Source organism: Pongo pygmaeus, chromosome 7 (assembly GCF_028885625.2).
Source record: "Pongo pygmaeus isolate AG05252 chromosome 7, NHGRI_mPonPyg2-v2.0_pri, whole genome shotgun sequence".
Lineage (NCBI taxonomy): Eukaryota > Metazoa > Chordata > Mammalia > Primates > Hominidae > Pongo > Pongo pygmaeus.
The window spans coordinates 38,112,897-38,184,387 of NC_072380.2; the positions used below are offsets into that span (position 1 = coordinate 38,112,897).

Consider the following 71,491-nt stretch of genomic DNA (forward strand, 5'->3'; position numbering starts at 1 on the left):
TATCTCACAGTGTGACTTAGGCAAGTGAGAGTGCTGCTGCCTCTCTGGGTCTGTTTGCTCAGCTGCACAATGGAGACATTGACCTGAATGAGAATTATTAAAAATAGTACACCTCAGTGCTTCAAGAAGCAGGCCTTCCTTTTGCAGTCAAGGTTTAGCCTGAAAGCAGTCCATAAGGACAGAGGCAGCTTATTCTCAACTCTGTGAGAGCCATATCATGTCCCCAAGGCGATTCTTTCCCAGGCTGAAGACACAGGTTTCTATGTAAAGTAATAGAAAGTCGAAAGGCCAAGTAAGGACATATCCCCTCATGAGGCTTTTTGGCATTGGGAAACTCTGCCCTCAAAGGGCTCAAGGAAGCCAGTTTCGAGTCAGAAGTGATAGTTCATGACGTCCCAGTAGGGGAAAACTGCAGGGCCCAAAAGCTGACACCGGCGGAGCAGCCCAGGGGCAAGCTGCCTGTGTTGAGAGACTGGGTCCAAGGGCTAATGGTGGCTGTTGTGCTGACCACTGGCCCCAGTAAAGAATGGTAACCACGCCCGGTAAGTGACTGTTTTCCTGGTTGGGAGTGGGCAGGGTGTCCCCCGGCAAGTCCCCACTCTGATCCACAGGTGGCTAAGATTATAACCTGGGCCGGAAGGGACCTAGATTATCTTTGTGACTGCTGCAGCATTTTTTTTTTTTTTTTTTTTTTTGCCAAAGGGAATTATTAGCCAGGAAAGGTTCTCCTGGGAATCCTATCAGTCCTTGTCGCAGAACACACATAGCTGCCAGCTACCAAGTCATGGAGATACATTCAAAACAGTACAGACGGTGTGATCCTATCTTCCTTGTAAAGTGTGGCTATTTATATGAGAGGAAAAACCCTGAGACAAGTCAAAACTACAGTGGTTACCTCTTGATAGTGGGGAAATTAGGACTTTTTTCTTTTCCAAGAAAAAACATGTTATGCTGTTACTTAGAAAAATCTAGAGTGAGGGCCGGGAGCGGTGGCTCATGCTTGTAATCCCAGCACTTTGGGAGGTGGAGGCGGGTGGATTGCCTGAGGTCAGGAGTTTGAGACCAGCCTGGCCAACATGGTGAAACCCCATCTCTACTGAAAATGGAAAAATTAGCCAGGCGTGGTGGCAGGTGCCTGTAATTCCAGCCACTCAGGAGGCTGAGGCAGGAGAATCGCTTGAACCTGGGAGGCAGAGGTTGCAGTGAGCTGAGATTGCAACATTACACACCAGCCTGGGCGACAAGAGTGAGACTTCATCTCAAAAAAAGAAAAATCTAGAGTGAGTGAGCAGACAGGGGAATGCAGGAGGGGAACAGCGTCTATTCCTCCTCCAGAATGGAGCACAAGGGAATTCAGGTCACCTAAGAACAACTGGGACCACCTAGCCGAGTGGCTGGGTGCCTCTAGACCTTTGGGGCTTGAATTCGACTCAGAATTCTGGATTTGGGAAAGTTTACCTTTTATGTTGTTCATATATCCTATAATTATTTCCCTTATTTTCTTTTTTTTTTTTTTTTTTTTTTTTGAGACAGTCTCGCTCTGTCACCCAGGCTGGCGTGCAATGGCGTGATCTTGGCTCACTGCAAGCTCTGCCTCCTGGGTTCAAGCAATTCTCCTGCCTCAGCCTCCCAAGTAGCTGGGATTACAGTCATCCACCATCATGCTCGGCTAATTTTTGTATTTTTAGTAGAGACGGGGTTTCACCATGTTGGCCAGGCTGGTCTTGAACTCCTGACCTCCGGTGATCCATCCGCCTCGGCCTCCCAAAGTGCTGTGCTAGGATTACAGGAGTGAGCCACTGTGCCAGGCCTGGTTTTTTTTTTTGTTTTTTTGTTGTTGTTGTTGTTTTTAAAGCTTTCCATTGCTAGCTGCTGGGCTAAGGGGACTCAAAAGAAAAGATGGTTGTGTCTGCCTCGTTGGGCTGGAATTTGAAAAATACAATAGCCTGGCCTTGAGGGCTGGGTTTGGTGGCAATAGCAGGAACCAAACAGAACTCCAAAGCAAGGGGAATAAATCTGAGAGAGAAAAGCTGGGGTCATTTGTGTAATTTCCTTCCTTGAAGACCTTCCATTTAGAGGGTTGTTTTATTAAGAGATTTAATAAATAAAATAAAATTTATTAAGTGTCTTCACACGGCAGTCGATGTCCACTTGGAATCACCAGGCCTCTCCACCAAAACCAGGGAGGCCTTCAGGGAAGCTCTCCCATCCCAGCCCAGGAGTCTCACAGGCACCGCCTGCCTCTGTCTCTCTACAGTGTGACTCATCTCTAAGAGCAAAAGCATTGCCTCCATTCCAAGAGGTCTGGGACCTTGGAGTGTGGATCACGTGCACTGCTCGCAGGGCAGGCACACCTCTCACCTCTTGGGGAAAGGCCTGGGGTTTGGAGAGATGAACTCCAGGAGACTCCTGTGCATCCCTAATACCCTCTATTCACACATGGACCAACTAAGTCAACTGAACAAGGACCTGGTTCCCAGATGGGGCAGTTGAGCCCAGCCTGAATTCAACTCATGCCCCCAAAGTGAAGACATCACTCTGTAGGAACCTGTGTGTGTGGTGGGGGTGGGAACTGAGGAAAGACCCTGTCCATATGCTCAGCCAAGGGTACCGGCTGCAAAGGAAAAGGGGGCAGCACGTTCCAACTCAGTTTCTCTGGCCAGTGCCATGGTCCCTCAGGCCAAGATGAAGGGTGCATCTGAAGGGACCAGACATGTCTGTCCTCTTTGAGAAAAAGGGCCTTGGGCCTCCTGGGCACCAGGCAAGATGGCAGCAGCAGAAATCCTAGTGAGAGACCCTCATGGGATGAGAAACACTGGTCATCCCCCCACCCCTACCAAGAGAGGTTTTCCAGGAAGACAGAATAAATTTTTATTGCACCCATACCAAACTACAGACACAAATCTTTGAAAGGTAAGTACCATTTTATTTAGTGTTGTAGGAAATGTTGGGTTACTTCTTAAAAACGAAATCAAAGAAATTCAAAAGTCCCAAAGAAAGAAAGCAGGAAATAATAATTCTATAATCCAAAAACGTTGGGCGATCCTTCAGTTGGAGGAAGGGGGCGTCGGTTAAGTAGCTCACACAGTAGATACGGAGACACCACGGAGTTAAGTTTGGTGGACACTAGGAATTAAGTTCTCCACCTAAGGCAATTAATTTTTCAGCCATGAGAGATAATTAGTAGTTCTAGAAAAAGAAAAAAAGTTTACTGGGAGAAGGGTGGGAGGGAGGATGGCGTGTCATTTAACATTAAATTGCCTCTCTCTACAGTATGTGGCTGAGCATCACAGACGTTCCTCCCTCTGCCCCGTTGAGCTCCCACTGTTAGCAAAACTGAGAAGCACATGCCTGTATCTTCTTCATACAGGCATGTGCACACACACCTGTATCTCCTTCATACAGGCATGTGCAGAGCCCTCACCAATCAGGGTCCACAGCTGTTCAGTATGGCAAAGGGCAGACTTGCTCCTTCATCCACTCTGCTGCCTTGATGAGGTGAACACACTGGAATAAGATGGAGGGCAGGATACCTGCCAAAGCCCGAGGAATAAGATGATCTGAAACAATTGGGCAAAGGCTGGACATTTCAAAAAGCTGACCTCCAACTGCAGTTTGCGGGTATAGAATTTGATGCTTCCCTCAAGTCCTGACTGCTCTTTCTGAGGCAGCCAGGCTAGGCCAAGAAATGAGCTGCTCCGGCTTCTCCAGAGCACAGCAGCCTCCCAGGGCCTGTCAGCATCTGCAGCAGCTGGAAGGAGGTCCCAGCTCTTCTGAGACATAGTCCATTTGTAGGATTCTCCAGTGCTCCAATTCACTAATGTCTCCTAATGGCTCAGAACAGGCTAAAGCTTCTCCCAGATAACCCCTCCCCCAAAACTGAGTCCTCAGGGACAGTTGTTAACTGAATGACCTCCAGGTTATCTACTTTGGGAGGTGCAGGAATGCTATAAACTGAATTTTTTCCCAGCAGCAGCAGAAGCCAGGCACCCTTGAGTCAATTGTCCTTCATTGTCCAGAGCTCCCAAGTGGCATTTCAGAGCACAGGAATTCACTCCTCCACCCAGAAGTCCCTCTCATATGGACTGAGTCACACACCCCAGGTCCTAGCAGCAGACATCTCCAAACCAACATCCTCGTGAACACTGCAGATCTCTACGCCAGCTCTCCAATGGAAGAAGAACCACACAGAGCACACCTGCCCCCAAGTGCACTTGGGCTATCACAGTAAAAATACATTTATATCAAGTAAAAAACATAATGCAGGACAAATATATACATGTACATTTTCTTTCTTTCTTTCTTTCTTTCTTTTTAGACAGAGTCTCACCCGTTGCCCAGGCTGGAGTGCAATGATGTGATCTCAGCTCACTGCAACCTCCACCTCCCTGGCTCAAGCGATTCTTGTGCCTCAGCCTCCCGAGCAGCTGAGATTACAGCTGTCTGCCACCACACCCAGCTAATTACTGTATTTTCTAGTAGAGATGGGGTTTTGCCATGTTGGCCAGGCTGGTCTCGAACTCCTGACCTCAATCAAGTGATTCGCCCGCCTCAGCCTCCCAAAGTGCTGGGATTACAGGCGTGAGCCACCACGTCCAGCCATACATATACATTTTCAGAGTTCAAGTGAATATACAGTTTTCTTTATAAGTATGTAAATAAATTTCATAGCACTACAAAAATACAAGTCATCTGAGAAGTTTACAGTGGTCCCAGTACTGTAGGAGAGAATAAAATAAAATAAAATAGCTGTAGATAATTAAAAGCTAATTAGATAAATCAAGTTACAGTATCATCCTTCAGATTAAAGTGCTCTGATATAACCAATGCCACAGCAAACGAAATCCTGGAAAGAGATTGCACTGCCAATGATTTTGCCTCTTAACCTCAATGTAACAAGGACACACATAAAAGAGATTCCTGATTTAATAACTGCTATCATCTTCACCCCCACCCACGCTATTAGCCTGTGATATTCTTCCCCTAGGAGAGATGTCAAGATTAGATGAGATTCTATCATAGCCAGGGAAAAAAATGAGCAATACCAGAAACATTCTAATTCCAGTCTTCAGTGAGTAACAACAAAATTACCTGAAAAATCTCAACTGGTGCTTTTAGCTAAGAAGGAAGCAAGTGTCCTAGTTAAAAAAAAAAAAAAAAAAAAAGTCTATAAATCTAGTTTTAAAAATACAAATTCAAAAATAAGTATCATCTTCTTGCTCTGCACAGTTTTATAACAAGGGGGTAAAATGCTGGTGAGTCTATTCATGAGGGAAAATGGAAAAAAAGCAACCATTGGAAGGCTGAGGCATCTCTGTTTTCTACTGACTTAACTTTTATTAACTACATTAAGCCCTTCACTACAATTTCCCCAGTATCCCACAAATAATTTGGGTTTCCTTTTGGGCAGGGAGAGAAATGTTCAAAGGACAGACATGCAGATGCAGTTCAATCCCTTTGGGGTCCAATCCATGGTCTCCCGTCCCCTGTACAGTGAAGGGGCTTCTTTTTTTCTTTTTATTTTTTTTAAGACGGAGTCTTAAAATGCCCAGGCTCTTTTTTTAAGAGTCTTAAAAAAACTCTTGCCCAGGCTGGAGTGCAGTGGCGCGATCTTGGCTCGCTGCAGCCTCCATCTCCCAAGTTCAAGCAATTCTCCTGCCTCAGCCTCCCGAGTAGCTGGGATTACAGGCACGCACCACCATGCCAAGCTAATTTTTGTATTTTTAGTAGAGATGGAGTTTCGCCATGTTGGTCAGGCTGGTCTCAAACTCCTGACCTCAAGTGATCCACCCTCCTCGGCCTTGCAAAGTGCTGGGATTACAGGCACGAGCCACCACGCCTGGCCTGAAGGGGCTTCTTCATCTTGGGGAGTTGGTGGACCCTGTCTCTGCCCCTCAAAAGGAGTGTTGCTGAGGAAACCAGAGCACCGAGCAAAGGCACAGGGGGAAAAGGCCAAGCAATCGTATTGACATCATTCCACACCTGGAGAACTGTATTAGCGAGTGCGTGGACCATCCAGTCCCCTAGCAAAGCGCTGAATAGGCTGGTCTAGCCAGCAGGAACCTGACTGTCATAAGAGGAGGGGCTTTCACCAAGTTCCTCAAATTGAATAAAGAGTAATTCTTTTAATTCCTGAATTCTACTTTTCCTATCTCCAGTAGAAGGGCCCTGGATCTAAGCAGAAGATATTTTAAGGCTAGAGAGTAGTAGAAGTTGATGTTTAGAAAAGGCCGCTTGTTCAAAATCTGAAAGGCACACTCAGAGGCTTTCTCTAAACACCTCTGCTCCCATCAAAAAACAAGACCCAAGTCTGAGAAGCTGGATAGGTTTACATGGTATCAAAATTTAACATCTGCAGCCAAAAGCCACACCTGAGCTACTCGAAAGCCAAGAAAGTATGTGTATGTAACACAGCACCAATCGCATGGTCCTTTTCTCATTTAAAGCTTTCTCAGGTAAGCTTTAAGAGCTGGAGGATACATACTGAAAAAAAATCTCAGTATGAAAGAAAGAAAACCCCAGTGTTAAAATACATGAATACTTCCTGTGCCATCTGAATCTCTGGCTCAGGATCAGATATTATGACCACGTCTCTGGTGGGCATAAAATATTTACAACCTAGTTAAAGGCACAGTGGCATTTAAAACTAAAGCCTTGGGAATGTACAGTAAAAGATTAATTGTAATCATTAACCTGGCTTCCATTGGTAGAATTCACTCTTGCCGGATAACACGTGAGGGAGATGGTGATTCGGAGCCTGCTGGCTGGTTATCAGGCAAGGCAAGTCCTTGACCCCTGGAGCAGGTGAAAGTGAAGTCACAGAAACCTCTCGGTGTTTTTTTTTCTGCTGATTTACATCTTTCCTGCTTTTTTGCCAACCTGAGTCGGGACGCGGAGGATATTGGGGGTTTCTTCCATGACCCTGACAAGCAGGTTGTCAATGTAGTCTTCCAGCTCGCGGACCTGGAACTCCTTCTTGCTTATCGTTTCCTTCTGTTTGAGGACCAGCTGGATCAGCTCATCATGGGTCAGCTGCGCATATGCAAATGCAGGGTCCGAGGGGCTGTATTTCTTTGGAGAGGGGGGAAAAAGTTGGGAAAAAGGGGTTATAAAATCAGCAAAGAAATCTAAAACCTAAAAGAAGTACAAAGGAGGAAAAAGTGACTAGTGATCTGGGTCTCTTGGGAATCCATTTTCTTTCTTTCTTTTTTTTTTTGAAACTGAGTTTCACTCTGTCACCCAGCCTGGAATGCAGTGGCGCGATCTCGGCTCACTGCAACCTCCGCCTCCTGGGTTCAAGTGATTCTCCCACCTCAGCCTCCTGAGTAGCTAGGACTATAGGCGTGCACCACCATGCCTAACTAATTTTGGTATTTTTTTAGTAGGCACAAGGTTTCACCATGTTGGCCAGGCTGGTCTTGAATTCCTGACCCCAGGTGATCTGCCTGCCTCAGCCTCCCAAAGTGCTTGGATTACAGGCGTGAGCCACCGTGCCCAGCCAGGGAATCCGTTTTCAATTTACAGTGAAAACAGGTTGTTGACTGATGAAGTCTTCTGGAAAGGGCCAGATAGCACATATTTGAGCCTTTGCGGGCCACAGACAGCCTTTGTTAACATGTTCTTCCTTGGTTTTTTGGTTTGTTTGTTTTGTTTTATTTTGTTGTGTGAACTTTCAAAAATGTAAAAACCATACTTGCCTCACAGGTCGAGGACCTCTGGACTGACTCTGGGTTTGCATTTTAAGCAATGCCATCATGGGAGGACTCAGTTCTCCAAATGAGTGCTCACTCCTCTGGGAACACTAGGAGCTCACACAACCAAACACCAGTGCAGAGCTAGAGACGACACCCAAGCCAGAGGGGGCCCAGGAAGACACAGCTGTAACAGCAGGTGCAGGGGGCAAGGGCTTTCTTTCCAGGGCAGCAGGTCGAGGTCCAGCCCAGACTGTCTGCTCCTGCCAAAGCTGCGCTCAGAAGGACTCAGTGAGCAGGTGGATGCAGAGGACACCCAGGGACCCCACTTTACATCACTTCATACCCAAGAAATATGCGGAGTCAGAGCCAGGTGCCACCATGCCCCGTCCTCAGCCGTGGCCATCTAGGCACGCCCTTGGGTACACAGCGGCCTGTCCCAGAGCTGAGTGTTCCACTCCCGAGGAGAGCACACACCCTGTGGAGTCACTGTGCTTTATCAGCATTTATGATCTGGGGCCCCTGCAAGCCCAAGCAGCCTGAACCAGGAGGAGATGCAAGGTAAAGCTTAAAGGAAAAGTCACATGCTGTGCAAGTCCCCAGTAAGGAAAAAAAAGTGACTTTTCCTGAAATCTGTAGCCTGAGATTTACATGTTTAAAGAATCAAGATGATATTGCTGGCAGAGCTCTGAGGCAGGAATAGCTTTACTGCCCTGAGGGTCTAACGGTTTCACTGCCTACCAGGAAGGCCAAGAGATTACCTTCTCCAAGAATCAACACTAGCTCCTCAGTGACATGATAGGAGCCCCAGTTCAGTCAGTGACGCAAACTGCCTGGACACGAGCCAGAAGTCAAAGGAGGGATCCCAGCGTTCCCATCCTGGCCAGGAACAAAAGCACGATGGCGGCACTAACTTAGACACACAACACCAACGTTTCCATAGACAGAGCGGGTTAAACCCCACACAGGCTGCACATTCAGAGGTGAGACACTGGACTGCTTTTCCAAAAGCTGCTTCTCCCCTAATCTTTGTTTTTTAAAACTTTGAAGGCATGCATTCACAGTGCACCTCCTCTGGACCTCAGTCACTGTAGATGTCACTTCCAAAACAATATTTCATTGAAAAGTTGCAAGTCTGGAAAAGAGCCCTAGCGATTGGTTACACAACAATGTGAATGTACTTGATGCCCTTTTTTTTTTTTTCCCATAGAGACGGGGTCTCTCTATGTTGCCTGGACTGGTCCCAAACCCAAGCTCAAGTGATCCTCCCACCTTGGCCTCCCAAAGTGCTGCAACTACAGGCATGAGCCACCACACCCAGCCTTACATTTTATATCAAGAAAAAAGAGTCACCTTTGTAAATAACGGCAAAGAATACATCCTCAAGGGATTTTAGATTCTATCTCTGTCATAAAAGGATCTTATTTATTTATTTTTTTTAAAGTCTCAATACATAAGATACTCTGCATGGAGTTTGAAAGAGAGAGGGATGCAGAGGCTGACACCTGTAGGGTGTCATATAATTAATTCCAACACCTAACATTTGGGTCTCTTTATTTTTCCTGGGATTCTTTTTTTTTTTTTCTTTTTTTGAGACAGAGTCTCACTGCGACGCCCAGGCTGGAGTGCAGTGACACGATCTCGGTTCACTGCAACCTCTGCCTCCCAGGTTCAAGTGCTTCTCCTGCCTCAGCCTCCCGAGCAGCTGGGATTACAGGCACCTGCCACCAAATCCAGCTAATTTTTGTATTTTTAGTAGAGACAGGGTTCCACCATGTTGGCCAGACTGGTCTTGAACTCCTGACCTCAAGTGATCCACCCGCCTCAGCCTCCCAAAGTGCTGGGAGTACAGGCGTGAGCCACCAAGCCTGGCCTTCTTGGGGTTCTTGATATGTTTTATAATGTCTGCCTCATACAAAATAATAGTTTTACAGCTTTTTACTATTTAATAAGCATTTTTTCCATCATAACATTTTAGCAAAACTTGCTTTTCTAATGGATGCTTAAAATCTCATTATATTTTAACTATTCCTCTGTTGCTGGATATTTATGTTGTTTTCAATTTGTACAATTATAAATAACATTTTTATCAAAATGCATGAACATAAATCTTTGGCCACATCTCTAAGTACTTCCTTAAGATAAATGCCTAGAATTGAAAATGTGTACACACTTAAGGTACTTCATACGAGCCATCAAACAGCTATTTAATTTGGATTCTGTAATTCAAAGGGAAAAAGGATATAAAGGACTTTAAAATCATTAGAAGAGCCTAGTTTTGCGATATTTAAAAATTATAAAACAGGGCCAAGCATGGTAGCTCACATCTGTAATTCCAGCACTTTGGGAGGCTGAAGCAGGCGGATCATGATGTCAGGAGTTCGAGACCAGCCTGGCCAATATGGTGAAACCTCTTCTCTACTAAAAATACAAAAAATTATCCAGGCATGGTGGCAGGCACCTGTAGTCCCAGCTACTCAGGAGGCTGAGGCAGGAGAATTGCTTGAACCCGGGAGGCGGAGGTTGCAGTGAGCCAAGATCGTGCCACTGCACTCCAGCCTGGGCAACAGTGCAAGACCCCATCTCAAAAAAAAAAAAATTATAAAATAAGCCAGCATCTTAAAAAGTGAGTAATGACCTTGGAGAAGAAGCAGCACAGAGAAAACACCCACAAATGTAAGAAAGAACAGTGCCCATTGTCATGTATTTCTCACCAGGATTCTTACCCTGAACTTTTCCTTTTACATAGTTGTAATAATGACATACTCAAATGTGCATCCAACTTTTTCCATATCACAGTTGATTTTTGGATCTAGTTGGCTTTACTATTTTAAAACGGAAATGTTAAAGCCACCTGGGTAAATAATACACTCCCAGTTATAAATCATCATAAAGGATGGAGGCCCTAAAACAACAACCAAGAAAAGAAAAGAAAAAATCACTGTAGTAATGCTCCAGCTAGCATTTCATAACTTTAGCTATGCAATTTCTTTCCCTTAAACCTCTCTTACTTTGCAACATTCCAAAGAGTAGGTATCTTTATAAATACTGTCTTGTGCCTTAACACAAAGCATCTATCATGTGGCAGGCCAATAGCAGAGCCTCCAGGAAACGTCCCGTATTTACCCAGAATGTTTACTAGGCATGGTCCAGAACCAAGAGATGTGTTGCAGGCAGGCAGCGGGGTGGCAGCCAGGCCTACAAATCATGAGCAAAATAAGCAGCAGTTGCCTTTGTTTTGAGCTAAGTTATTCTCTTAGGGCCAGTAGATAAGCCCTTGAATTAAATGAGCTTTGAAGAGGAAATAAAATGGGAGCCAAAGGTCTTGCTAACTTCCCAGAAACAAGGTGTTTGTTTCTCTTTGGAGCCACACTGCATTCCACAGTAAAAGGAAGATGGATGGGAAGCTGCTGAATGACTCTAATTTTTATTGCTGTCCTTTTATGCTGTCCTTTTATCCCATTTCCTGATAAATATCATTAATTCCAGGAAGACAAGTGCTGCCTCATCTATCTGCAACACACAGAAGCCAGGCAAGCTGGTTGACATATTGTACATTTTTAGGCTAGGGCTGAAATGTAGTAGGTGCACAATTCTGGCTGTGGCTGATAATTTTGAGACCAATGCTTACCACCTGCCCTGTCAATGTGTCCTACAAAGAAAGAGTGGGATCCGGGCGCAGTGGCGCACACCTGTAATCCCAACACTTTGGGAGGCCGAGGCAGGTGGATCACCTGAGGTCAGGAGTTCAAGACCAGCCTGACCGACATGGTAGAACCCCGTCTCTATTAAAAATACAAAAAAATTAGCTGGGTGTGGTGGTGCATGCCTGTAATCCCAGCTACCTGGGAGGCTGAGGCATAAGAATTGCTTGAACCTGGGAGGTGGAGGTTGCAGTGAGCTGATACCGCACCATTGCACTCCAGCCTGATCAACCAGAGCGAAAATCCATCAAAAAAAAAAAAAAAAAAAAAAGGAAGGAAGGAAGATAGGAAGGGAGGGAGGGAGGGAAAGAAGGAAGGAAGAAAAAAGTGAGGCAAGACAGCAAGAAGATGCTAACTTGTTTTCAGCAATCATCAGTTATGATTACTTCTCTTCTTTTACCAAAAACTTGGACTTCCAGCTTCCTGTGAACCTTTATCCCAGCTCTTACTGGTAGATATGCAGTGAAGCCAGAGGGAATAACAAGTACCCAGCACTTGAAAAACACTTTCAGCCAAGCATGGTGGCACATCTGTTGTCCCAGCTATTTGGGAGGAAGAGGTAGGACGATCACTTGAGCCCAGGAGTTCGAAGCTGCGATGAGCTATGATTGCACCCTGTGAATAGCCATTGCCCGCCAGCCTAGGCAACAGAGCAAGACCCCATCTCCATTAAAAAACAAAACAAGGCTGGGCGCGGTGGCTCATGCCTGTAATCCCAGCACTTTTGGAGGCTGAGGCGGGTGGATCACCTGAAGTCAGGAGTTCGAGACCAGCCTGGCTAACATGGCAAAACCCCGTCTCTACTAAAAATACAAAAATTAGCTAGGCATGGTGGCAGGCGCCTGTAATCCCAGCTACTCTGGAGGCTGAGGTGAGAGAATCGCTTGAACCCGGGAGGTGGAGGTTGCGGTGAGCCAAGATGGCGCCATTGCACTCCATCCTAGGCAATAACAGCAAAACTCCATCTCAAAAAAAAAAAAAAAAAAAGCTATTCAATATCCAGAGTCCATGGGACTATAAAATATATGATGGAATGAAATTTTAGCTGCTCTGAACTAAAATAAAAACAAAGTTTATTTCTATAGACTACAGTTCCCAGTGTCAGTTGGGAAGTCCCTCTCCACATATTTGAAATACAATATATCCTTGCCCACTAAAGGTCACCAATCCCTCAGTAAATCATTCTCTTCTAGTCCAGATAATGAGTTGAAGACCAGGGATTTGCAGCAAGGCAGTACTCTAAATCCTTCAGATTCTAGAACCAGAAAGAGCAGGATGAAGACAATCCCAGACAGAGTTCATCTGGGAGGCTGGTTTTGTTTTGTGGGGAGTTGTTTTTTAATATTAACCCATACTTTTAGAGACCCTCCAAATGAGCAAGATACTTCCTGGAAATTTACCTTAAGGAAAAAATCTAAAAGAGAAGAAAAAATTCCATATAGGAAATTGTTGACTATAGTATTAATTCATACTGAAAAACAGAAAACAGGCTGTGCATCTTGCCTCACGCCTGTATCCCAGCACTTTGGGAGCCTGAAGCAGGTGGATCACTTGAGCCCAGGAGTTCAATACCAGCCTGAGCAACATGATGAAACCCCATCTCTACAAAAAATACACAAATTAGCTGGGCATGGTGGCGCTCGCCTGTAGTCCCAGGTACTTGGGAGGCTGAGGTGGGAGGATTGATTGGGCCCAGGAGGTCGAGGCTATGATGAGCTGTGATCATGCCACTCCACTCCAGCTTGGGCAACAGAGTGAGATCCTGTATCAAAAAAAAATTTCCTGATTTTGATGAATGTCCTTAATGTTAGGAGTATTTAGGGGTAAAAGGAGCATGAGGTAGGCCAGGCACAGGGGCTCATCCCTGTAATCCCAGCACTTTGAGGGGCCAAGGCAGGTGGATCACCTGAGGGGTCAGGAGTTCGAGATGAGTGTGGCCAACATAGCAAAACCCTGTCTCTACTAAAATTACAAAAATTAGCCGGGCGTGGTGGCACGCACCTATAGTCCCAGCTACTTGAGAGGCTGAGGCAGGAGAATCGCTTAAACCCAGGAGGGGGAGGTTGCAGTGAGCCGAGATTGCACCACTACACTCCAGCCTGGGTGACAGAGTGAGACGCCATCTCAAAAAAAAAAAAGTTCCCTGATTTTAATAAATGTCCTTACTGTTAGGAATTACATAGTTAAGTATTTAGGGTTAAAAGGAACATGAGGTACACAACTTACTTCCAAATGATTAAAAAAAAAAATTATGCATACACCTGCGTGTGTATATCCAGAAAGAGAGAAGGTGGGGGAGAGGAAGCAGAGAGGATGAGACTGATGGGCAAATGTGGTCAAATGTTAACCACTAGAGAACTGGGAGGAAGGGTTTGTAGGAGCTCTTTGTACCGTTCTTGCAACTTTTTTTTAACATTTGAAATTATTTCAAAATAAAGTTACCAAAAAAGTATATCTATGCAATAATTGCAATTATCAGAATTTTACATTCTTGCGAAAGGAAAGGAAACATGAGGGGAACAAGAAAATACCTGACCTGAATGGGCCAGACTGTGGGTGACATTTTCTTCTCCTTAAAAAGCGCCAGGCTGGGTGTGGTGGCTCACGCCTATAATCCCAGCACTTTGGGAGGCCAAGGTGGGAGGATCACTTGAGCCCGGGACTTCAAGACCAGCCTAGGCAACATAGCAAGACCCCATCTCTATTAAGAAGGAACATTTTTAAATAATTTTTTTAAAAAAGAAGGGCCAGTGTCAATCATGTTGCTTGAGACAAAAAAAAAAAAATTAACAATAACTAAACAAGTATAAGGGAATAAAGTAATTATCCAGTGGAATGTCTGGGGGCTTCCAAAGTTTACTCAAAGACTCAAGATGTATGACTAAGTGCTCCTGGCACCACCGGCTGCCCAGGGAGAGGTATACGGTGGTGACTATGGAAACAGGTGTTCTGTCAATCCCTAACGAACGCACCAGCTTCTCAGAGGACATACCTTCATCATGGCCTCGTTGTTCAAGTTCTCACTGATGATGGTGGCAGTTCCCAAGCTGGAGTTAGCAACCTTGGTGGCCGTTGCATTCATTGGCTTCACAGGATGAAGTCTAAAGAGAAGGGGAAAAGGATCTTTAGACCCTCTGGTCATGGCGAAACTGAGAAACTGCCCACTGCAAAGATGGCAGCCAGTAAGCCAGACAAGGGGCAGGTGGGTCACATGCTGCCCTCATCTCTGGGCCAACGCACTCCAAAGTCTCAGTTCCTGTGGAAACAAAAGCAGTCAGGACAGGGCTGCCACATGCAAGCCAGTAAAGCATGTCCTTGTCCAGATGTCCTGATATCTTCACGGGACCCTTGGTCTTGTTACAAACATCAGAACATTAAAGGCAGTCTCTTATTTTTTGAAGTCAACTAGAGCCTAGGCGTTCACTGTAAAACTCTGCAGAGGCTTCTGTCCCTCCACAGTAAAGACAGCTCAAAACAAACATATAAGCTTCACATTGGGTAGTGCTTGAAGAAGTTTTTGACACTGCTAGATACTACTACCACTCAATGCCAGTTAGTTCTGAGACAGTTAAGATACGGGTGGCATTGCGTTTCTGCAATGTGAGAGCTCCAAATCTGACCTTGCAGAACAATTCCTAAGCTGTATTTACAGACTACTATTATGTTCTTGCTATAAACGCAGCAGTGTCTTGAGGTATTACCACCACAAGGGGCAGCCCTACCAGCAGGACAGTGACAGGCGGGTTGTGTGGTTAGAAAGCCGTAACCTCTGCAGGTAGGAAGCAAAGGGGGACATTGCTCACATTTACATAGACAATCTCTCCCATCTCTCACCTGTGCTTGGCTGACCCAGTTCCAGCGCCTGGCTGAGCTGAGACTGGATGTGTCTCCGAGGGTGAGACCCAGGCCTGGAGGAGTGGCTTCCTCTTGCCAAAATTTTCAACTCTACCAGCGGAGCCCTCTGCTGTGGCTTTTATTTGAGATTCTGCTGTGCTGGTGTGGTGAGTGTCAGAATGTGCAGAGCTGGGGAAAGAGTGTGGGACAGGAAAGAACTCAGAAGGGGAGGGGCTGGGTACAGGATTGTCCAGGGACGTGCCAGGAGGGGGGCTTGGACTCCCATTTCCTATCGGTTTTTCTTCCTCGCCACCACTGGGGCCTGGCAGCTGTTTACCCAAGCTTGAGCTCTTGCCAAGATGTGGTTTGTGAATTCCGAACTCTGTGGTCTGCTCTGAAGGAGCTCTCACAGATGCCTGGGGTGCTTGCAGCCTGAAATCACACAGGCCCTCCCCCAGTACCAACCTATCTGCCTCACCACTAGTCCCCTTTCCCCTCTCAGGACAGGGGACTACCAAGCCCAAGGACAAAGCTCCTATGTCCAGAGTTGACGACTTTGCTGTCTCTCCATCATCTTCAACCTGATCTATTCTTTCATCATCCGATGCGACTTCAGGAATGGAAGGAAGGCTTAAGTTCAGATCGGCCATGATTGGAGATTTAAAATCTGAGGCCAACTGAAGGTCACTCAAGGGGTCAGACAATAAACCTTCGTGGTCACTGGCTTTGCTCTGATACTGAGTCACAAGGGCATCCTCTCCCTCCATCCTAAAGAGTGGAGTGTCTTTTGCTGAGCTTGCTTCACTCATGGGGCCTTCGGAGAAACTCTCCTCCTGGAAGGGGAGGAGGAGGTGATCCGCCGGGGAGGCTGGCGCACTGCACGTCGCTGGCCCAGGTGTGGTCACCGATTCCCTTTCTGAGTCCTCTGCGTGGGGAGACTCAGGAGGCTCTCCATCAGACGCGTTTCCAGCAACAGCCCATGCAGGGGTCAGCTCCTGGGGACAACTGCTGTGTCCTTCCACCAGCAGGGCAGCCCCCTCCACCGCCTCTTCCATGAAGAGCTGCTCAGAAAATGACACGCGCTTCTTGGTTTTCTTCTGGCCCTTGTGGAGGTTCAGACCCATCTCTTCCAGCTTCTGCGTCATGGAATCAATGGAAGGGACCGATTGTCCCATGGGAAGAGGGGGCGCCACTTCTTCAACTGCATCCCTAGCTTTGCTCTCCCCAAGAGACCCAGCCTGACTCTCCAAGTCTCTGTCTCCTCCTGCTGCAAGCTCCTCAGCGGGGCTCACAGCTCCATCACTGCTGAGTGAAAGGGCAAACGGTACTTCCTGGACCTCTCCAGATGATGGGCTGTAGTCTTGTTTTTTGCGGGGGAATCTCAGAAGTTCTTTGTCTTGTCGCCCTGTTTCAGGCTGCTCTGGGAGAGACTCCTCCAACTCAGGGCTGCTGGTGTTCTCTGTGCCTGTCTCATGGGTCCTGCCCATCAGACAATCTTCTGTCCCTTTATCTGCTGGAAAGGATGGCTGTTTGAAAAGTGATCCCAGGGCAGAAGAACCAGAATTTGGAACCGGTGTTAAACTCTCAGTTTGCAACTCTGCCTTAGGGAGCAAGGGTGGTTCTTCAGACTTGGCCTGGCCCCTGTCTACGAGAGGCCAGCTTTCAATTGGAGTCGATGTGGAAATGGGAGCTGCTATGGGAGATGAGAGAGAGGAGAAGACAGAAGCACTCTCAGAGGACTGTGTGTCTGCACCATGTCCCAATTCAGAGGGGACAGGTGCCTGGCCAGAGCTAGAAGGGAGAGGAGGAAGAAAGGAAGTGGAGTCAGTGGGGGAAGGAAGCCTGGCTGTGGGTTGCGCCTCTGGAGACACTTCCAGTCTGCAAAAAGGACAAAATAAAATCTGCAGGTCAGTGCAGATGCATCATGAGAGACAAAGAAAATACACAAAAACAAGTCATTCACCAGGGGAGAACGTCTTTACATGTGGGGCAGTACCTTAAGAAGTTAAAAAAGGAACACTAGCCGGACGCGGTGGCTCACGCCTGTAATCCCAGTACTGTGGGAGGCCGAGGCGGGCGGATCACCTGAAGTCAGGAGTTCAAGACCAGCCCAGCCAACATGGTGAAACCTCATCTCTACTGAAAAATACAAAAATTAGCCGGGTGTGGTGGTGTGCACCTGTAGTCCCAGCTACTCGGGAGGCTGAGGCAGGAGAACTGCTTGAACCTGGGAGGTGGAGGTTGCAGTGAGTTGAGATCGTGCCACTGCACTCCAGCCTGGGCAATAGAGGGAGACTGTCTCAAAAAAAAAAAAAAAAAAAAAGGAACACTAACATTTAACATACACAACAGACACTTTTATAACCAAGCAGATCTGTCACACAAAAGTCTGTTGCAATAGAAATGAAAAGATCCCGGTAAAGCAATAGCCTCCGGTTTCTTGTGGTGATTAACACAAGGCCCAAGCATTTGATTATTACAGGACAAAATGCACCTAAAAGGTTTAAAGTGGTTAAAGATGTAACACAAAGCAACAGGCACAGATAAGTTTAAGAGGAACAGTGTGTATGTGTGTGTGTGTGTGCATGTCAAAGTAAGCAGAATCTCTAAAAAAAAAAAAATCTCACTCCCCAGACCACAGAAATATTGTCAATGTGAATGTGAGTCACACAGAAAAGCAGAAGTCCCCAAGGCCAGTCCCCAAGGCTTTACGCCGGCTCTTACAACAAGGGGCAGAGTGGACACAGAGAACCGGCACTGTCACTTGAGAGAGGACCGAGGGTCTCTCATACCACAAACCAATGCCAAAAGGCAAGGAGGCAGGATAACATCTGGCTCAAGGGGAAATGTGAGATAAGAACTTCTAAAACACAGGTTCTGCATACACTACAACCCAAACTCAGTATTCCCGACTTGCAACACCCACAATCTGCTACAAACCACTGCGTTCCACTGAGATCTGATAAGCTGACTGAAAGGACAGACCATGCCTGCTGGGCAGTAGCTCTGAGCTGGGAAACATCACTGCAATTTGTACAGGGCAGGCCAGGCTGGCAGTAGGGACTGGTTAAAAAAATAATTTAGACCAGCAAACCTTTGGCATATACAGGTACTATGATATCATGGAACCCACAAGAGCTGGTCTAATGTAAGCCTGAAAACCACCAATGGCGAGGCAGAAATGCCCTGCACGAGAAGAGCCAAAACTCACCGGGGCTTGACAGCTCTGGTCTGGGGAGCCCTCGGAGAAGAAATTGGAGGTTTCGGTTCAGACTTGGACTCTGGCTCAGCTTCTGGTTCTGTGATCTGCACATCTTCAAAGGGGTTCAGGGAGCTGCCCTGTCTGGAGACAACAGCTGCAGTATCTTTCTCAGATCTTCTCACAAGGTCTTCAGCAGGCCCCGACGCATCCTCCCCCGGCTTAACCCCCATCAGCATGCCTTCCTTCTCCCTCCCTGGGACCGTGAGAGGGTTTTCACCTTCACTGCCCTTAGCCACATCCTTCTTCCCCGTCATCAGAGACAGCAAAGAGGACCTCCTGCTCTCTGGCTTCTTGCTCTCCTTGGCTTCTTTTGTGGCCTCCGAGTTTGCGGGGGCCATGTTTTCCCTGAGGTCCCCACTGACCGGTGGGGCAGGTCGGTAGGACGGCAGGGTCATAGACTTCAAGGAGTCCTTGGTGGAAGATTCGGAGAGCTGCCTGTCAGAAGACAGCCCACCTCCTTCAGCAGGCTCCTTCCAAGACCCAGCCACCAGGTTCTCTGTAGAAGAGAACAAATGCTTCTTTCTGAAGCCCTTGGGGGATGGGGAGGAGGATGGGCTGCTGTCCTTGGTCTCACCCTTGGCTTCTGGCTGCTCCAGGTAAACATGGTTCCCATTGATGCAGACATTAGAGCGGGAAAGGACATCATTCTTAGACCGAAGGCCACCAAGAAAGGAAAGTCCTTCCTTCTTGGGAAGGGTAAAGTTGACCTGGTTCAGTTGCTTAAGATCTGTACTCGCTGTTCTCTTGTGAGACATGACTTTGGGAAGAAAAAGAACAGAAAGGGGATAAGATGTTAAACGGGTGGTTTGCAGTGTAGGGGCATCTGTCAACGTCTGGATACATTTCTGGTTGTCACAACTTGGAGGGGGTGTGCTGCTATTCATATCCAGCAGGTAGAGGACAAGGATGATACTGAACATCTTACAACGTATAGCACAGCCCCCCACGACAAAGACCTGTCTAGTCCAAACTGTCCACAGTGCTGAGGTTGAGAAACTCTGGATTAAACCAATGAAAAGGGCAGCACTCTTGGTAGAGTAGCAGAATCCGGCCAATGGGAGGGATTTAGACATTGAAATTGAAGTTCAAAATACATAATTAACTCAGAGCTAAAGGAATCAGATTCCTTGGCTTCTGATGAGGCTATATCCCACGAGCGTTAAGCACATCATAGGAACTCAATAACTACCTGATGAATTAATGAAATATCAGAATTACTATAAGGTTCCATGGTTTTACCCTTAAAAAAAAGAAAAAAAAAAAAACTTGGAAGACACTCATTCTGTTAGCTCTAAAAGCTTGTACTAGTGGACATCATTTATAGAGCCAGGAACTCTGGAAAAGGAATTTATACATTCTTAGAAACCAGAGGGTATAATCCCAGCACTTTGAGAGGCCAAGACAGGTGGATCACTTGAGGTCAGGAGTTCAAAATCAGCCTGGCCAACATGGTGAAACCCCAACTCTACTAAAAATACAAAAATTCACCGGGTGTGGTGGCAGGCACCTATAATCCAAGCTATTCGGGAGACTGAGGAAGGAGAATCACTTAAACCCAGGAGGCGGAAGTTGCAGAGAGCCGAGATCGCGCCACTGCACTCCAGCCTGGGAGACAGAGCAAGACTCCATCTCAAAAGAAAGAAAGAAAGAAACCAGAGGGCTTAGAAATAGAGAGGGCATCTCAGCCGTGGGCAGTGGTTCACACCGGTCATACCAGCCCTTTGAGAGGCTGAGGCAGGGGGATCACTTGAAGCCAGGAGTTTCAGACCAGCCTAGGCAACATAGTGAGACCTCATCTCTAAAAAAAAAATTTTTTTTAATTAGTCAGGTGTGATGGTGCACACCTGTAGTCCCAGCTCCTCAGAAGGCCAAGGTGGGAGGATTCCTTGAGCCCAGGAGTTGGAGGCTGCAGTAAGCTATGATTGCGCCACTGCACTCCAGCGTGGGCAATAGAGCAAGACCCTGTCTCTAAAACAAACAAACAAAAAATATTTTAAAAAAAGAAACAGAGAGGGCATTTTTTTTTTTTTTTTTTTTTTTTGAGACAGAGTCTCACTCTGTCACCCAGGCTGGAGTGCAGTGGCACGATCACAGCTTACTGCAGCCTCTACTTCCTGAGCTCAAGCAATCCTCCCAGCCTAGCCTCCTGAGTAGCTGGGACTACAGGAGTTTGTCATCACATCTGGCTAATTTTTATATTTTTTGTAGAGACAGGGTTTCACCATGTTGCCCAGGCTGGTCTCAAACTCCTGGGCTCAAGCAATCTGCCTGCCTCGGCCTCCCAAAGTGCTGGGATTACAGGCGTGAGCCACCACGCCTGGCCTTAGAGAGGGCATCTTAACCACCACTATCATCACCCCCACCACCATGATTTTGTAACTGAGGAATTGAATTAAACTCTTTCTCTTGGGATTTGTCTGTTTCTTCTCTCTCAGAACGAAGCATGGTAAGTGGAAGAAGAGAGGTCAAGCAGGCAGAGGCAGAAACTCACCATCCGAGGCCGAAGAGGACTCATCCTCATTGTCATCTTCATCCCACTGGGACTGAAAATCTCCGGGACGAAGCAGCACTTTTTCTGGCTTTGAAGTTGGCAGGACAGACATGGACTGGGAAAGAGGTGTCTTCTGCAAATTTGACTTGGAAAGTAAGGTCTTGATCTTTGATTTCTTTTTCTTGTCTTTGCCCACAGACTCATCGTCACTGTCGACCGAAGGTGTTGTGCTAGGGATGATGGCGGAGGCGGTGTCTGACCCACTGTCCTTATTCTTCCCCTTGATCTTGTCCTTCAGTTTTCCAAATGGATTCCGAGACTTGTCTTTCATAGAAAGGTCAAACATGCTAGCAGTCATGTTGTTTCTCATAAACTGGATGTCAACCTCAATTTCTCCTCGCTCCTTGTCCTTCTTTCCTGGCTTGGATTTCAACTTATACCACCTGAAAGGAGAAAGGCTGAGGAGTTAGCTTTGAATGGAAGCAACTGCAACAATGTTCACAATCCCCATGAACTGGCCTCTCCTCTCTGCTACCAGCAGCCTCTTCAATGCATGCATTCTCACGCATTCTCTTTGGAAAGTGGTAGATGAGAGCAGAATTTTTTTTTTTTTTTTTTTTGACACAGAGTCTTGCTGTGTCACCCAGGCTGGAGTGCAATGCCACCATCTCGGCTGACTGCAGCCTCTGCCTCCTGGGTTCAAGTGATTCTCCTGTCTCAGCCTCCTGAGTAGCTGAGATTACAGGAGCGCGTGACCACGTCCGGCTAATTTTTGTATTTTTAGTAGAGATGGGGTTTCACCATGTTAGCCAGGCTGGACTCGAACTCCTGACCTCAGATGATCCGCCTGCCTCAGCCTCCCAAAATGTTGGGATTACAAGCGTGAGCCACTGCACTCGGCTGAGAGCAGAATTTGCACTTTTCTTTTGTTTTGTTTTTTATTTTGCACTTTTATTTTTGAGAAGACATGCGCTAGACAAAGATAGGATCCAGTGTTGTGCTTAGCGTATAATCACCTCAAATCCTGATTCAATAAAGAGCTCATTCTAAAAATAAAGAAAAAAATATTCCATGGAATCACTTCCGATGAGTGATGTTTTCCTTCAGTAGGGTAAAAATGCAAAGATCAGGGCAGGCGCGGTGGCTCACACCTGTAATCCCAGCACTTGGGGAGGCTGAGGCGGGTGGATCACAAGGTCAGGAGTTCGAGACCAGCCTGGCCAATATGGTGAAACCCCATCTCTACTAAAAATATAAAAAATTAGCCAGGTGTGGTGGCAGGTGCCTGTAGTTCCAGCTACTCAGGAGGCTGTGGCAGGAGAATCACTTGAACCCAGGAGGCAGAGGTTGCAGTGAGCCGAGATCGCACCTCTGCACTCCAGCCTAGACAACAGAGTGAGACTCCATCTCAAAAAAAAAAAAAAGCAAAGATCATACACAAACAGCTAAGAAGGGTGGCATGCAAATGATGTATAATTAAATCTCAGAGAAAACCAAGTTTGTAGTAAGGAATGGTCCCTGCCAGGGAGTAAAAAAATAATAATAATACAACACAGAATTAAAAAAAAAAAAAAAAAGGTGGGGAGGGTGTTGGACATGGTGGCTCACACCTGTAATCCCAGAGTTTTGGGAGCCTGAGGCAGGAGGATCACTTGAGGCCAGGAGTTTAAGACCAGCCTGGGCAATATTGCAAGACTCCATCTCCATAAAAAATTAAAAAATTTGCCACCATGGTGGTGTGCGCCTATACTCTCAGCTACTCAACATAAGCCTAGGAATTCGAGGCTGCAGTGAGCTATAATTGTACCACTGCACTCTAGTCTGGGTGACGAAGCGAGACTCTGTTTCTAAAAATAAATAAATAAAAATAAAGAATTTTTTAAAAGAGTAAAATCAGGCTAGGCACAGTGGCTCACACCTGTGATACCAGTACTTTGGGAGGCCGAGGCAGGCAGACCACCTGAGGTCAGGAACTCGAGACCAGCCTGACCAACGTGGCGAAACCCCGTCTCTACTAAAAATACAAAAATTAGCCAGGCATCATGGCGAGCACCTGTAATCCCAGCTATGCAGGAGGCTGAAGCAGGAGAATTGCTTGAACCCAGGAGGCGAAGGTTGCAGTGAGCCAAGGTCATGCCACTGCACTCCAGCACTCCAGCTTAGGCGACAGAGCCAGACTCCATCTCAAAAAAACAAAAAAAAAGAGCGAAATCAGTCAGTTAGAAAATGACAAACTATATGAGTCCACTTAAGTGAGGTTCCTGGGTTAGTCAAATTCATCCAGTCAGAAAGTAGAATGGTGATTGCCGGAGGAGGGGAAGGAGAGAAGGAGGAGTTAATGTTTGATGGGTATAGAGCTTCAGTTGCAGAAAATGAAAAAGTTCTGGAGATGGATGGCAGTGATGGTCACACAACAATATGAATATTCTTAATGACACTGAACTGCACACTTAAAAATGGTTAAAATGGGGCCAGGCACAGTGGCTTACGCCCATAATCCCAGCACTTTGGGAGGCCAAGGCGGGCAGATCACTTGAGGTCAGGAGTTTGTGACCAGCCTGACCAACATGGTGAACCCCATCTCTACTAAAAATACAAAAAATAGCCGGGTGTTGTGCCACATGCCTGTAATTTCAGCTACTCTCAGAGGCTGAGGCAGGAGAATTGCTTGAACCCGGGAGAGGGAGGTTGCAGTGAGCCAAGATCACACTACTGCACTCCAGCCTGGGTGACAGAGTGAGACTTTGTCTCAAAAAAAAAAAAAAAGTTAAAATGGTAAATTTAATGTTACATATATTTTACCACAATAAAAAAAAATGGTTAGTTGGAAAGGAAGCCTTCTTCCCTAGCTTAATAATCAGAAAAAGTAACATTTCAAACACTATCCAAGAATTACACTTGGTCATTTGCAACCCACTTCAAGATGTGAAAAATGACATTATACCAGTCCAACTCCACTGAGAGACAAGCTTCAGAAAAAGGAGATCTCATGGCATTCATTTTCCATTTAGGAGCCCTATACCTTTGGTGAACTGTAAGAATGTGAGCCAGGTCGGGTACAGTGGCTCACACCTGTAATCCCAGTGCTTTGGGAGTCTGAGACAGGAGGAATGGTTGGATCCAGGAGTTTGAGACCAGTATAGGCAACAAGGCAAGATCCCATTCTCCAACAAAAAAAAATTTTTTTTTTTGAGACAGAGTCTCGCTCTGTCCCCCAGGCTGGAGTGCAATGGTACGATCTCGGCTCACTGCAACCTCTACCTCCCGGGTTCAAGTGATTCTCCTGCCTCAGCCTCCTGAGTAGCTGGGACTACAGGTGTATGCCACAATGCCCAGCTATTCTTTGTATTTTTAGTAGAGACAGGGTTTCATCATGTTAGACAGGCTGGTCTCAAACTCCTGACCTCGAGTGATCCACCCACCTTGGCCTCCCAAAGTGCTGGGATTACAGGCATAAGCCACCAAGCGTGGCTAAATTAGCTGGGTGCAGTTGTGCATACTTAATAGTCCCAGCTACTTGGGAGGTTGAGGCAGGAGGATCACTTGAACCCAGGAGTTCAAGGCTGTAGTAAGAGCTATGATTGCACCACTACACTCCAGCTTGCGCAACAGAGTGAGACCTTATCTCTTTAAAAAAAAAAAAAAAAAAATGAGCCCAGTTTGTAGCAAGACCATACAATGGGACAAATAACTCCAAATACCTGGTCTATAGCGAGCTGTCCACCAGGTCACCCTCACAAACTGAGAACTCACATTCTGAAGTTCTTTTCAGTGACCTATTTAAGAGCTGAGGGTAGTGGACTTAAAGGAAATGATGGTTTTGCCCAAATGAGCACAACTTCCTCTTTCACCTTCAGCCATGGCTGGTGGCTCGCTCACAGGGCAGATCCCTGCCCCCACTGCTACAGCTCCTTCTACACTTAGAGGAAAGGCACAGGGGAAAGTCGAAACCTAACACCTAAACAGCATCTGTGGCATACCTGACACTGCATACGCACAGAGACATCCTCATTTCAGCCTCACAAGAACGACACGGAGTAGATATTATACCCATTTTATAGTGAAGAAATTGAAGCTCAGAGGTCTGAAAATTGGCACAAGGTCTTGCAACCACTATGGGGTACAGCTAGGATTCCAAGTCAGTTTCCCCTATTCTTTCTCCTACACCAAGACTCCTGCTTTAAATTCTCTCCTAATTTATCTTGGATGGGCCATCTTTTGTAACATAGAGAAAGGAGGGTTCAAATTTAAATTCTTTTTGAGAAACATTTAAGCTTCTCATTCAAATGTCCAAAGATGAAAGAAGAAAGGAAGGAAACTAACATAGCTTGCCATCAGTCATAAATAGTTGAGATTACTTAAAGGCCAGTATACAAAGTCATCAAGAAGAACTTAAAATGAATTCACAAAATACAGCAAAGAGAGGATAAAATTATATGAGCTATAATTTTGGGCCCTTAGGAGACAAATCTTTTATGGTTTTTATAACCTCAATCCAGAGCTGGGCAGGCGGGGAGTGGTGGGTGTTGCAAGATGCAAGGTCTTTTTTTATTTTTTATTTTTTGCAACAGCGTCTCACTCTCTTGCCCAGGCTGGAGTGCAGTGGTGCGATCATAGCTCACTGCAGCCCTGGACTCCTGGGCTCAAGTGGAAAATGCAAGGTCTTTATAGACAATGTCACCCTTGCCAGCCTAGTGTCTGTCCAATACATTTTCCAGGGCCTGGCCTGGAATCATTTGCATATTTGTCACTTTGATTTTGAGAGGATTATTTATATTTTTCTCTTCTGACAGTCATGTAGTAAATGGTAGCCTTGGTGATGAAGGGTGTTTAGCTTTTGTAAATACCAGTTGTAGGCACCTGAAAAGGAGAAGTTGCTGAACGCTGACTGAGGAGATTTCGATGACCTCGCCAACCGCAGGCAGGCAGCACGCTTCACCTGCCCGCCCAGGGCAGGAGCGTCAGGCAGGGGCTTCTCCACAGCTCTTCCACACAGCCCCTTCTATTAGCCCTCCACGGGGATGCAAAAATGTGACAGGCCTCCAAAGCAGCTGTCAGAGGCATTCAAACCAGAGCAACTCCATCTTGAGTGAGGGCTAGGAAAATGAGGCTGGGACTTGCTGCGCTGCATTCCCAGAAAGTTAGGTATTCCTAGCCTCTAGATGTTTATGGGTAAGGGAACAGATGGATAATGTCTACCAAACAGACCCAGACTTGGGAGTGTTCTAATATCCCAAAATCTGGAGAACAAAGGCAAACCTAATTTTGCTTTGAAGATAATAATATTGATTCTCACAAAATATAGTAATTAAGAAAATTAATCCTTTATCACAAACCCTTGTAGTAGGGCACATCTCTCAATGATCTTTTTATCCTGTGTATAAATAAGCATAGTGCCTAGAGTGGATGCGTTCCTCCTCTTACTTTCGGGAACATCCTACTCTGTCTATGGAGTAGTTGTACCTTCAATACTTTACTTTCTTAATAAACTTGCTTTTACTTTGCACTGCAGACTTGCCCTGAATTCTTTCTTGAGGGAGATCCAAACACCCTCTTTTGGGGTCTGGATCGGGACCCCTTTCCTGTAACACAGCCAGTTGACAATTCCAAGGGCCAGCCTTGCCTTTCCGAAAGTATCAGTGAGGTTTTCTTTGCACTTCCTAATGGTTTTTGAGCAAAACTACAACCGATTCTAGAATCCTCCCTCGGGACCAATTATTACCTGATCCTCAGGTCCAATCCCTGGGTCCTAAAGTGGGATTTGCTTCGGAAACTTCCAGCACCATTAAGAAGTGCAAATAAAAACGTCACCGACTGTTCTTGCTGCGTAATTTCACAAGCAAACCTAAAACCAAACACCAGGTAGCCAGGCACCAGCCACAGGGCTACTGAAGGATATGAAACAGGCTGAATCACAGGCCAGCAGGGAAACAGCCCAGGTAAAGGGGCAGAATTTACAAATCTGTGTTCGATGTATTAAAGCTGGAAAGCGAAACAAGAATTGTTTCATTTTTTTGTGTGTGTGGTTTTTTTTTTTTTGGTTTTGGTTTGTTTGTTTGTTTGTTTTAGAGACTGAGTCTCGCTCTGTTGCCCAGGCTGGAGTGCAGTGACGTGATCTCAGCTCACTGCAACCTCCTCCTCCTGGGTTCAACCGATTCTCCTGCCTCAGCTTGCTGAGTAGCTGGGATTACAGGCGTGCGCAACTATGCCCAACTAATTTTATGTTAGCCAGGCTGATCTCAAACTCCTGACCTCAGGTGATCGGCCTGCCTCAGCCTCCCAAAGTGTTGGGATTACAGGCATGAGCCACTGTGCCCGGCCAAGAATTGTTTCTTTTACTGACAATATTATCCTCAAATTCAAAAACAGTTTAAGCAAGGGATGTTTGATAGAAGCATACTTTGATAAGAGAGTGAAAGCCACAGTGCTTGAATATCTTACCCTAAGAAATCCCAAACCAGAAGAACACATCTGTGGATTTTTATATTTAAGATCAACTCAGTTTCTAAGTGTTACTGCCCATGTGTTTTTCAGTTCACTTAATTCCTGCACCTCACAGAAGTAGCTCATAAATAATAAAGTCCCAGCCTAGCAACACAGTATGTGATGGCGGCGTGGGTGTGTTCCAGTATTATCTTTCACGTAGGCCCTGAAAGCCTGAATTATCTCAGAAATCAGGGTTGGGTCCATTTCCCTAGTCCAAAGGGCAGAAAAAGAGAGCCATAATCCCAATGTAGCAAGTTTATTTTTAAGCCCATATTCTGAAAAAATCTTGCCACCTATCAAAAGTAAAAGTCAAATGATCCCTTCAATAAGCAAATTATTATTGCTTATCATTAAACTCAGTCCTGCAAGAATTAAAAGGATCTCTGGATATGTAGAAAGTGACATAATTTTATTTATTTATTTATTTATTTATTTATTTATTTATTTTTGAGACAGAATCTCATTCTATTGTCTATTGCCCAGGCTGGAGTACAGTGGCACAATCTCAGCTCACTGCAACCTCCATCGCCCAGGTTCAAGCGATTCTCCTGCCTCAGCCTCCCGAGTAGCTGGGAATACAGGTGCACGCCACTACATCCAGCTAAGTTTTGTATTTTTACTAGAGACAGGGTTTCACCACCTTGGCCAGGCTGATATCGAACTCCTGACCTCATGATCCACCCTCTTCGGCCTCCCAAAGTGCTGGGAATACAGGCGTGAGCTACCACGCCTGGCCAACATAAAATTTCTATAAACTGTGTACACACACATATATATTTTGAGATGCGGTCTTGCTCTGTTGTCCAGGCTGGAGTACAGTGCACATTCATAGCTCACAGTAGCTTCAAAGTTCTAGGCTCAAGCCGTCCTCCCACCTCAGCCTCTTGAGGAGCTGGGACTAAAAGCATGTGCCACCACACCCAACTAGTTGTTGTTGTTGTTGTTGTTGTTGAGACAGTCTTGCTCTGTTGCCCAGGCTGGAGTGCAGTGAAATGATCTCGGCTCACTGCAACCTCCACCTCCCGGGTTCAAGCAATTCTCATGCCTCAGCCTCCAGAGTAGTTGGTATTACAGGCATGTACCATCATGCCCAGCTAATTTTTGTATTTTTAGTAGAGACACGGTTTTACCATGTTGGCCAGGCTGGTCTCGAACTCCTGACCTCAAGTGATCTGCCTGCCTTAGCTTCCCAAAGTGCCAGGATTGCAGGTGTGAACCACTATGCCAGCTAGTCTTTTGTTTTGTTTTGTTTTGTTTTAGAGATAGGGTCTTGCTATGCTGCCCAGGCTGGTCTTAAACTCCTGGCCACACAGAATCCTCTCACCTTAGTCTCTCATAGTGCTGGGATTACAGGTATGAGCCATTGCACTCGGCCTATATTTTTTAATTTTTTTTTTTTTTTTGAGATGGAGTCTCACTCTGTTGCACAGGCTGGAGTGCAGTGGTGCGATCTCGGCTCACTGCAACCTCTGCCTCCCAGATTCAAGCAATTCTCCTGTCTCAGCCTCCTGAGTAGCCAGGATTATGGGCATGTGCTACCACACCCAGCTAAGTTTTGTATTTTTAGTAGAGACGGGGTTTCACCATGATGGCCAGGCTGGTCTCAAGCTCCTGACTTCAGATGATCCGTCCACCTTGGCCTCCCAAAGTGCTGGGATTACAGGTGTGAGCCACCAGGCCCAGCCCCCAGCCTATATTTTAAAGTAATAACAGGCATTGGGTAAAAATTCAAATCATACAAAATGGTATAGGATGAAAAATTCCATCTTCCCACCCCTCCTGATCCCATGCCCCTCAGTCTCCGTACCAGAGACAACCACTATTATCAGTTTTATACACCCTCCCAAATGGTGGTCTCGCCACAGACAAGCAAAACTGTGTATTATCCAAATAGGCTACCCTGCAGTTTTTGTTTTTGGGGATTTTCTTTTTTTTGGTCAAACACAAGACAAGGCACAGATAAAAGTATACAAAAAGTCATTTAAGTTTTCTACACTTTCAAAAAGATGTTTTACGAAGAGAAATAAGAGAAAAAGAATGAACTAAATACAGTGCAGAAAAAAACATGAGCCTGTTCCCACACACAAGAGCGGGGTGCAGGGCACCAGCCCACCTCCTGAGTAGCCCGCTGGGAAGCCCGTGCCTGCATCCATACTGTGAAATCTCTTGGGCTTTTCAGTCCTTCTGGAACAGCTAAGACCATTCAACCATGCCCTATCCTCAGGGCTGGTGTGTCTCAGAACATGGAGTTGGCTTCCCAAACATACCCAGAGCTGATCCCGGGGGGCCTTCTGTCGGAATGTGGCAGGGTAAGGGCAGCATGGCTCTTGGTATGGGGAAATGAAAAGCCTTCTAGTGCAGCCCTGCAGTTATTCATGATTATGCTGGTAAAGGACTGACTGGTATGTCTCAAAAATAATCTTTCTGCAGCTGAAAAAAACATGTTTTTTCCCTTTAGAACATTCCAGAGAGCAGACATATGCAGAGAAATGATGCCTTCGGAGATTCAGTTCCAACGTTTTTACATGCCAGACACTGGAAATACAGAGAATGAAGAGGACTAAAAAGCTTACCCTGCAATGGGATGGGGAAGAGGCTCACGCAAGATCACAAAGCATTTGTTACATTGGGGCAACTGCTTCCAACTTGCTAACTTTCAGGCATGAGAGAAATTAATTACAGGTAAAACTCCTGCTGAAGTACACAATTTCATCACAAATAATGACTCACGTACAAATAAGGTTTCAGGTCATTTAAGCCCCAACAGGCTATCAGAACCGCCTATCTAGGGACTGTTCAGCAAGTGAATAAATACTGCATCCCTGTATTAAACACAGGCGTCTCCAGGAAAGGCCAGGCAAGGACGACCACCAGCTCTCTGGGTTACCTCCACACTTTACATGTGTCAGTGTTAATTTCAAGGGATCATTGTTTCTGTATCCAGTTTGGACTCCAGGTTCGGTGAGGACTGCCTACTTCCTTGGCTATTCAAAATCCCAATCCTGACTTATAGCATGAGTCATCTCCACGTTAACCAGGCATCATGACACAGGGGATGATGGCCTCGAGTGAGGAAAGAAGCAGGAAGAACAGAACCACCCCTGACCTAGTGTGGGACAGAGGACACACTTAACCTTTCTTAGATGAAGAAATTTTGAAAGCAGTTCATTAACTGTCTTCCCCAGCAAATAAAAAATCAGGCTGCAAATCATGTGGTTAGCAGTTGAGAACATCTTTTAAAAAGGATCTGAAAAGGAGTGATTGCATATGAGTAAAATGTCCAGTCTCTTCTTCTGGTCACCTAGAAGCAATGCACAGCAAACAGACAGAAATGTTTATAACCTATAAAACGTTTGTGCTGTGTACCTTCCAGAAGCTATGCAGCTTAACGAGCGCTGGTATTGAAGAAGGTAGCTAGTCATCATAACCTAACTCTGAACACAGAATTACCCATCAGCCAACCTTGCCTCCCTAGACCTTGCCCTCTGCCCATGGTCAGCTACTTGGAAAAACTGGTAAATCATGAGAGTAGCAAATAGGTCATGGCTCGTTTTTTTGACCTTAATTCCCAAAACAGCCACTCCAGCAGTATGGAAAGGCCGTTTGTAGCCACCAAACTGAATTCTAAGAACTGGTAAATGACAGCCAGACACGGAGGCTCACGCCTGTAATCCCTGCACATTGGGAGGCCAAGGCGGGCAGATCACTTGAGGTCAGGAGTTCGAGACCAGCCTGGCCAACATGGTGAAACTCCGCCTCTACTAAAAATACAAAAATGAGCCAGGTGTGGTGGTGCACACCTGTAATCCCAGCTACTCAGAAGGCTGAGGCACAAGAATTGCTTGAACCCGGGAAGCGGAGGTTGCAGTGAGCCAAGATCGCGCCACAGCACTCCAGCCTGGGTGACAGAGTGAGACACCATCTCAAAAAAAAAAAAAAAAAGCAAAAATGGACTCAGTCCCATGCTAATCTGACCATTGCCTTCTTATAAATCGTCTTGAAGTCTTTTTCCCATACATTTTAACAACTAGCAGCTGAGAAACCTTAGGCAAGATATTTAACCTCTCTGTGGGACAGGATCCTCTTCTGAAAAAGGGTTAGGAACACCCACCTCATAAGAATGTTAGGAAGATTAAATGGCTTAATGTATGCAAAGTGCTTAGAACAGTACCTGGCCATAAGTCTTAGCTATAACTCCTACTTAGCTGTACATATGCAATTTTCTTTGTAGTGCATTATACATTACTGGCTTATAATCATCAAACTTATAATTTTGAATGGCTAAATGATATTCCGTGAAGTGGGTATACGCCATAGTTTATCTACCCATTCAGATGATTCTCAAAAGGGAACTTAGGATTTTAACAGTTTCAACATACTGTATTACTAACCACCCTAACTTATCGACCAAATATAAATAACAATGATTTGCATTTGAAGGGAACAGAAATGACTCACTTCCAAAATTGGTTTGTATTACATGATTTCCAAAATTATGTATCTGTTTATCTATTTTTTGAGACGGAGTCTCACTCTGTCGCCCAGGCGGGAGTGCAGTGGCACAATCACAGCTCACTGCAGCCTCTGCCTCCTGGATTCAAGTGATTCTCCTGCCTCAGCCTCCTGAGTAGCTGGGATTACAGGCGCCCACCACTACACCCGGCTAATTTTTGTATCTTTAGTAGAGACGGAGTTTCACCATGCTGGCCAGGCTGGTCTCAAACTCCTGACCTCAGGTGATCCGCCCCCCTTGGCCTCCCAAAGTGCTGGGATTACAGGCGTGAGCCACCGCACCTAGCTACATTTCCAAACTTAAAAAATATATAAAATTTTTAACAAACCATGATCAGTGTGTACTTTCTTTAAAAAAAAAAATGTATTTGTTTTTATTTTTTTCAGACGGGCTCTGTTGCCCAAGTTGGACTACAGTGATGCCATCACGGCTCACTGCAGTCTCAACTTCCCAGGCTCAAGCAATCCTCCCACCTCAGCCTACGGAGTAGCTAGGATTACAGGCGTGCACCACCACACCCTGCTAATGTTTTATTTTTTGTAGAGACAGGGTCTCATCATGTTGCTTAAGCTGGTTTTAAACTCCTGGATTCAAGTAATCCTCCCAAAGTACTGGGATTACAGGAATGAGCCACCCCTGCACCCAGCCCCTCAGTGTATACTTTCTGCAACAATTTTTTTTTTTTTTTTGAGACAGAGTCTCGCTTTTTTGCCCAGGCCGGACTGCAGTGGCGCTATCTCAGCTCACTGCAAGCTCCACCTCCCGGGTTCACGCCATTCTCCTGCCTCAGCCTCCTGAGTAGCTGGGATTACAAGCACCCACCACCGCGCCCAGCTAAATTTTTGTATTTTTAGTAGAGACAGGGTTTCACCGTGTTAGCCAAGACGGTCTCGATCTCCTGACCTCGTGATCCGCCTACCTCGGCCTCCCAAAGTGCTGGGATTACAGGCGTGAGCCACCGCGCCCGGCTTTACTTTCTGCAATTTATTGAGAGATGTCATGATCCTTATGGACCCCTTCAGGGTTTCTACACAGAAAAGAAAGAGACAAGAAACAGAGGGCTCTCGAACTCTCAGAAATAGGCCAAGATGGCATAATTAAGTCTATGAATCAAGATAGATTTTCTAAGTGGAGAGCAATACTAAATTTCTTGTAGGTGAAGACTAAAGGAAATACCAAGCATCTTTATTTTAACAATTCTCTAAGAATTAGAAAAATTAACTCATTTTTAAACATTTAAGTCTACCACACCCACCATCATGACTTACCAATTCTTTACAAAGCTTGATCCTATCTCAAAAAGCCACACATGTTAATATTCTACCATCAAATCTAGTATCTCACCTCTTGCTCAAATGTAAATGCCACTGATGCATTTATTTGTTCTGTTAAAGAATACTGTCTTGTGGCAACCATGGGGTCCTCACACACAGAGACTTTAAGAATGGAAAAATAAAATGCAATAGTTTGGTTCACCACCCCTTAACCAGGACAAAAGAAAACAAACTTCAGCATGACTGACATCAGAGAACACTCAGCCCTTCCTCACCACATGAACTCCCACACTTCTTGCCATGAGAGTTCCTGGCAAGGAAGCAGAGTATCTGTGATTTATTCCATAAGCAAGGTAAATCCAAAGGAAGGGAAAATAATTACACCAAAAGCATTTCTTTTCTTTTTTTTCTTTGAGGCAGAGTCACCCAGGCTGGAGTGCAGTGGCGGGATCTCGGCTCACTGCAAGCTCCGTCTCCCAGGTTCAAGTGATTCTTCTGCCTCAGCTTCCTGAGTAGCTGGGATAACAGGTGCCCGCCACCATACCTGGCTAATTTTTTGTATTTTTAGTAGAAACAAGGTTTCATCATGTTGGCCAGGCTGGTCTCGAACTCCTGACCTCAAGTGATCCACCCACCTCGGCTTCCCAAAGTGCTGGGATTACAGGCATGAGCCTGGCCTCACCAAAAGCATTTCTAAATCCTGTTTTAATAACAAATGATTAGTAAAAATGAAAAGTTCTATTTTGGTGACCACATGTCAGTTCTCTGCATGGGAAAGGAGCAGACTGAAGAAACATCTGGGGCCCCAGCCGACTGCTACTGTATTTCACACAGGATACCCATTCTTTTATAATAACCAGAGGCCTCTTTAGACCAGGCTTTCTAGAGGCCTTAATTGTTCTACCTAGACACTAGCCATGTCCTTTTTAAAAAGTGAAGTGTGTGTGGCAGTCACACTTCTAGAAATATTTTTTGGGGATTTCTTATAAATGCCTTCCCTCTACTCCATTCAAAGGCCAGCATTCAGGAAAAGATACTTAATTACCATTGCCTTTTTTCTCTCCACAGGCACATTCCTAAATGTGTCCCCCAGGAACACCCTGGAGACTAAAGCCCTTGATTTTCCTCTAACAGATTATCAACAAGCGTCTCCCTGCAAGAGAGGAATTTCTGTCTCATTAGTGGTGAAAACTGCCTCCTTTGCCACAGGCATCATTAGCCAGCAAGCCACAGAAGGTAACCTCCTTCTTCAAGAAGAAAAGGGACCCAGGAGGCTGAGGAAGGAGAATCATTGCTTGAATCTGGGAGGCGGAGGTTGCAGTGAGCTGAGATTGAGGCATTGCACTCCAGCCTGGGCAACAAGAGCAAAATTCTGCCAAAAAAAAAAAAAAGAAAGAAAAGGGCACTGACCACAAAGCCATACCCCAAACTGGGAAACTGAAAGAAGCAGAGCTTTGATTTCATACTTCGGACATCCCCAGTCTGTAGTCTACCAGGCTAAACATAAGATTAAATGCTTCTCCACATTCACCCAGGCAATCTACTGCCTGCCCTGTGCCTACAGGAACCACAACCACTGCCTCCCTCGCAGATGCGTTTATTGAGCCCCTACGCTGGGTCACACAGCAAAGGACACGACAGACGTGGTCCCTGTCCCAGAGGAAAACAGGGCAATGTCAGGCTTGGTCTCCTCCTGAGCCAGCTGGGGCATGAGATCTGAACCAGGACAACTTATGCAGAGCAGAACCTCTCTCTTTGCCAATACAAGGGTCTGGGGGTTAATTTTGTTGGAATTCAGAGACCCTTAGGTCTAGAGATCTATGCCAGACCCAGAACCAAAGGCCACCTAGGGAAGTGCTCTGAGATGAAGAAAAGGCCTAAAATGACCTCCCATCACTCTCTCTATTCAAGGCTAGAGCTTCTTAATCCTTCTGGAGCTAAGCCAGAGCTAGCTGTCCCTCCTTCAAAAGTATAGGGTAAGAAGCACAATTTTCCAGGGCGTATAGCAATGAAAACCATAGTATCTTAATGGATGTCTAAGATTATTGTTAAGGGAGAGGAAGAGTAATGTCAGCAAATACATGTTAGAGTTGATGGCATTTTAATAAGCATGTGGATTGCTTGTAATGTAATTATAACATTTTTTAGTTAATAACTACAATTAAAATGACATATCAGAAACTATTTATAAAAACCTTCCTCTGATGGGAGTTACAGAAATACAATAGAAGTCTTTGTAACCAAAGGCAGTTTAAGTAAAATGAAAAAGGCACAAGACTCTTTTCTATGCTTATAGTTTATAATGCAAAAAACATTTAACTGGTTCACTTACTTGAGAATTTTTTTTTTTCATTTATGGGTCTAACTTTACTAATGATATATACTATGTTCTCCTTTTCTTAGTCCTATATCCCTTAAAGCAGTGATTTCATCTGCTGTGTGACAGCACATCAATGAGATCACAGCAGCTCTGCTGTTACAAGACAAAGACTTGGCGGTACTGAGTGGGTAATCACTTGCAGACACATACATACATGCCCTGGTTTCAATGGCTTTTCCTAGTAATTCACTCCGACAGAAATCTCCAACAGAAATTTCCACTCACAAGTGTCACAGCCCAAAGCTGTCTTTGTAATGGTGACCTCACCCTGGTATCACAGTGACTGTAAGGGAAAGAAAGCAGCTGCCACTTCCTGGTTCACTCTCAACACCAAGCTCTCCTGATTTTATGTGTTCATTCTTATTACTTCCTTTCCCTCTCACCCTACCATATCCAATCCATCACATGTCAGGTCAGTTGAACCTCCAAGATATTTCTTAAATTCACCCACCTCTGTCCACCTCCACAGGTGGCTTGGACATCATTCTAGTCCAAGCCACCACCACCCACCATCTAGATTACTGCAACAGCCTCCCATTTTGTCTGTCCAATTCTAGGTTAGGCCAGCTTCAAATCCATTCTCTACCCAAGAGCCACAGTGATCTCTGACAAATAAATTGGACCGTATCAACCCACTACTTTTATTTATATTTATTTATTTATTTATTTATTTTGAGACGGAGTTTTGCTCTTGTTGCCCAGGCTGGAGTGCAATGGCGCAGTCTCAGCTCACTGCAACCTCTGCCTCCCAGGTTCAAGCAATTCTCCTGCCTCAGCCTCCTGAGTAGCTGGGATTACAGGGGCCTACCACCATAGCCGGCTAACTTTTGTATTTTTAGTAGAGCCCATGTTGGGCCAGGCTGGTCTCGAACTCCTGACCTCAGGTGATCCATACACCTTGGCCTCCCAAAGTACTGGGATTATAGGTGTGAGCCACCGCACCTGGCCCCCACTGCTTTTAATTTTAACACTCAGTGGCTTCCCATTCCTCCTAAGTAAAGCCCCGCCTTCCTCTTCAGCCTCATCTTATACAAGCACTCCCCGACTTCCCAGGTATTCCTGCCTCAGGGCCTTTGCACAGGCTGCTACTCCTCCACCAGGCCCCCTTGCTCCACTCCTCACTAGAAAAATTCCTCTTCTTTCTTCAGCTCTCTGCCTCAGAGAGACTACCTGCAGTCTCCTTCTTTAAATCATGTCCTTCCTGCCCTTTTCTTCTATAATACCCTGTCCTCTTTCTCCACAGTGCTTACCACAATATATGATTATTTATTTGTGAGCTCTTTTTTTTTTTTTTTTTTTTTTGAGACAGAATCTCACTCATAGCCCAGGCTGGAGTACAGTGGAGCAATCTCAGCTCACTGCAACCTCTGCCTCCTGGGTTCAAGCGATTATCCTGCTTCAGCCTCCCAAGTAGCCAGGATTACAGGCACGCACCACCACACTCAGCTAATTTTTGTATTTTTAGGAGAGACAGGATTTCACCATGTTGGCCAGGCTGGTCTTGAACCCCTGACCTTAGGTGATCTGCCCGCCTCGGCCTCCCAAAGTGCTGAGATTACATGTTCATTCATTTAATGCCTACTCCCCCACAAGGCTCTGGGCTTCCTGAAAGCAGGGATCATCCCTGTTTTCTTCGCCATTGTTTACACTGTATATCCAGCACCTGGCACATAGTAGGCACTAAAAAATATTGACTACAAGAATGGATGAGGCTGCGCAAGGTGGCGCATACCTGTAATCCCAGCACTTCAGGAGGCTACAGCAGGAGGATTGCTTGAGCCCTGGAGTTCAAGCACAGCCTGTAACATAGTGAGATCCCATCTCTACAAAAACAAAAACAAAAAATAAATTAGCTCAGTGTGGTGGCACACCCCTGTAGTCCCAGCTACTCGGGAAGCTGAGCAGGGAGGATTGCTTGAACCCAGGAGGTTGAGGCTGCAGTGAGCTGTGATCATGTCACTGCACTCCAGCCCGGGAAAGAGTGAGACCCTGTCTCCAAAAAAAAAAAAAAAGGATAAACTTTAGAAACAAGAAGATGGAAAAAAAGCAGGTTGAACTTTCTCCATACTAACTGAATGTCTTACAAATGAAGTCATAAACAATACCATCAAAAAAAACCATGAGGGAATATCTTCCATGTCACCAGAACAACTCTGAAGGACTCTCATCCTTTTTAGTCATTTCATTCCTTTGTTATAAGCAGTTTAGTGTTGTTTATTCTAGAACCTACAGAGAATTCAGGCTTGAGCACTGAGCTATCTCAGTTTCCTACACTAGAGTGGGAGGGGACTGTGGCTTCGTAAGACCTGGGGAGGTTTCCAGTAAGGCTCAATATTATCTTTAAGGGAAATTCCAAGAAAAGAAAAATGTAATCAGTAATAACATTACTCGAATTTTCCAACCTATTAAGCAAAATCTAAATGTTCTTAGGAAACCCAAAGGTATAAAAACAAACACCCATTGATTATAATTTGTGGATTACGGACCTCTGTGGTCATCTATGTCGTTTTTCTGCATCCAACTCTCCCAGAAAAACAACTATCTAGCCCTTGCTTTTTTTTTTTTTTTCAATAACCCACATTTCTGTTGGCAACTTATTTCAGCATCTTATTAAACTTGCAGTTCTTCCAAGTATTTAACCCTTTATAATACCTAAGTCCTTTCATATGCAACCAAATTCCCTCTTGAGTTTTAATAGATATAAGAACATGGTCCTTCATCACTCACACTCTCTCTTCACGTGGGGAGGACTATCACAATATTAAGTTTCATGGTGTTTAGTTACACAACAGCCTTCTAGTCACCAGGCTGCATAAATATTTGTTTCAATCTATACTTAAGAAATTATTTCCCTAAATTTTGTTGCTCTTAGTATCCTAAAAAGGTTTTTCATTTTGATTTATATATACATAAATACATATATATATATATACATATTTTGAGATGGAGTTTCGTTCTTGTCGCCTAGGCTGGAGTGCAGTGGCACGATCTCAGCTCACTGCAACCTCCACCTCCTGGGTTCAAGCATTTCTCCTACCTCAGTCTCCCGAGTAACTGGGATTACAGGCACCCAGGCACCCGCCACCATGTCCAGCTAATTTTTTGTGTTTTTAGTAGAGACAGGGTTTCACCATGCCGACCAGACTGGTTTCGAAATCCTAACCTCAGGTGATCCACCCGCCTGGGCCTCCTAAAGTGCTGGGATTACAGGCGTGAGCCACTACGCCCAGCCATATATATATATATATATATATATTTTTTTTTTTTTTAGAGACAGGCCTTCACTCTGTTGCCCAGGCTGGAGTGCAGTAGCCTGATCACAGTTCACCCTAACTTTTAACTCTTGAGCTCAAATGATCTTCTCAGCTCAGCCTCCGGAATAGCTGGGACTACAGGTGCCTGCCAACACTCCCAGATATATATATATGTATTTTTTTTTTTTTTTTTGGTAGAGTTTGGGTCTCATGTTACCCAGGCTGGTCTTGAACTCCTGAGCTCAAGTGATCCTCCTGCCTCGGCCTCCCAAAGTGCTAGGATTACAAGTAGGAACCACCACGTCTAGCCTCCTAAAAAGGTTTCTATCAGTCTAGGATCCCAAACTACATGAGACTAGAGAGTTGAGCAGAGAATCTCTCATATTGGTCACCTGATTCTACCTCTTAGATTCATGTCTGTTTTGCAGTCACAGTACTTAACTGATTCCCATTTATCTGAGACCCACTAAGACCCCAGGTCCTTAACAGGTGTGTAAGTGCAAAGTCAATTCATTTCAATTTTTCCTAATGGGCCACACATTCTTCCCTACTAGATATATCCTATTTATATGCTAGCCTCCGGTGTTTTAAGAGTATATGTCATCACATCTTGACTCTAAATAAATGACACTGGGGCCTTATCAAGAAAACAAATGGAAATATTTGCACAGTTAGCTCTTAACTCCTTGAGTTTCAGCTTCTGGACCCAAGACAAAAGTCATACTCTGTTGCAGCAACTCTTCTTTGCTAGAGATTAAGACAAAGACAGACAGACAGACACACACACACACACACACACAAAATCTACAGACCAAGATTTTAGCTTTTGTTTCTTGTTTTAAGTCTGAAATGGAGTCAAACCATTAATCACCAGTTCAAATGACTTTTCTAGCACACCTCATTTCCTTCTGTTAAAATTCCACCTTTCGTCGGGCACGGTGGCTCACACCTATAATCCTAGCACTTTGGGAGGCTGAGGCGGGTGGATCACCTGAGGTCAGGAGTTCAAGACCAGCCTGACCAACATGGTGAAACCCCATCTCTACTAAAAGTACAAAAATTAGCCGGACGTGGTGGCAGGTGTCTGTAATCCCAGCTACTCGGGAAGCTGAGGCAGGAGAATTGCTAGAACCCAGGAGGCAGAGGTTTCAGTGAGCTGAGATCGCGCCATTGCACTCCAGCCTGGGGGACAGAGTGAGACTCCATCTCAAAAAAAAAAAAAAAAAAAAAAAAAATTCCACCTTTCAGTGCATATCTTATTCTTTAAATCTCAGCTATCTTGGGCACCAAGGCATCAGACAACACGCTTGGCATCTTGGAAAGTTCCAGAAAGTTGTAGATGGAAAGTGGAAAGCTTGCAATTTCATCTACCCATAGAGATGCAAAGAAGCCTTCCTTTGCAGTTATTTTAAGAAAGAAAAAAAAAATCAACTAAGCACCATTTTCCTGGAAGTCAATACTGTGACTAGGTGGTAATCAGTTCATATAATAGGTGGGAGTTATTGTGTAGGTTTTGGGTTACATTGGATAAAATGAGAAAAATGAAGATGCAGAGACTGAACTCTTCCTGAAAAAAAGAGAGCTCAAGGAGGTTTCAATCTCTCACAAAGCAGTTACAAACCTTTTCAATCACTTCTTGGATACATTGGCCCCATTAATCCAGGAACCCAGAAACATGTTACAAACATCAATTAAGTCTGGCAACATGCTCTATTTACAAATAGAGAAACTTGGGTGTTTAGGGACAGAGAAACCCAACAATGAGTCAGGGCTGCTGTGGGCACTGGACCCAGGACTCTGGAATCTCCATCTCTGGCAGGGAGATGTGATCTACCTCTCAAGGGGATAAAATGTCCACATAAGAAACAGGTGGCAGAAAAGGAAGTGAATACACACATGTTGGGATGGCGCAAGACAACGGATGGCCAACAGCACCCATTTGAAGCTGGAAGGGAAGCCAACCCACCACCCCCAGTGTCATTTAATCAGATGGAAGATCAGCATTGCTGCAGCCCCTCCTTAGCAAAAACACTGCTCACCTTATGGCTTGTAAATTGGTGCTGTGAGATACCCCATCCATCCTCACATCAAGGCTAGTTTTATCTGATGTGAGTTCAGAAATGCCTATTCATGTTTGGCCAGGTAAGTGCATCATCAGATATTCCATTTGCAAGCCTGCATGCTGAAATGGAACCCACCCCACAGTAAAGGGAGCCTCCAGAGGACAAACCCTCTGGCTTTTCCTGTCTCCCTCACAACGGAAAGTTAAAAGGCTATGTATATCTAAAACACACAAAGCAAATCAGTATGCTTCCTAAACTGTAGGCTTTCGGTGCTAACTGACTGGCCTGCGCATTTAAGATCTAACAAAGTAACCAGCTAAGCTAATCGAGGCTAGCTTTGGTATACTAGATGAACATAATCAAACGTTCCTTTGGGTGAAGGACTGCCCTTTCCGAACACCTGTGAAACAAATAATTCGGTAACATCATGGAGTGAATGGTTTTTGCCCAGTTTTCACTGCGGAAGTGAAATACCCTGACACAATCTTTGGGAGCTACAGGCGAGCAGACATCCACCAGGATTAGGACCAGAGAGAAGAACTCTACAAACTCCAAAAGGAAACAATGCCCAGTTCTGCTCGGCCAAGGGCCCACCCAGGCTGCTTCCAACCTGGAGAAATCTTTACTAACATGGGGCCCAGGGAACACACCACACTGTTGTAACATTCTTTCGGTGGGGGCAAATTCTCTTCACCAACCCTCTAGGCAAGTACGAGGTAGGGGAAGGGGTTAGCAGTCATGTGACAGCCGGCAAACGCCATTCCCCTCCCCCAACCTCCACCCGCCCGGCATTGTAAAGGCGTTGCGCCCGGGGTTAGCCTTTAGGGTGGGGGTGTCAGCTGGTTTCATGCCTCCGGTTCCTCTGCCCTGCGCCCTGGCCTAGTCATTCTCCGCTCGAAGTGTTCTTCTATTCAGTGAAATACCCAGGAGGCCTTCCACCCAAGCGAAGGCGAGTATCAGACACGGGCTACCACCCTAGTAAGAAGATTGCACCTGCCCACGTATAGTTGGAATTCATCTAAAATTCACTTAGCGCTTACTGTGTGCCAGACGCTGAGGGGCGTCCTGCAGATTCAAAAGCGCCCCAGGCCGGGCGCGGTGGCTCACGTCTGTAATCCCAACACTTTGGGAGGCCGAGGTGGGCGGATCACCTGAAGTCAGAAATTCGAGACCAGCCTGGCCAACACGGTGAAACCCCGTCTCTACTAAAAATACAAAAATTAGCCGGGCGGGCCGGGCGCGGTGGCTCACGCGTGTAATCCCAGCACTTTGGGAGGCCGAGGTGGGTGGATCACGAGGTCAAGAGTTCAAGACCATCCTGGCCAATCTGATGAAACCCCGTCTCTACTAAAAATACAAAAATTAGCCGGGCGTGGTGGCGCACGCCTGTAGTCCCAGCTACTCGGGAGGCTGAGGCAAGAGAATCGCTTGACCCCAGGAGGCGGAGGTTGCAGTGAGCCGAGATCCCGCCACGGCACTCCAGCCTGGCGACAAAGTGAGACTCCGTCTCAAAAAAAAAAAAAAAAAAAAAATTAGCCGGGCGTGGTGGTGCGCGCCTGTAATCCCAGCTACTCGGGAGGCTGAGGCAGGAGAATCACGTGAACCTGCGAGGCGAAGGTTGCAGTGAGCCGAGACCGTGCCCTTGCCATTGCACTCCAGCCCGGGCGACAGAGACTCTGTCTAAAAACAAAACAAAACAAAAAAAAAAGCGCCCCAGATACGGCCCCTTCTTCCAAAAAGACCCAAAGCTGGGAGAGCTGGGCGGGACAGCCGCAGAAGAGGAAGCCAGGTGAGAACACCAGCACCGGCCGAGGGCTCCGTCCCGAAAGGCCTTCCCCGCTGCTGCCCGGCTTACTCTCGAAGGGTCCAGCGCCCAGACCGCCCTGCCGGAAGGATCCGCACCCCCAGGCCGGGCCCTCCCCTCCCCGCCCGCACTCACTGCGTCTTCCTGCGGCCCTGGTCGCGGTGCAGATCCCGCAGGTCCACCTCGGCGCGGCCCAGGAACTTGTCGAGGCCGAGCAGCGCGCGGTGCAGCACGGTGAGCTGCAGGGTGGCGGCGGCCGCGGGCCCGGAGGACAGCAGCGACGGCAGCTCGAAGGTGGCCTCCTCGCGCCACACGGGCGCGCCCAGGCTGCGCTCCGACACCGAGGTGGCGTACTTCTCCTTGCCCACCTGGATCACCGCGTACGCGTCGCTCGTGCCCCCGGGGCCCTTGGCCCGCAGGCCCCGCGCCTGCAGCACCGTCACCTGCACGTGGGTTGGGGACCACACGGCCCCCAGGCCCCGGCCAGCCGAGACCATTAGGGACATGGTAACGATAACACTCCAGACGCGAGGAGAAGATCGCCGCGACTGGCGGCCTCTACGGCCCGCCCCGGCGACCAGGCCACTTTAAGGCTTCCGGCCACACCCCCGCCAGGCCACGCCCCTCATGGCCAAGGCCACGCCCCTGCCCGAGCCGCCTGCTCCACCTGCTGCGCCCCGCCGCGCCCCGCCCCGCCCCGCCCCGCCGGCCTCAGCAGCGCTGGCAGCTCCGGGCACCCGGGCTCCGGAGGCGGGGCTGGCGCGGCCAGGCAGGCAGGGGATCACGTGCGCAGGGGCGGGCGCATCGAGAATCTGATCTGAGAGGTGGTAGGTGACGGATGGGGTCCCCAGCTGCCAAAGGTCGCACGGCGGGAAGGAGCTGGCCGAAGCACTGACTTGGAAGTCAGACCTCAATTCCAGGGTCACATCGTCGCCTTGCGCGGACTACCTAACGTCAAGTCTCAATTTCTTCACCCGACAATCACCTCATAGGAGTGCTGTAAAAAATACTAATAATAATGCATTACAGTTCTTGGCCCAGTGCCTGGCTCATGGTGAGTTGTCAGTAAATAACCATGACCAGCACGTTGGGAGGCTGAGACAGGAGGATCTCCTGAGCCCAGGAGTTTGAGCAGCCTGGGCAACATAGCCAGATCCCCGTCTCTACAAAAAAAATTAAAAATAATTAGATGGGAGTGATGGCAAGCGCCTGTGGTCCCAGCTACTTGGGAGGCTGAGTCTGGAGGATCTCTGGAGCCCAGGAGGTCGAGGTGCACTGAGCCGAGATCGTGCCACTGCACTCCCAGCCTGGGCAACAGAGCAAGACCCTGTCTCAAAAAAATAAAGTTGGTAACTATGAGGGTGCTAAGGAAGATGCCCACCCAATTCACTGCGCTTTCTACTTCTCCCGCTAGAAAGCCTTTCTCTGGAGGAAGGCAGCTGCAGAGGAAGGTGAGGACCTTGTGAGGGCCGGAAAAGGGGAAGGTATCCTGGGGGGCATGAGTTCAATGTGGGAGTGTCCTATTTTGCCCTCCCCCCACCAGATAAGGCGAGGCTGAGTTAGAAAAAGGGAAGAAAGGAGGAACTGAAAATGGGATTGCCAAATCAAACATCGGGACAGTGGCAGGCCCCCAGCCCGCAGTTCCCCATTTCTCCCTTGCCAGGCCCTCTTTAGTCTCTCCCTGCCTCTATCCCTGGGCTCCCAGGCAGTCCCTTTCTTGTTCCAAATGCTTCCCTTCATTTCACAGGTCCTAGTTCAAAGGCTCAACTGTTCAACTGAGTTATCAGATTGGAAAGGTCACTTGGAAGGTTTTAAAGTTTTACAGTTAAGAAAAGACTCAGAAGAGAGGAGTGACATGTCCAAGGTCCCTCTGCAGAGCTGGGACTGAGATCCCAGTGTCCTGACTCCCAATCAGCTGTTCAGTGCATCTCTTGATTCTTCCAGATCCACAGAACCCCAATCATGGATGGCTACTCGTGTCCCTCCAATCTCCAGGCTCTCCTCCCTCTGGTCCACACTGCACATTGCTTCACTAACCTGCTGGCTGCCTCACCAGCAACCGCATTACCTTCGGACTGAACAGAGATTTCAAGGCACTCCATTTTGGCCCCACCCTACCTCATTCTCCTCTGTCTCCTGAACAAACAAATCTGTAGCCCAGACACTTTTTACCTCCAGGCCTTTATGCTGTACCCTTGACTGTCTTTGCCAACCTCCCACTGCAAGGGTTCACTCATATTTCTCCAAGGTTTGACTTCCTATGCCCTGCTGAGGTCAGGAACCAGGTAGTGACTTACTCGACTTGTCTTCTTCACAGCCTCCAGCACAAACCTGGGTGCACAGTAGGTACCCAGGAAGTGCTACTGAACTCAAGAGTTTGCAGGTTAAGTCGGCCAACCATGAGGACCAAGTGTTTCCTTTTACCATGTAGGAAATTAGAAGACAGAGGTATGCCTCAGGTTTGCAACTGAGGGCAGCTGCAGTGTGGGAAAGGCCTGTTTAGTATGTTGGAAATATTTTTTTTTTCTTTTTTCTTTTTTTCTTTTTGGAGACAGAGTCTTGCTCTGTCTCCCAGGCTGGAGTGCAATGGCGCAATCTCGGCTCACTGCAACCTCTGCCTCCCAGGTTCAAGCGATTCTTGTACCTCAGCCTCTCAAGTAGCTAGGATTACAGGTGTACGACACCACGCCTGCTAATTTTTGTATTTTTAGTAGAAATGGGGTTTCACCATGTTGGCCAGGCTGGTCTCGAACTCCTGACCTCAAGTGATCTGCCCACCTCGGCCTCCCAAGGTGCTGGGATTACAGGTGTGAGCCACTGCACCCGGCCATGTTGGAAATATGTAAAGATGATGGGAGGAGCGGGGGAAAGAAGCCAGCAGGCATAGAAGGGGCAAGGAAGCTTAACGGAACTGTGTTGTTTTGGTGCCATTTGACCTTCTGGATGATCCATTATACTCATTCAACATTATGACTCAGTTAATTTCCATAAAGGCTTCTTGAGGCCAGATGCAGTGACTCATACCTGTAATCCCAGTGCTTTGGGAGGCCGAGGTGGGAGGATCACTTGAAGCCAGGACTTCAAGACCAGCCTGGGCAACACAGCAAGATCTCGTTACTACAAAAAGATAAAAAATAAAACCAATAATTAGCCAGGCATGGTAGTGCGCACCTATAGTCCCAGCTACTCACGAGGCTAAAGTGAGTGGATTACTGGAGCCCAGGAGTTTGAAGCTACAGTGAGCTATGATTATGTCACTGCACTCCAGCCTGGGCAATAGAGCAAGACCCTGTTACGATTTGTTGAGCACTTACTTTGTGCCAGGCATGTGCCAGGTGCTACCAAGGGCACAAAGCTGAATGAGACTCAGTTCCAAGGCACTCCTTCATGATCTAAAGGAAGTCCTGATTACTATGATGCTTTGGGTGTTTTGCGGAGAGAGCGATTTCTGTAAGTTGGTGGATTTTTGTGAAGGAGGAGGGGCTCAGCTGGGCCCTGAAGGATATATCAGATTTGACAGAAAGAGGAGGAGACATATGAGAAGCGCATTTCAGGAGAGAACAGAACAGCCTACGCAAAGATATGGGGACCAGAGAGTCGTGGCGTTTCCAGGTTTCACACACCCCATTGTGGCTGGAGTGTAGGATGCTTTAGGAGGCCACTGAGAATGAGTGGTAGAAATAAGACAGAAAAAGACAGGCTGGGCTCAGACCATGAACACCAGGCTAAGGAGTTTATGCCACAGTGTGAGACCAGGGGAGCCAGCCTTCAGAGAACTTTGAGCAGTGACCTGGTTAGGCTGTTCTCAAATTGCAAGGGAGGTATGAGCAGAAGGAGTCCAGCAGCCAACAGCTTGGCAGGCAGGTCACAGCCAGATGCCTTCATTCATTTTCACCTGGGGATTGTCTGCCTTCTGCTCCAATCTGCCTACCCCTTCCCCATCTTGGAGTCTCTTCTAAGTTGGTACCGAATTAAATAAGAGGGTATACGCTTTCCTCTTGATTATCCTACCTGTCCAATGTTCTACTACACGCCAGCTGGACAAAGTCATAGATTTCAATTCAAAACTGACCTGGGGAGGTGGGGCACAGCGTCTGACACCTGTAATCCCAACACTTTGAGAGGCCAAGGCTAGAGGATCAGTTGAGCCCAGGAGTTCAAGACCAGCCTGGGCAACATACTGAGATTCTGTCTCTATAAAACAAACTTCAAAAATTAGCTGAGTGTGGTGGCATCCACCTGTAGTCCCAGCTACTAGGGAGGCTGAGGTGGGAGGATTGCTGGAGCCTGAGCTCCAGCTGCTGGAGTTTGAGGCTGCAGTGAGCTATGATTGCACCACTGCACTCCAGCCTCGGCAACGGAGTGGGACCCTGTCTTTAAAAACAAACAAACAAACGACTCAGCCTGGGAGGAAGTTTTTCAGTTCTAGTTCCCCCTCCTCTCCAACACTCACATTTTTAGTCCTCCTCCCCCAATAAAGAGAACAAGGCATAAAGCATAGCTGGACAACCTCCCCAGCTGAGTAGGAAACAAAGCATGTCATCCACTCATGGAAAGGATTGGAGGACAAAGAGGGTGGGGAAGCACCTGTGACCTCATGTGTTTGAGTTTCTGTGAGACACAAATAGACTTTGGTGAAAGCAGATGTGGTAGTCTGGAGGCAGGCACAGCTGCCTCACCACCCATGAGAGATCCAGACCACTCTCATCAGACACTGACCACTGGCAGGGGTTAGCTCAAAGGAGTGGGGGCTTCCCAAGGCAGGAACTGGAAATTTTTCAGAGAAGGGAGAGGCCGGAGCCCCAGCACCAGGTGTGCCGCAGAGCTGCCTTGCTGCCTCCAGCTGCTTTGGTGGCTGTATTTTCCCCCTCCACCAGCCCAGAGCACATTGTCCCCATGAGTCTGCCCAGGAGTCACCCTCTGTCTTCTCCCAATTTTCCAGACCCAGAATCCAGACTGGGGGATGCACAGGGACAACAGCAAGGGCAGTGACAAGGCGGGCACCCTGCAGGCCCCTGGCTCCCCACTGGCCCTGGGAAGACTCCACCGTGGCCGTCCCTCCCCGCTCCCAAAGGCCAGGCTATGCTGGCCGGCTGAACCCGCGCAGGGTCACTGAGTTCCAGGAGTGTTTGTAAATACCTCCCACAGCCAGGGTGCGGCGGAACAGGAAGGCTGCTCCTTCCTCACCCTGCCCTGCCTCCAGCTCAGACTGAAAGAGGAAGAGTTTCAATCAGTCCTGAGCACATGGACAAGCCTGGCAGGTTAGACTGGACAGGTGAGACACCTGTCCTCCTTCAAAAGCAGCAGAGCAGAGAGTGCCAGGACTCCCAGCCACCTGGATGGCCCTGGGCAGCCGAGCTGTGCAGTTAGAGCTGATGAGAAGGCAGGGCTGCGTCTAGGTCAGCGGGAAGCACCTCTTCCGTAAGAGAGTCCCTGGGGCCACGCTGGGGAAGAGGAGAAAAGGGGTTCCAGGGAGAGAACCCTCCTGACAGTCACTCCCCCCAGAGCCCTTCAGTGTCCCTGATCCCCCTGCTGCAGGGACACTAGCTCAGAAACCATCTCTGGGAACTCCAGGTGTGCTCTTGTGCTATCCCATGGAGGAGCAGAAAAGGGCTGGAAATGGCTCCTTGACCTTCTGCTTTGCTTGAGACTCTGGGGTGTGGTGACAAACGTCCACACAGGGTGATTCACTCACCTGGCTCTAAACAGCTGTCGGGCTTCCCCATGTCCAGCTGCCTCAGCCTCCTGCCCGCTTGGTTGGCCGTGGGCACCTTTCAGGTGTAGGTTTGAGGAGCAAGGGCTTCCTGCCTTGAGGGGTCAGTGAGAAGGGAGGTCAAAGTGCCTGACTTCGGGTTCTCTTTCCCTTGCCCCAGTAGCTGTGGCAATGTGGAGGCTGAAACCATGGCCCAGGCACCTTGGTAGCTGTTTTCTCCCCTTTACCAAGGCAAAACACATTGTCCTGAGACTCACTGCAGTCCCCGCAGTGCTGCAGTCACAGCTCACTGTAGCCTCAAACTCCTGGGTTCAAGCAATCCTCCTGCCTCAGCCTCCCAAGTAGCTAGGACTACAAGCACACACCACCATGCCTGGCTAAATTTTTAAATTTTATCGTAGAGACAGGGGTCTTGTTATGTTGCCCAGGCTGGTCTTGAATTCCTGAGCTCAAGCAATCCTCTTGCCTCGGCCTCCCAATGCAGTGGCTTGTAGGCACGAGCCACCGTGCCGGCCAGTACTTCACCTCTGTGTTACCATTTCTCGCTTTCCTGATTGCTTGCAAATAGAAGGCAGTTCAAGGTAAGTAGAAGATCCATAAATGACATGCAAGCCTTTGGCATGGACAGAAAACTGGACAGAAAATGATCTCAACAGGCAAGTGACTAACAATTTCCCCTGCAACCGTGTTAAGAGCATGGCTTTGTTGAACAAAGCTTTATGTTATAGATAATGCAAAGGTATTGTCTTTCCAATTTGTCAGGTCCCCTCAAAGAAGACCCCTGGATCCCACAAATACAACGTAGTAGAAAATGTGCACCCCTTTCCTTCCCTTCCCACTGTACAAATCCTTCCTTTAGGCCTCTCCTAGCCAGATTGCTTCTGTTTCCTAGCTTATTTCTTATGCTTTATTCAGGACTTGCTTTATTCACTTAGAATCATCTCAAAAGCAGGAAATGGGCACCTCACCTTTGTTTCTTGTTTTGTTTTTTTGTTTGTTAGTTTGTTTTTAGAGACAGGGTCTCACTCTGTCGCCCAAACTGGAGTGCAATGATGCAATCATCGCTCACTGTGTTATCAGATGGGAAGTCTTGACTGTGAGTTGTCCAGGTTCTTGACTCATTGAATAAAGAATTGAACAAAACACACAAAGCAACAAAAGGAAAAAGCAATGAAAGTGCAGATTTATTGAAGTGAAAGTGCATGCCACAGAGTGGGAGCAGGCTCTAGCAAGCAGCTCAAGAGCCCCGATTGCAATGTTCTTTAGGGTTTTTATTAAGATAACAGAATTTGGTAACACCCCAGGTGCCCTTTAGAGGCCTCCATTGGTTACACCCTATGAAGGATTGGCACGCAACCAATCGGAGTCTGAAGTGTTATCACAGGAGCGAGGATGTGGCCTGGATGCTGCCTAATCTTGCCTGGAACTGGCTGTACCTGTTGTTCTTTTTCTTATGCCTTAACCCTTAGTTACCCTAATTCCCTATTCTCTTACCTTAACTGCAACCTTGAACTCTTAGGTTCAAGTGATCCTCCTGCCTCAACCTCCCAAGTAGCTGGGACTACAGCTGTGTGCCACTATGCCAGGCTAACTTTTTATTTTTTGTAGAGATGAGGTCTCACTGTGTTGCCCAGGCTGGTCTCAAACTCCTGGCCTCAAGCCAACCTCCCACCTGGGCCTCCCAAATCAGTGGCTTGCAGGCATGAGCCATAGTACCAGGCCAGTACTTCACCTTTGTATCACCATTTCTAGTTCTCCTGATTCTTTGTAAATAGAAGGCAGTTCAAGTTAAGTAGAACAGACACAAATAACTTGCAAAGCTTCAGCATCTGTCCATTCAATCCTTGCCACCTTTAGCACTACATCCTGTATAATTAGCTTTCTAAAATACAAGGTTTAGGCCAGGCATAGCGGCTCTTGCATGTGATCCTAGCACTTTGGGAGGCTGAGGTGGGAGGATCCCTTAAGCTCAGGGGTTCAAGACCAGCCTGGGTAACATGGTAAGACCCCCCCCAATCTCTATTTTTAAATTTAAAAATTATTTTTTGGCTGGACACGCCTGTAATCTCAGCATTTTGGGAGGCCGAGGAGGGTGGATGACTTAAGGTCAGGAGTTTGAGACCAGCCTGGCCAACATAGCAATACCCTGTCTCTACTAAAAAAATATAAAAATTAGCCCATGATGGTGGGTGCCTCTAATCCCAGCTACTCAGGAGGCTGAGGTACAAGGATCGCCTGAACCCAGGAGGCTGAGGTACAAGGATCGCCTGAACCCAGGAGGCAGAGGTTAAAGTGAGCTTAGGTTGTGCCACTCCACTACAGCCTGGGCAACAGAGTGAGACTCCATCTCAATATGTATATATATATTTTTTTTTTTCTGATGCTAAAAATATATCTGTTCATCATAGGTCAGGCGTGGTGGCTCACACCTGTATGGTAACATTTTTTTTTTTTTTTTTTTTTTTGAGATGGAGTCTCATTCTATTGCCCAGGCTGGAGTGCAATGATGTGATCTTGGCTTACTGCAACCTTCGCCTCCCATGTTGAAACAATTCTCCTGCCTCAGCCTCCTGAGTAGCCAGGATTACAGGCGCGCACCACCAGGCCTGGCAAATTTTTGTATTTTTAGTAGAGATGGGGTTTCACCATATTAGCCAGGCTGGTCTCTTGAACTCCTGACCTCAGGTGGTCCGCCCACCTCAGCCTCCCAAAGTGCTGGGATTACAGGCGTGAGCCACTGCACCCAGCCAGTAACAAGATTTTTAAAAATAAACTTCATTAAAATGTAGCATGGCTATAATAAAGGAAAGAGGATGAAAAGAAAAATGTATTATAGCCATCCTATGCAGAAAAAGCGTGCCAAAATGTTTGGTTTGGTGAATTTTCGCCACCCAGGTAAAGAAAGAAAAAGTATCAGCACCTACAGAAATCTGCCTGTGAGTCCTTCCCAGTCCTCCTCCGCTCCAAAAGTTACCCCGTCCTAATTTCTTTTCTTTTTTTTTCTTTTTTTTCTTTTTTTTTTTTTTTTGAGATGGTGTCTCGCTCTGTCGCCCAGGCTGGAGAGCAGTGGCACCATCTCGGCTCACTGCAAGCTCTGCCTCCCGGGTTCACACCATTCTCCTGCCTCAGCCTCCCGAGTAGCTGGGACTACAGGCGCCCACCACCACGCCCTGCTAATTTTTTGTATTTTTAGTAGAGACGGGGTTTCACCATGTTAGCCAGGATGGTCTCAATCTCCTGACCTCGTGATCAGCCCGCCTCCGCCTCCCAAAGTGCTGGGATTACAGGCAGAAGCCACCGCGCCCAGCCCCCGTCCTAATTTCTATCTTCATCATTAGTTTTGCTTTTTTTTTGAGAGACAGGATCTCAGCCGGGCGCGGTGGTTCATGCTTGTAATCCCAGCACTTTGGGAGGCCGAGGCGGGCGGATCACGAGGTCAGGAGATCGAGACCATGGTGAAACCCCGTCTCTACTAAAAATACAAAAAATTAGCCGGGGGTGGTGGCGGGCGCCTGTAGTCCCAGCTACTCGGAGAGGCTGAGGCAGGAGAATGGCATGAACCCGGGAGGCGGAGCTTGCAGTGAGCCGAGATCTGCCACTGCACTCCAGCCTGGGTGACAGAGCAAGACTCCGTCTCAAAAAAAAAAAAAAAAAAGAGAGAGACAGGGTCTCATTTGTCACCCAAGCTGGAGTGCAGAGGCACAATCATAGCTCACTGCAGCCTCAAACTCCTGGGCTCAAGTGATCCTCCCACCTCAGCCTCCCAAGTACTTGGGATTACAGGTGTAAGCCACCTCGCCGAACTTAGTTTTGCTGTTTTTGAACATAAGTGAATCAGACATTTATCAGACATTTGGGTGAGGCTTTTTTTTTTTTTTTTTTTCTGAGGCAGAGTCTTTCTCTGTCATCCAGGCTGGAGTGCAGGGGCACAGTCTCAGCTCACTGCAACGTCTGCCTCCTGAGTTCAAGCAATTCTCCTGCCTCAGCCTCCTGAGTAGCTGGGATTACAGGCACACACTACCATGCCTGGCTAATTTTTGTATTTTTAGTAGAGACAGGGTTTCACCATGTTGGCCAGGCAGGTCTCAAACTCCTGACCTCAGGTGATCTGCCTATCTCGACCTCCCAAACTGCTGGGATTACAGGCGTGAGCCACCACGCCCAGCCGGTCTGGCTTCTTTCAATCAGCATTATGTTTATGAGATTCACTAATGCTGTTCCCATAGCAGTAATTTTTTCATTCATATTGGTTTATAGTATTCCATGGTATGAATATACCACAATTTATTTTCCATTCTAAAGCTGATAGACATTCATGTTATTTGTAGTCTGGGGCCTGCAGGGGACTGAACGATGGCTTTCCAGAAGATATGTCTATGTCTTAATCCTCAGACCTGTGAATACTACCTTGTTTAGAAATAAGAGTCTCATGGGGCATGGTGGTATGCACCTGTAGTCCCAGCTACTCAGGAGTCTAAGGCTGGAAGATTGCTTGAGCCCAGGAGTTCTGGGCTGTAGTGCACTAGGCTGATTTGGTGTCTGCACTAAGTTCAGCAACAATATGGTGAGCTCCTGGGAGCATGGGACCACCAGGTTGCTTAAGGAGGGGTGAACCATCCCAGGTTGGAAACGGAGGAGGTCAAAACTCCTGTGCTGATCAGTAGTGGGATCACACCTGTGAACAGCCACTGCACGCCAGCCTGGGCAACATAGCGAGACCCTATCTCTAAAATAAATAAATAAATAATATATATATATAAACAAGAGTTTTCGCCAATGTAATTAAATTAAGGCCCTTGATATGACACGATCATCTCGGATTATCCAGAAGGACCCTCACTCCAGTGACAAGTGTCCTAACAGAACAAGGCAGAGCGAGACTACACAAACAAGAGGAGAAAGGCCTGAGAAGGAGGAGGCAGAGATGAGACTGATGCATCCACAAACCAAGGAATGCCCAAGGCCACCAGAAGCCAGAGGACATGAGTGACAACACCTCCCTAGAGCCTCTGGACAGAGTTCAAACCTGCTGACACCTTCATTCTGGACTTTCGACCTCCAGAACTGACAGTGAGAGCAGTGAGAGAATAAATATCTGTTGCCTTTTTTTTTTTTTTTTTTTTTTTTTGAGATGGAGTCTCACTTTGTCACCCAGGCTGCAGTGCAGTGGCACAATCTCAGCTCACTGCAATCTCTGTCTCCCAGGTTCAAGCAATTCTGCTGCCTCAGCCTCCCAAGTAGCTGGGATTACAGGCACCCGCCACCACGCCTAGCTGATTTTTGTATTTTTAGTAGAGATGGGGGTTTCACCATGTTGGCCAGGTTGGTCTCGAACTCCTGACTTCAGGTGATCTTCCCGCCTTGGCTTCCCAAAGTGCTGGGATTACAGGTGTGAGTCACTGCGCCCGGCCATCTGTTGTCTTAAGCTACCAAGTTAGTGGTAACTTGTGACAGCAGCCACAGGAAGCGAAAACAGGGGTATGGGGAATAAAATCGCTCTAAATTCTCCTCTGTCTTTCAGTACATAGACATAAGTGTGCACCCACACCCAAGAATGGAATTGCTGGATCACAGGGTGGGTGTATGTTCAGCACTAAGGGGTATTGCTAAACAATTTTCTAAAGAGGTTATAGCAATTTACACTCCCACCAATGTTTGAGATCCAGTTTCTCCACATCGTTGTCAGCCTCAGTGCTATGGTTTGAATATTTGACCCCTCCAAACCTCATGTTGAAATGTGATCCCCAGTGTCGGAGGTGGGACCTAATGGGAGGTGTTTGGGTCATGGGGGCGGATCCCTCAAGACCTCATGACAGCTTGGTGCAGTCTTGGAAGTAGTGAGTAAGTTCTCGCTCTGTAAGTTCCTGTGAGGGCTGATTGGTTTTTTTTTTCGTTTCGTTTGTTTGTTTTTCTTTGAGACAGAGTCTCGCTGTCAACCAGGCTGGAGGGCAGTGGCACGACCTCAGCTCACTGCAACCTCCGCCTCCCAGGTTCAAGCAATTCTCCTGCCTCAGCCTCCCGAGTAGCTGGGATTACAGGCTCCTGCCACCACGCCCAGCTAATTTTTGTATTTTTAGTAGAGACAGGGTTTCACCATGTTGGCCAGGCTGGTCTTGAGCTGCTGGTCTCAAGTGACCCACCCACCTCTGCCTCCCAAAGTGCTGAGATTACATGCATGAGCCACCATGTCCAGCCTGAGGTGGTTATTAAAAAAAAAGACTGCTACCTCCCCTCTCTCTCTTGCTTTCTCTCTCACCCTATGGTCTCTGCACACGCAGGCTTCCGTTTGCCTTCTGCCATGAGTGGAAGCAGGTTGAGGCCCTCATCAGAAGTAGATGTTGGTGCCCTGCTTCTTGTATGGCCAGCAGAACCAGCAGCCAAATGAACCTCTTTTCTTTATAAATTACGCAGCCTTGGGTGTTCCTTATAGTAACACAAGCAGACAAAGACATTTAGTATTGTCCTTTGTATTTCACCCTTCTGGCGACTGTGCAATAGTTTTAATTTTTATTTCCCTGGTGACTAATGAGGCTGTATGCTTTTCTTAAGCTTTTTCACCATTTGGATATGGTTTTCTCGTGATGGGCCTATTCATATCTTTGGCCCGGTTTTCTTCTGTCTTTGTATTGATTTGTAGATGTCATTACAAAGATAGAGATATCAAGTCTACAATGTAATGCAAGTATCCTCTCCCACTCTGTGGCATGTCTTTTCACTCTCTTAGTTGTGTTTCTTGATGAAAAGCAGTCTTAATTTTAATGACACCCAAATAATCAGTCTTTTCTTTTATGGTTAGTGCTTTAAGTCCTTTCTAAGAAATCATTGCTGTCCCAAGGTCATGAATATATTCTCCTTTATTGTCTTCTAAAAGCATTTTGTTTTGTCTTCCACCTTTATATTAGCAATCCACCTAATTTTTTGTATTATTCAAAGTTAATTTTTTTGACACAGGGTCTTGCTCTGTCACCCAGGCTTCATGATCATTGCTCACAGCAGCCTCAACCTCCCAGGCTCAAGTGAGCCTCCTACCTCAGCCTCCCAAGTGTTAATAGCTGGGACTATAGGCATGAGCCACAATGCTTGGCTAATTTTTGTAGTTTTTGTAGGTGTGGGGTTTCTCCACCTTGCCCAGGTTAGTCTCAAACTCTTGAGCTCCAGTGATCCACCTGCCTCGGCCTCCCAAAGTTCTGGGATTACAGCGTGAGCCACTGTGCCTGGCCAAAAGTTAATTTTTTTTTTTTTTTTTTTTTTTTTGAGATGGAGTCTTGCTCTGTCATCCAGGTTGGAGTGCAGTGGCTCCATCTCGCCTCACTGCAACCTCTGCCTCGTGGGTTCAAGCAATTCTCCTGTCTCAGCGTCCCGAGTAGCTGGGATTACAGGCATGAGCCACCACGTCTGGCTAATTTTTGTATTTTTAGTAGAGATGGGGTTTTGCCATGTTGGCCAGACTGGTCTCAAACTCCTGACCTCAGGTGATCCACCCCCCTCAGCTTCCCAAAGTGCTGGGATTACAGGCATGAGCTACTGCGCCCAACCCCAAAATTAATTTTTTAAAAAACATAAAATTTTGAACTTTCATACAGACATAAAAATAAACGTTAAAATTTTATTTCACTTATTATTAAGAAAAACTAGTAAGGTGTTACAACCAGTTCAAAGGCGAATCCAAAGAATAGACGCATTTAGAGACCAGAAATATTGAAATGGATATGCAAATGGAGGCAAAGCTGGTTTTTCTGGAGGAGAGGGTAGGGAGTGTCCCTCCACTAGACAATTTGCTTTTATGAATTTTGCATTGCTTTCAATTGTCTACCAGACACAGAGCTGTAAAATAGCTACCATAGAATCAAAATCAGATAATCCAGAGAATGTACTATAGATAATGCAGTTTTCCACTGAAGCACAAAATTTTCCCTACCATATAGTATCTGTTGGGATCAAGATTCATTTTTCCCCATATAAATACTGAAGGAACCCAAAAGATTTCACTCCAAAATATACTTTGACATGTAAAACAATTTTTTTGAGACAGGGTTTCACTCTGTCACCCAGGCTGGAGTGCAGTGGCACCATCACTCACTGCAACCTCCGCCTCCCAGGTTCAAGTGATTCTCCCGCCTCAACCTCCTGAGTAGCTGGGAGTACAGGCGCGCACCACCACACCTGGCTAATTATTATTATTATTTTTTTTTTTGAGATGGAGTCTCGCTTTTTTTGTTGTTGCCCATGCTGGAGTGCAGTGGCACAATCTTGGCTCACCGCAACCTCCACCTCCTGGGTTCAAGCGATTCTCCTGCCTCAGCCTCCCAAGTAGCTGGGATTACAGGCATGAGCCACCACACCTGGCTAATTTTTGTATTTTTAGTAGAGATGGGGTTTCACCATATTGGCCAGGCTGGTCTTGAATACCTGACCTCAGGTGATCCGCCAACCTTGGCCACACAAAGTGCTGGGATTACAGGCATGAGCCACTGTGCCAGGCCTAATTTTTGTATTTTTAGTAGAGACAGGGTGTCACCATGGTGGCCAGCTAGTCTCAAACTCCTGGCCTCAAGTGATCCACCTGCCTTGGTCTCCCCAACTGTTGGGATTACAGGCATAAGCCACTGGGCCCAGCCTTAAATTTTTTCTGAGACAGCATCTCTCTGTGTCCCCCAGGCTGGAGTGCAGAGATGCGATCACAGCTCACTATGGGCTCCAGCAATCTTCCCACCTCAGCCTCCCAAAGTATTGGAGTTACAAGCATGAGCCACCACATCCGGCCTAGTTTAACATATTTTGAGATGGTTGTTCAGAGGACCTGTGGACAGAAGAAGTCCTACCAAGCTGTCTTTTTTTTTTTTTTTTTGAGATGGAATTTCACTCTGTTGCCCGGGCTGGAGTGCAGGGACACCATCTAGGCTCACTGCAACCTCCACCTCCTAGATTCAAGCAATTCTCCCTGCCTCAGCATCCTGACTGGCTGAGATTGTGGTGCCCTCCGCCACACCTGGCTAATTTTTGTATTTTTAGTAGAGATGAAGTTTCACCATGTTGGTCAGGTTGGTCTTGAACTCTTTTTTTTTTTTTTTTTTTTTTTAAACAGAGTTTCACTCTTGTTGCCCAGGCTGGAGTGCAATGGCTCAATCTCAGCTCACCGCAACCTCCACCTCCTGGGTTTTCAAGCAATTCTCCTGCCTCAGCCTCCCGAGTAGCTGGGATTACAGGCATGTGCTACCGCACCCAGCTAATTTTGTATTTTTAGTAGAGACAGGGTTTCTCCACGTTGGTCAGGCTGGTCTCGAACTCCCGACCTCAGGTGATCTGCCTGCCTCGGCCTCCCAAAGTGCTGGGATTACAGGAGGGAGCCACCGCGCCCGGCCTTGGTCTCTAACTCTTAACCTCAAGTGATCTGCCTGCCTAGACCTCCCAAAGTGCTGGGATTACAGGGATGAGCCACCGCGCCCAGCCCCAACCTGTCTTTCGTCGGGGAGATTTGCATCTGTTGAGAATCTGCGTGATGCAGCCAGACTTTCTCTGATATCCTCCCTTGCCTGGATCCAGGAAAGATAAACTGAGAGTCTGACACCATTAAAGGTCTGAAAGAAACATTTACCATCTATTCTCTCTGAAGGCTCCGACCTGTGAGATCACCTCCATATAACAAGACACCTTTGCTAGACAGTCCTCTCTTCTCTCCCTCCCATAACCTATTTTGCCATAAATCCAAGCCCCTATTCTTTCTGTAACTTCAAGATAGTATAAAAGCATCAGTGATATTTTTCTTTGAGATCTTATATTTTGATAAGATTCCTGTTCACATTAAAAAATTTGTAGGCCATTTCTCTTCCTAATCTGCCTCTTGTGAGTTGATTTTTCAGTGAACTTTCAGAGGGTAGAGGGAAAGTTTTTCCTCGGCTCCTACAATATCCCATAGACCCAGTGCCATTTATTGAATGACCCAGCTTTCTCCTATGGGCTCGTCAATATCATGTTTCTGAACTCTATTCTGTTCCCTGGTCTATTTCATTATTACTGAACCAATACCATACTGTCTTAATTACCACAGTTTTATGACACATCTTAATATCTAGTAGTGTAAAGTCTTCAGCTTTGTACTTCCTCTGTCAAGATTTACCAGCTATTCTTAGATCTTTGCATTTCTTTTTTTCATTTTTTTCTTTTTTCTTTCTTTCTTTCTTTCTTTTTTTTTTTTCGAGACAGGGTCTCATTCTGTCACCCAGTCCAGGGTAGAGTGGCACAATCTCGGCTCACTGCAACCTCATTCTCCGGGACTCAAGCGATCCCCCTGTCTCAGCCTCCCAAGTAGCTGGGACTACAGGTGAGTGCCACCATGCCCAGCTAATCTTTTGTATTTTTGGTAGAGACAGAGTTTCACCACGTTACCCAGGCTGGTCTCAAACTTCTGCGTTCAAGCGATCCAGCCGCCTCAGACTCCCAAAGTTCTGGGATTACAGGCATGAGCCACTGCGCCCCACCTGGACTTTTGCATTTTCATATTCATTTTAGAATCAACTAGCCAGCCACAGTGGCTCACGCCGGTAATCTTAGCAATTTGGGAGGCCGAGGCAAGAGGATCAGTTGAGTTCAGGAGTTTGAGATCAGCCTGGGCAACACAACAAGATCCCATCTCTACAAAAAAAATTTAAAAATTAGCCAGACATGGTGGCACATGCCTGTGGTCCCAGGTACTCGGGAGGAGGATCACTTGAACCGAAGATTTGGAGGCTGCAGTGAGCTATGATTATGCTACTGCATTCCAGCCTGGGGGACAGAGCAAGCCCTATCTCTAAATAAATAATAATAATAAATAAAGTTTCAGTCTTATGCGTTTAGAGCTTTAGCAGCTCTGCTTCTAAAGCATCAAGGGAAAGTTCATGAGTCCATAAGGACAAGATGGTTAAAGCATCCCACTCCACCCCACCGGAAAACTTGGTGGTAACAGCAGCAACCCTAGAAAAATGCCCAGGGGAGACATCGGGAATCCCAGGGGCCCAAAGTCATGGCTATCTGATTCTGCTGCCTTTTCCCATAAGGAGTTCATCTGTCTCCCACCAGTCTTGGAGGCTTCTAGATATTATAGTCCCTGAGGGATGTAGTAATTTTCTTACATCAGCACAAGGTTCAGCAAATATCAAAACATCTAACCTTTTAGAGCTGTGTTTTTCTATTTATTTGTACCCTGCCCTGTTTCAAAAAAGATTTAAGGTTGTTTACAACACCACATAAATGAAGTTAAACAACAGAAATTAGAACATCATGAGAAAGGTGAGGCCAAGGGAAAATAAGGGTAGGGACACAGAGGTATGCTAAGAGTGAACACCAGCGTGCAGTGAGGTTCCACAGGCTTTGGAGTGCAGGGCTTTTTAAAACTTGCTGAAGCTGCCAAACCAGTGTTGTGTTCTCACATCCCAGAATCCTAGCATTGTTGGGGGCAAAGCCCAGTGAAACAATCAAATACTGATCCCCAGGGTAGAAGGAGACCTCCTCCCTAATCCCACGCTGTAACCCACACAGAAAGCACCACAGTTCTGGAACCTGTGTAGTTCACTGGATAAAAATATGAAATTTAAAAATGCATGTAAGGAGAGGTTTTTCAAGTGTTTTGTCTGTTTTACTGTGGAGCCCCAGAAACCTGAGAGCAATTCCAGCTTCCTAAGGAAAGGAGGTAATCCTAGGGTCAGGAGGAGCTCATAAAGCTGTTGAAGCTACCCTGAGCTGAGGAGAGGGTGAGTCAGCCCAGCCGATGGAGGGGTGTGTGAGGATGCCTTCGAATTTCCTCACCCCTCCCAGAAAGGCTGCACCTGAGCCGCATTCCAGAGACGTTTGGGATACCAACACACGTGGGAAACACACATGAAAACAGATCTCAGCCCTCCCTCCTCCCCGGGGCCAGCAGAGGAGCTCTAAGGAGCTTAAAGAGGAAGAAGACTCCCACCTCCCATACCTTCCTCTGCCCTGGCAGATGGAAGGGAGAGTTACCCGGGTGCAGGGGCTGACGTCTCAAGTTAAAAGTTCAGGTTTCTTCTTCTTGGCGCCCAGGTTTGCTAAACAGCACCACCTGCTGCCTCAGAAGTCATGCAACTGGAAAGTAGCAATGCATATGTGAACCTTCCAGGTTCCCGATTAGGGTGCGCCCGTGAGACTCTCCTGAAAGGCAGAGGGCAGGATACACCTGCAGGCCAGCTTTGTGCTCCCTCCTCCCGCCCTTCCAATTAAACTCACTTTTGTTTTTCTTTTTCTTTCTTTTCTTTTCTTTTCTTTTTTTTGCGGGGGGGACAAGTCTCACTCTGTTGCCCAGGCTGGAGTGCAGTGGCACAATCTCGGCTCACTGCAACCTCTGCCTCCTGGGTTCAAAGCAATTCGCCTGCCTCAGCCTCCTGAGTAGCTGGGATTACAGGCACGCACCACCATGCCCGACTAATTTTTGTATTTTTAGTAGAGACAGGGTTTCACTACGTTGGCCAGGCTGGTCTCAAACTCCTAACCTCAAGTGATCCAACAGCCCCAGCCTCCCAAAGTGCTGGGATTACAGGCGTGAGCCACTGTGCCCAGCTGTGCCAAGCTCTTTACATAAATGATCTTATTCATCATCACCACAACCCATAAAAGTAGGGATTTTTTTTTTTTTTTTTTTTTGAAACAGAATCTCACTCTGTCACCCAGGCTAGAGTGCAGTGGCGCCATCTCTGCTCACTGCAGCCTCTGCCTCCCGGGTTCAAGCGATTCTCCTGCCTCAGCCTGCCAAGTAGCTGGGATTACAGGTGCCCACCACCATGCCCAGCTAATTTTTGTATTTTTAGTAGAGATGGGGTTTCACCATGTTGGTCAGGCTGATCTCAACTCCTGACCTCAGGTGATCTGCCCACCTCGGCCTCCCAAAGTGCTGAGATTACAGGCGTGAGCCACCACGCCCGGCCTTAAAGTAGGGATTTTTATCCCCATCTTACAGAAGAGAAAACCGAGCCTTAGTGAGAATAGAGAACTTGCCCAAGGCTCCACAGATCAATGCAGAACACAGATGTGAACTCAGGTCTGTTTCAGGCCAAAGCACAGTCTCCTAACCACTAGACTATCCTTTATAATTGTAGTAAAATGGAGAATGCTAATTTTTCTTAAGCACAGAATATACTCCCACTGACCAAGAAAATCCACTTTCGTTGGACGAATACTAACTAAGCAACTCAGCTGTGTATCCGGGGAAGTGACACCCCCAGAGGGCGTGCTCTCCAAACGGCCTTCTAAAGGCAGGATTATATTGAAGGGACCGTATAAGCTTGGGGTCTGAGCTGATCTGTTCAAGGCCATTAAGAGATGTCAGAGATTCTAACAGAAACAAGCAAGAGGAAGAGGAGAAAAACAAGACCGCTGGTAGATCAGGGGAGTCTAGCGGGGATTTACTAAATTTCCCATATGGGGTAATCCACTTCTCCATGTTCCCGTGACAGCTTCAGTGCTGTGGTGTGGGACCAGTTTTGCAGGAAATCTGGGATGTGCTGAGTGTGTCTCAAAGAGGGGATAGCCCAGGCAGCCGTGAGAGGCCCGCCTCCACTCAGAACTCGGTATTTATTGTTCTGAGTGCCAGGCCCTGGTTTCTTCTAGAAGTGTTATAATTTTATGTTTTACATTTAGGTCTATGATCGGTTTTTAATTAAATTTTATATATGGTGAAAGGTATGAATTAAAGCTCTTTTCTTTCTCTCTTCCTTTCTGAATTTCTTTCTTTTTTGCATGTGTTTATCCAATTTTTACAGCACTATTCATTGCATTGCCTTTGTATCTTTGTCAAAAATCAGTTGTCCATATATAGATGTATTTATTTCTGGACACTCTATTCTGTTCCACTGATCTGTTTGTCTATGTTTATACCACACTATCTTGATTACTATTGCTTTATAAGACTTGAAATTAGGTAATGTTAGTATTCTGACTTTGTTCTTTTTCAAGATAGTTTTGGCTATTTAGGTCTTTTGCTTTTCCATATGAATTCTATAATCAGCTGTCAATATCTACAAAAAGTCCTGGTGGTATAGTCAGTTCTGCTATAATGCTTGATTTGAAAACCTGAATTTGTTCCAACACTATTGATATGTTAGGAAACAGTTTGAGCATAACTTATATGTGATTTCTTCTGCAAGAAAGTGAATACAGACAACTGGCACCTAGTTAAACAGAGCCACGTAGGAATATACAACACAAAAACACCCCCCTCCATATCTACCAGCTACTTCAGTTCATGTCATCTGATATAAGGCACACTGCTATGGACTGAATTGTATCTCAGAAGTGGAATTGCTAGATATTTTTTTTTTCAAAATAGACATTTACAGCTATAAATTTCCTTCTTAGCACTGCTTTTACTTTATCTCATAAGTTTTGGTATGTTATATTTTCATATTTATTCATCTCAAAGTATTTTCCAATTTCTCTCGTGATTTCTTCCTTGACCCATTGGTTATTTAGGAGTATGCTGTTTAATTTCCATGTATTTATTAATCTCCCAACTTTCCTTCTGTTATTGATTTCTAATTTCATTCCATTGTGGTTGGAGAATATACTTTATATGATTTCAATCTTTTTAAATTTATTGAGGCTTGTTTTATGGCCTATGCTGGAGAATGTTCACATGCACTTCTGTTGTTGGGTGGAGCAGTTTATAGACGTGTTTTAGGTCTAGGTTGTTTATAATATTGTTCAAGTCTTCTATTTTCTTGTTAACCTTCTGTTTTGTTCTACCCATTGTTGAAACTGGACTATCAAAAGTCTCCAACTATTATTGCTGAACTATTTATTCTTCTTTTCAACCCCGACAGTTTTGCTTCATGTAATTTAGGGCTTTGTTGTTAGGTGCATATATGTTTATAATTGTTAAATATTTTGGATGTATTCCCTCTTATCTTTTTTAAATGACCATTATTTATATCTAGTATTGATTTTTTGTCTTGGAGTCTATTATGTCTGGTATTATGTCCATTTTGGTTTAAGTATTTGCATGTATACTTTTTTCCATTCTTTTAATTTCAGCCTATTTGTGTCTTTGAAACTAAACTGTGCCTCTTGTAGACAGGATATACATGGATCATAGTTTTAAATCTACTCTGCAAATCTCTGCCTTTTAAATGGAGTTTTTAATCCATTTACATATAATGTAATTGTGAATAATTTTTTTTTGAGATGGAGTTTCACTCTTTCACCCAGGCTGAAATGTAGTGGCATGATCTCAGCTCACTGCAACCTCCACCCACCCCTTCCCCACCAGGTTCAAGTGATTCTCTTGCCTCAGCATCCTGAGTAGCTGGGATGATAGGCGCCCACCACCAGGCCCAGCTAATTTTTGTATTTTCAGTAGAGACAAGGTTTTGCCATGTTGGCCAGGCTGGTCTCGAACTCCTGATCTCAAGTGATCTGCCCACTTCAGCCTCCCAAAGTGTTAGGATTACAGATGTGAGTCGCTGCGCCCAGCCAATAAGTTAAGATTTACATGTGCTATTTTGTTACTTGTTTTCTATATATCTTCTTTGTTCCTCTATTCTTCTATTACTGCTTCCTTTGTGGTTTCTTTTTTTGTATTTTTGGGTTTTTTTGAGGTGGAGTTTTGCTGCTGTTGCCCAGGCTGGAGTACAATGGTGCGATCTCAATTCACTGCAACCTCTGCCTTCTGAGCTCAAGCAATTCTCCTGCCTCAGCCTCCCAAGTAGCTGGGACTACAGGAACCCACCACCATGCCTGGCTAATTTTTTTTTGTATTTTTAGTAGAGACGGGGTTCACCATGTTGGCCAGGCTGGTCTTGAACCCCTGACCTCAGGTGATCCACCTGCCTCGGCTTCCCAAAGTGCTGGGATTACAGGTATGAGCCACCATGCCTGGCCCCTTTGTGTTAAATAGACATTTTCTAGTGTGCCATTTTCATTCTTTTGTCATTTTTATTTATTTTATTTTATTTTATTTTATTTTATTTATTTTTTGAGACAGGGTCTCACTTTCTCTCCCAGGCTGGAGTGCAGTGGCATGATCATAGCTCACTGCAACCCTGACCTTCTGGGCTCAAGCAATCCTGCTGCCTCAGCCTCCTGAGTAGCTGGGATTACAGGCATGCACCACCAAACTCAGCTAATTTTTTTCATATTTATTTTGTAAGGTCAAGGTCTCACTATGTTGTCCAGGACGGTCTCGAATTCCTGGGCTCAAGTGATTCTCTTATCTTAGCCTCCCAAAGTGCTGGGATTACAGAAGTGAGTGAATGAGCCACTGTGTCCAGCCGCTTGTCACTTATTTTACTATATTTTGAAAACTACTTTCTTATTGGTTGCCCTGGGGATTACAATTACATCTTGATTTATAAAAATCTAGTTCAAATTAATAACATCTACTATGGACTTAACTGGGTCCTCACCCCACTTCCAAATTCATATGTTGAAGCTGTAATCCCCAGATTAAGAGGTGATTAAGGTTAAATGAGGTCATAAGAATGGCCTTATCTCTCCCTCTGTCTTTCTCTCTCTCTCTCTCCCATATGAGAACACAGTGAGAGGGCAACCATCCGCAAGCCAGAGGAGAGCTCTTGTCAGAATCCAATCATGCTGCCCCTCTCTCTGATTTCAGACTTTCACCATCCAGAACTGTGAGAAAATAAACTTCTGTTGTTTAAGCCATCTCTTCTATGGCATTTTGTTCTGGCAGGCCAAGATGACTAACACATCATTTTAATTTCAGTTGTATGGAAAAACATTAGTCCTATAGTAAACCTATAGTAAAGCTGCCTATGGCTCCATTACTTTCCCCAACTTTTGTGCTGTTATCATAAAAATTACATTTGTATATACTGTGTATAAATCAATGCTGATTTATAAGTATTGTTCTATGAAGTTGCTTTTTAAATAAAAACAAGCAATGTCATTTCCCAGCTTTCCTCTAAGTTTTTTGGTAAGCTTATCATTTGCCCGTTATCCACTGCCTTAGACAGCTGCAAAGTTGAAACGTTATCTCTAGAAGGTAGGAAGAAAAGAGAATTATGAACAAAAATATATTTTAATGTCTTTTTTATTTACCTGTGTTGTTGCCTTTATCAGTGATCTTTATGTGGATTCCAGTTACTGCCTAGAGTCCTTTCATTTCAGCCCGAAGGACTTCCTTTATTATGTAGAACAAACACACTTGCTAGGGACAAATACTCTGTTTTTGTTTATCTGGGAATGTCTTAATTCCTTCTTAATTTTTGAAAAATAGTTTCGCTCGGCTTACTGCAACCTCCGCCTCCCGGATTCAAGCAATCCTCCTGCCTCAGCCTCCCGAGTAGCTGGGACTACAGATGTGCACCACCGTGCCTGGCTAATTTTTGTATTTTTAGCAGAGATGGGATTTCACATGTTGGCCAGGCTGGTCTCGAACTCCTGGCCTCAAGTGATCCATCTACCTTGGCCTCCCAAAGTGCTGGGATTACAAGTGTGAGCCACCATGCCCAGCCTCTTTCAATGTATTTTAAATAGCTGATTTGTCTAGTAAGTGCAATATCTGAGTATCCTTAGGGACAGTTTCTATTAGCTGAGTTTCTTTCTGTTTATGGACCATTCTTTTTTGTTTCTTTGTACTCATAATTTTTATTATAAGAGGACATTTGAAGTAATACAATGTGGCCACTCTAGAAATCAGATTCTCTCATGCTTGCTGTCATTACTGCCGCTTGCTATTGTTTGGTGACTTTTCTCAACTAATTTATAAAGTCTGTATTCTTTGTCATATATGGCCACTAATGTCTCTACTTGGTTAGTTTAGTAGTCAGCTAATGACTGACTAGGGATTTTCTAAAATGCTTAGAACCAAAATGTGTCCCAGTCTTTGCCAAGGGGCTCTGTGTGCATGTGGGGGCCTGCCTTCATCGTTCAGGTGAGCAGCTGACAACTCTGCCTTATCCTTTACTTCATCTTGCACAGAGCCTCAAGGTCAGCCAGAGGGGAGAGATTAGTGCCGTTGTAGGTCTTTCCTGGGTATGTGCATAACCCTGTACATGCATGTGGCCCTGTAGGTTCTCAGGAATATTTTTGAGCTTCTCGAAACCCCTGTTGGTATCTCATTCCCCAGTCTTCTTGCTAAGTTTTTTGGTTAGCTTATCATTTGCCCAACTGTTATCCACTGCCTTAGACTGCTGCAAAGTTAAACCATTATATCTCAGTGTCGCTGATGAATGTCCCAGGGAAAAGGCCTTAGCACCAAGTTAGCTCTTGTCAAACAGCCTTCTGAGTGGGGTCTTCCAGGGAACCACTACACAGATCAAATAATGACAATTCTCTGGGAATGAGACTTGAAGGAGTTTTGCCCCGTTCAGCCCTATTTTGCCCCCTCTAGTGGCTGCTAGGCTACTGGTTTTCACCACGTTTGTATGTTGTTGGTTTTTTGGGGGACAGGAGGTGGGTTTTTTGTGTTTTTTGAGACAACGTCTCACTCTTTTGCCCAGGTTGGAGTGCAGTGGCGCAATCTTGGTTCACTGCAACCTCCTCCTCCCAGGTTCAAGTGATTCTCTCGTCTCACCCTCCCTAGTAGCTGAGATTATAGGTGCCCGGCTAATTTTAGTATTTTTACTAGAAATAGGGTTTCACCATGTTGGCCAGGATGGTCTCAAACTCCTGACCTCAAGCGATCCACCTTCCTGGTTCTCCCAAAGTGCTGGGATTACAGACACGAGCCACCGTGCCTGGCCGGCATGCTGTTGGTTTTAAGGCTACTGCATAACTGGAGAGAAGGGGATGGGACTAGAGCAAGTTAAAACACCACAAAAAATACCATTCAGCTATTTGTCTTGAATAAACAATCCCCAGGTTGCTGAAAGCCATTGGTTAATTTCTGGAGTTCTGAAAATGTTGTTTCTGACAACTTACCAGTCTCTCATTGATTTTGCAGAGGAGAAATTTTTCAGTGGTCCTTACTCCACCTTTGTGGATGATATCACTTCCTCTCCCCACATCTTTACTGTCCTTCATACCCAGGCCAAATCCCATGTCCAGAACAGCAGTTGCTGCCTGCAGATTCTCATCTCTCTCTGGCCTGTCTCCTCTGTCATACTTTCCTGTAGAATCTCAGTCCCAATTACACTTCACTTCTCTCTTACTCTGAGTCTGCATATAAGTAGCTGAACTTTGCTGGAGAAAACAATGAAACTGACTCAAATAGACACTCAGCACAGGTGAGCCATCTTGTTAATCCTCTTCCCCACTCTTAGTTAATCCTCTTCCCCACCCTTCAGGAGAAGCAGAGCAATGAGTCTTGGTTCCTGATTTTTCCATTTCTAGCCAGCATCACAGACTGCCTCTTCACTTCCTGCCCCTTGGATGCTAATGAGATTGATTCATCTTTATTGTTTGTTGTGTCTTTCTCTACATGCTTGTGAATTCTTTCAGTTTGTATTCTTTGATTAATGATGCATAATTTCAGGTATTCGTGTTTCTTTTTTAGGAAATTGCTCACCTATGTCCTAAGCCCACTTTTCCATCAAGATCTTCTTCTTCTTTATGTCATATATATATTGCAAATCTACTAGTTTTTGGTCTGTTGTGTTTTGTTTTGTTTACTTAGGAGCCAAATAGGAAATAATTATCTAAAAGCAACAGTAAAATGAAGCAAATGAATCTGTGAATTAAACTGGTGACATGACCACACACAGGAACTCTTCCAAATATCTTTAAAATGAGTAATTTAGCTATACATCCTTAGAGGGATATATTCTTTTATTGTTCTTTTTGAGACAAGGTCTTCCTCTGTCACCCAGGCTGGAGTGCAGTGGTGCAATCACAGCTGACTGCAGCCTCTGCCTCCCAAGTTCAAGTGATCCTCCCACCTCAGCCTCCCTCCTGCTGCCACACACCTGGTCTTGTCTCATCTCATCTCATCTCGCCTTATCTCGTCTTGTCTTGTCTTTCTTTTTTTCCCCTCCCTTCTTTCCTTTCCTTCCTTCCTTCCTCCCTTCCTCCCTTCCTTCCTTCCTTCCTCCTTTCCCTCCTCTCTCTCTCTCCCTCCCTCTTTCTTTCTTTCTTTTGAAATGGGGACGGGGTTTTGCCCTATTGCCCAGGCTCGTCTCAATTTTCTGGGCTCAAGCGATCCACCTGCCTCGGCCTCCCAGAGTGCTGGGATTACAGGCATCAGCCACCGTGCCCTGCTCCCCAGGGGGATATATTCTAAGGACACCAAGGCTGAAAAAATTTTTAGGCCAGACACTGTGGCGCACACCTGTAATCCTAGCACTTTGGGAGACTGAGGTGAGAGGATCCCTTGAGTTTAGGACTTCGAGACTAGCCTGCACAAAATAGTGAGATCTCAGCTCTGGAAGAAAAAATTTTTAAGAGAATTAGTGGGACGTAATGGCACATACCTGTAGTCCCAGCTACTTGGGACGCTGAGGCGGGAGGACTGCTTAAGCCCAGGAGGTTGAGGCTACAGTAAGCCATGATTGTGCCACTGCACCTCAGCCTGGGCAGCACAGCCAGACCTTGTCTTAAAAAAAAAATTTTTTTTTAATCATTTCCAGTAATCGTATCAGTATTGGTATTATTTTTCAGAGGCTATTGTATGGGTAATGTCAGTTAAAGCAAATAAGCGACTACACTTGTGTGGTCGAAACTAGGATTTTTGGTATGAAAGAAAGGAGATTGGCCAGTCACCGTAGCTCATACCTGTAGTCCCAGCAACTTGCGAGGCTGAAGCAGGAGGATCACCTGAGCCCAGGAGTTTGAGGCTGCAGTGAGCTATGATCTCGCCACTGCACTCCAGCCTAGATGACACTGGGAAACCTCGTCTGTAAACAATATTTTAAATTATAAAATTTTTTAAATATTAAACTTGAATCTGATCAAGTCTCCAGATTTAAACTGCTATTTTCATGAAATACAATGAGACAGAGGAACATGTTAAACGATATCATGAAGATGAAATCAGCAAAATTCACTCTGTGGGAAACCTGACAAGACAAAAGATCCAGTTCTTCAATTTTAAAAAATTGCAAGTCAAAAAAAGATGGAGGGGGAAAGTATAGATGAAAAGAAACATAAAAGACAAAATAATTGCTCTAGCTATCAGGGCAAGGAGAATTAAGCTTTACCTTTATATGGGAGGAGTGTCAAAGAATTTTCAGAAAATGTTTAAAGCTATCACAATAACTAATTACCATATGTGATTTAGTATTTAAAAATTATTTTTTTTTTTAGAGAGATGAGGTCTTGCTGTGTTGCCCAGACTGGCCTCGAATTCCTGGGCTCAAGCAATCTTCCCACCTGGCCCTCCTGAGTACCTCCAGAGAAGGTGGGATTATAGGCACATACCACTGCACCTGGCTTAAAAAAATTTTTTTTAAATCATAATAATAAAAAAATTCAGGAAATGTACATTTATGATATTATATACATGAACATATGATATTGGATATATTATGATATCAAGCAATTGTTGATTTGGAGGTGTATGATGATGGTGTTATGGTTATTTTAAGAGAGGAAGCCCTTGTCTTTTAGACATACATGCTAAAATATTTACAGATGAAAATATGTGATGATTTGCTTCAAAATAATTTGGAAATGTGGTGGAAATGTAAAGGAAACAAGATTACCTACAATGCAATCATGGACACTGGATGATGGGTATAAGGACACTCATATAATTCTTCCTACTGTGTTTGCAAATGTTTACAATAAAACATTTTAAATCATTAATACTTTAAACAAAGAGGGCCAGGCACGGTGGCTCACATCTGTAATCCCTGCACTTTGGGAGGCTGAGGCAGGCAGATTACCTGAGATTACCAGGAGTTCGAGACCAGCCTGCCCAACATGGTGAAACCCTGTCTCTACTAAAAATACAAAAATTAGTCAGGCATGGTGGCACGCCCCTGTAGTCCCAGCTACTCAGGAGGCTAAGGCACAAGAATAAATAAATAATAAAGAGTAACCAGGTATCTGAAACTAACTTAAGAGGTGATTTAGGCTGGGCATGGTGGCTTATGCCTGTAATCCCAGCACTTTGGGTGCTGGGTGGATCACCTGAGGTCAGGCGTTCAAGACCAGCCTGACCAACAAGGTGAAACCTTGTCTCTACTAAACATAGAAAAATTAGCTGGGCTTGATGGCAGGCACCTGTAATCCCAGCTACTCAGGAGGCTGAGACAGGAGAATTGCTTGAACCCGGGAGGCGGAGTTTGCAGTGAACCGAGATCACGCCACTGCACTCCAACCTGGGTGACGGAGTGAGACTCTGTCTAAAAAAATAAATAAATAAAAATTAAAATTTAAATTTAAAAAAGAGGTGATTTAGAAAGAAAATGCTTTCAAGAAAGGTTTAAGTGAATCTTGAGTGTGAAGTCAATAATGGGGAATGGAAGCCAATTAGGAACAAAGATTGAGAGGATAACCAGTCTGTCCGCCGAATCCTGCCAGCATCCTGGGCTGGGTGCAGTAGAAATCCTTGTGGATCATGTAATCCACTAGTAAGAAAGGTCAAAGATGATAGCCTTGCTTTAGTAGTTCAAAGCTTTCTGACCTCCATAACATGAGAGTCCATTATTTTCTTAGGCTCAGGAGGGTGGGGAGAACGTTGGCTGAATAAATTATCTCCTCATGCTAGTACACCTTTGAGAACAGTTAAAACCTGCCATCTGCAAGCACTGAGGGTTCTCTAGAGTTGTTCTGACATTGGGACAAGAAGCCTTTAGAACCTGGGGACAAAGGAGCCATCAGAAGACCTGAAGAAGAACCTGAGACTGTGGACAAATACAGGGGCTCAAAATAAAACCCATCTCTAAACAACAGGAAGCCAGAGGAGATGGCTACGTTTGTTCTGTGAACTTTCTTGCAAGCCTCCTCACAATCACCTCTAGTCATATGCCCTGTGTATTAGCTTGTTTTCACACTGCTAATAAAAATGTACTGAGATTGACTAATTTATAAAGAAAAAAAGGTTTAATGGACTCACAATTCCACGTGGATGTAGAGGCTTCACAATCATGGAGGAAGGCAAAAGACACATCTTACATGGTGGCAGACAAG

General features: G+C 45.9%; 1 protein-coding gene across 2 annotated transcripts; it reads right to left on the bottom strand.

The window, feature by feature from the left end:
• Positions 1–2,905: 2,905 nt before the first annotated feature.
• Positions 2,906–43,351, bottom strand: RAB11FIP1 (RAB11 family interacting protein 1). Of its 2 annotated transcripts, XM_054498761.2 has the most exons (6): positions 42,892–43,351; positions 20,983–21,425; positions 18,441–19,248; positions 15,230–17,107; positions 14,388–14,496; positions 2,906–7,071 (listed from the first exon to the last, which is right to left on the bottom strand). In XM_054498761.2, the coding sequence occupies exons 1-6, from the start codon at positions 43,260–43,262 to the stop codon at positions 6,853–6,855; spliced, it is 3,828 nt and encodes a 1,275-aa protein (XP_054354736.1). In that variant the 5' UTR covers positions 43,263–43,351; the 3' UTR covers positions 2,906–6,852. The 2 variants fall into 2 exon arrangements, with proteins under 2 accessions (XP_054354736.1, XP_054354737.1); XM_054498762.2 differs by lacking the exon at positions 15,230–17,107.
• Positions 43,352–71,491: the final 28,140 nt, after the last annotated feature.

What these genes read in the sequence shown, in the direction of transcription:
- RAB11FIP1 (XM_054498761.2), bottom strand. Translation starts at nt 43,262, where the DNA reads ATGTCCCTAATGGTCTCGGCTGGCCGGGGCCTGGGGGCCGTGTGGTCC. An exon ending in GTCCTCTTCGGCCTCGGATG is followed by an intron (nt 19,249 to 20,982) that starts GTGAGTTTCTGC and finishes TTCTTCCCAAAG; the next exon opens with TCATGTCTCACAAGAGAACA. An exon ending in ACCAGAGCTGTCAAGCCCCG is followed by an intron (nt 17,108 to 18,440) that starts GTGAGTTTTGGC and finishes TCCTTTTTGCAG; the next exon opens with ACTGGAAGTGTCTCCAGAGG.